Raw genomic sequence first — 72089 nt, 5'->3', positions numbered from 1 at the left:
ACATGTAGGCCTAAAGTGTTGTGGGGTACGTCCACATGTCAGTGAGCAGTACTGAAGCCACCGCTGGAGCCACTTTTGCACTAGGAGTAAGTGGGTGTAGCCTTAGGTTATGTGTAGCAACCACGTGGCATACAGGGTCACTTCTAGAGTGGCTTGCATTATTCATGCCCTAAGGCTTCTTATAAGACAAATAATATTTGAATGAATTTTATATTCCAATAGCTGGTCCTTTGAAATAAAGGGTGGAGATTTTCAAATCTTTTTAAAACTTCTCAGAATAGCACAAGACGGGTAGATTTTGGAGAAAAAGTTAGCAAGATTTGTCACTATTTGAAAATTTTCTTTAAATTTATATTTCTCATGCAGTTCCTTTAATTCTTCCACAGTCTATTTAATGGTCTTACAATAGCTCTTGCACTCTAGGGAAGTCACATGGTTGTTTCGTTTTTTTTGTGTGTTTTTTCATGTAAAACCTTCGCGGTGTCTGCGTTTGGGGTTTTTTAATTATGCACCCTTCACCTTTTTCTCTCTTGATTAATGAAATGATGTGCATCTCTCATGTGTTTGGGAAAAGAAAACATATATATTCTTAATAGTCATGCGTTTTACTATTTCTTCATTTTTAAAGGAACCTAAATACTGAAATAAAAAAAAGAATGGACAACTCATATACTCTGAAACTTACAGGGGACTTATCAATAGGTTTAAATATAAGTATTTTAAGATTAAAATTTTCTGTCTAATATAACTGGTTTTAAGTTACTTTCTAGTCTCACCCAATTGTAACCATTTCTCAACTCAATTATTTTTATTAAAACTCTAAAAAATACTTATATATTTTAATATATAAAGAATACTCCTGTACTATACCAGTATTTGAGGGAGTAGCTGTTAACATTTTCAACATTACCTTTTTTCTTGGCAAAGTTAAAAAAGTTGCTATATTTAGTTTGTTGCCAAATTTTAGTAAGTACATATGAAATCTTGCTAAAATTTGATAACCTTACCAAAATTTTGATAACCTTATTAAAATTTAGCAATACCAAAATTTGGTAAGGTTGAAAATAGTAAGGTTGAAAATGATAGCAAATTAAACGAGCCTAAAATTTCGGACGGAGCCCTGCGCTCCTGCCTCCCCAGCGTGCGGAGACCGTGCACGCGCATGAGGGGCTCTTCCTAATTAAATCCGCTCTACTACGGTACTACCCACTTCCCGCGCTGAGCCCCTGGGCCGCGCCCGCTCGAGTGGCGTTGACGTAAATAGTGCGCCGCTACGTGGGCGCACTTCTCTCCTCGGTTTGAACGAGCAGGAGATCAAGGAAGGAGGCCCCACTGCCCCCACATGGCTGGGGGGCCCACGCACGGCGCCCCCGTTACGCCGTGTGTTCTCCGGCAAAAGTGGCGCCCGTAACGTCCCCGCTCCCGCCATCACAGTAACTGCCACGTCGCCGTCCGACGGCGTCGCTCGGAGCGCTGCACGTCGTTCGTGTAGGAGTACTCCTACGTGGGTTGGGGTTGCACTTGTTTGTGTGTGGGCTTGGCTTGGGCGGCAGCCGCGGATCGTGTGCCGCGCGCGGCGACGGACGGGACGGATGCCGGGCGGAAACGAGATTCTGATGATGAGCGCCTTCTGGTCGAGAGAGGGGGTCGAGAACGAAAAGCCCGCTGAATTCGAGGAGTACTTGGCTTTCGGGTGGCACGGCGGTTAAGGGAAAAAAAACATTTTTTGAGTTTACGGGGACACGACGCTTGCTAATTATTGATTCTTTTTTTTTTGCGAGGAATTATTGATTCTTTTTTTGTCCTTGGAGGATGGGACGACTCAGATTGGCAATTGATTGTTCCTGCGGTCCTGCTACTTGTCCTGTACGAAATGTACTCCACGGTGAACCTACAGTGTGCTACGGAGTGGGGTAGTGCTACTGGTAACAACAGTGAGGTAACGTAGAATACTCCAATGTAAGGCTGGAGTAAAATTTTTAAGTTCAACTAGTACTGCTCTGGTTCGTTGTTTTGTGCCGAATGAATGAATAGCTGAATGATCGTGCTAATTACTATATGAGGAAACAAACAAATTAATTATATTATTACAAAGTTAAAAAATAGATTTAAAATAGTATTATGAGTAGTATACATATTTTAACATTTCGAGAAATGCCCCTGGTAATTCATTCTCCAGAAACGATCGTGCAACAATTTTGTCACCGACCTGTTGTATTTTGGAACTCTGGCCCTGGTCTTTTTTAAAAGAGGTTTTGACGGTTGCAGCTTCTCTTACAGTTTTTAACTCCTCTAAATATTTCTAATTATCACCTAAATTCTAAGAATCGCTAACTACATAATCTAGAAAAATGAACAAGAAACCAAAACTAAGAAAACCAGTTTTTTTTTTGACATTCTTATAAAAACGTCAAGTAGCCCATCGATGACATGAAAAGAACGTGGCTTTAGCGGGCTTGGAGCCTTTGCCTAGTGCAGAAAACCGGGACCCTGTAGTCATACTCTTGTGAGGGGGTGTTTAAATATAGGGACGTAGAGTTTTGGCGTGTCACATCGAGTATTATATACGGAATCGTATGGGGTCTTCGGGCACTAATAAAAAAACTAATTATAGAATCCGTCAGTAAACCGTGAGACGAATTTATTAAGTCTAATTAATCCGTCATTAGCAAATGAATACTGTAGCACCACATTGTCAAATCATGGAGCAATTAGGCTTAAAATATTCGTATCGCAAATTAGTCACAATCTGTATAACTAGTTATCTTTTTTAGCCTATATTTAATATTTCATGCAGGTGTTCAAATGTTCAATGTGACATGGTGAAAAATTTTAGGGATGGGATCTTAAACAAGGTCAAATTAGTCTTGTGGAGTGGATCAGAGGAACAGCCACGCTGCAGCAAAAAACAATGAGATGCGTGTACTTCACCGACTTGTGTATTTTTATTCACCGACTTTTCGTAGTTCTATTATTACAGGATACTTGTGCGGGTGGCATTGTACTCCTAGCCGAAGTAATCGATCAGAGGAATGAGACATCAGACACCCACTTGCCAAAAATCCATGCCGTATAATACAACTCGAGATGATAGGCTCTTAATGCAGCACCGCACTACTGCTGTACTGCAGCTTAGCTTCCTGCTTGCGCCACAGGACGAAAATGACACAGTAACCAGGGATTAAAAACCAGAAGGCGACTCGGCACCGGCAGGCAGATCAGGCAATCTGGACTTCTGGAGCCCGGAAAGCAAGCAGACAATCATCGAGCATTTCCAGAACAACTCCGATCGGCCGGAAACGTATTTATACGCTAATTAACCAGGCGAGAATCTCCTAAAGTTTTTTAATTACGACCCTCTTCTCCATGATACGGCGGGTCCTCAGCCCAAGGGCGGTGGCAGAGCTCTGTCCGGTTGCTTGCGCGCGCGTACGCTACGTCCAAAGCACGGTTTTCGTCTTTGTCCGTGGTCGCGGTCGCGCGGGCTCCAAACGCACGTAAAAGGCGGCGTTTTTTACTACTGATGGCCGCGGGATTTGGGTTCTCGGGGCGTGGCTCGCGGCACGTGTCTCGGCGGTGGACGGGTTCGCGTGGGGTGGCGCGCCTTTTCGTACGTAACGTAGTATGCCGTGGATGGCTGACCTGATGGAGTTTTGCATCATGCATGCGCGCGCGCGGACCACCGGCGTTTTGGACTTTGGAGGCGTGGGAAACGGACGCGACACACGGTGTACGTGGGCGGCCAATCCGTCCTGGAGCGTGTGTGATTTGACAGTCGTCGATCGCCTGAGATTTGTCCGGCAACAGCGTCGCGACGCCTGCGTTTTATGCCCGTGGTTTGTCTCTGCTGCGCCGATCCACAAGAGGGATGGCAAATGTTGGGGCCTTGGGTGTCGGGGCGACTGGACCAGCTAGCGCGCGGTCACATGCGTTGCAACTAGGAGCAGTGTATGGTATACTTTCGTATTCCTTGTTGGTGAATCTTTAAAAAAAACTGTGTTTAGTTTCTGAAAAAAATTAAAATTTTGGGGAAAGTTGAAAGTTTGGAAAAAAAAAGTTAGAAGTTTATATGTGTAGAAAAGTTTTGGATGTGATGGAAAGTTTGAAGTTTTGGGTAGTTGGGGGTGAACTAAACACGGCCTAAGTTAACAGGGGGCGAATTACATAATACTGTGTGATACATGTATGCCTGGGATTTCAATTTCTTATACTAGCGCTATATTATATCTCAGCAGGTTTTACAACAAAAACGTGTCCTCCCAAAAACATGTAGGAGTAATTAAAATAAAGGAAGTGGTGAGTATTTTCTCCATCCGTCCACAAATTTTGTGTAAAAATGTCACTTTTAGAAAAAAAAGTATAACTGAGGTGATGTTTATTATGTTTAGCAAAAAATATAAACAAGTGACATGTTGAGGAATTCTCACGGATACCTGAGATGGATGTCCGATATAATTTTCTTTCTTATAGAGATTTTTAAATCCTTTATATTTATGGATAAATGAACTGGTCAACTCTCTCATACATGTGGATCAATGTTTATTGGTTGGTGTGTAAGAATGGATGAGACGATTGGGAGAGGAAATATTCCACAAAGATGTTGAATGAGTGCATCTGGCCGGATGAAGATATCTACCATTGCTAATCTTAATCATTAAAAAATAATTAGTAATAATTAATGTACTTTGTTGTTAATTATTAACTAACTTGTAAAAATTAATGTTGATTAGATATAATTAGTCTAGTACTTAGTATGTTACTTTTAAGTAGGAGTACTGTTTATGGTACGATTAATGATAATTAACACACATCATTATTATTTAATAGTTTATTCATTCTTATCCATCTAACGAACCAAGAAACTGGATAACAATATCCACTCAAACAAAATCTAACCAACCAAGACACTGGACAGCAATACCTACTCAATCAAAAAAAAAAAAAAGGATTGCCACATCTCTAAAATTATGGATGACCATATTCTATCTAACCTTGACCACCAACTAAACACACCTAATCGTTCTACCCATAACTCCAATACTCCTTCAATTTCCATTGCTGTGCTTATTTCACCAGGTCATCATAGTTGGTTCATATACTTAACATAAGATAAAAGATTATCATGAAGTTCTTCGTTAAATCTGAGAAGCAATGATATTAACCCTGATGAATAATTTGAATCTCTAACTTGGTTTAGCTTTACGGCAGAACGTAAACTAAGGTACGTATAGTTTGAATCTTCAACTTGCCTTAGCTTTTCGACATAACACAAAACAAGTTGTAAGCCATTCGTATATTAATAATTAAGCATTAATTATTATAAACTTTAAACATATGTTTATTTGAATATTTTAAAAACTATATATAAAAAGCTCTTGTGTAAAAAATATACCATCTAACATTTTAAAAACGTGCTAATAAAAAATAAAGAAGTTGTAGCTTAAAGTTGAAGAAAATAATACAACCTTCGCACATGCAGGCTGTTAATTCTCAATCCAGACGGAGACCTCAATGGCTCAATATGCGCTGTGTTTAGTTCCAAAATAATTTTTCAAATTTCCAACTTTTTTTATCACACCAAAATTTTTCTACACACAAATTTCTAACTTTTCCGTCACATCGTTTCAATTTCAGCTAAACTTTTAATTTTGGTGTGAATTAAACACAGCCATGGTCCCAAATAAACCCTTGCGCACAATTGAAGTTTTAGAAATAACCGAGGAAGAAGCTGTAGGCCGAGAAGAGGACCTGCTGGCACTGGCACAGCTTGCAGGTATGCTGGTAGACGTATTAATTTGTTGTCTCGCATCACATGATGCTTAGCCTTAACCTGACGCTAGGACTCTAGGAGCAGAAGCAGGTGCATGGACGTCCTTAATTACTATAGTTATGGTAACCATATTAAAAGTTTAAATCTTGTTCTAGCTGCTAAAATATTTACAACCAAAATTCGAAGGGAATATATGTTAAAGTCTAAGAATGAATGGGATCCTGGAACTGTGCAACAAAAACTCCATCGAACTCGAGTGCAAACTAATAATGACAGAGTTCAGACCAAACCATGGTCCTCCGGACTTATGACGTAGTAGTAGTGTACATGGTTTGCATGGTGCGCGCGGTAATATTTCCTGGTCCAAGTGAAACATGATGAGTCGCACTGTAGCAGCGGTGGTAGCCATGGTCCAATATATATATGCATGTCCCTTAGAACGGGACCAGCATGGAATCTCCGCTCTAGAGGCTAATTAGCACATCACACAAGTATGCATGATCATGTTAGGCTGCGTTTATAGCTAGGACGGCCCAGTGCAAGTCCGAACCTGGCTGTTCGGATATGGTTAATTTCCCTCTTTCGTTGATGTGGAGATGTAAATACTCCGTAGTAGACAGTTGATGACGCTGTCTATATGCTTTAGGTGATGTGTTACGGAGGTCTCTAAACAATCTGAACTATCAGTCTATCAGTCAATGAAAATTAAGTATTTTCTTAACTCTTTGCAGGAATTTTAGCTTTTATTTTTTTTCTTTTATCAGAGTCAGCACTTGTGAAAGTACATTTGTATTCACCATTTGCACACCTCCCCACACTCCCAGTGGTATAAGTACCTAGTCCGACGGAGCTCCTCTGACGTAAAGTCAGAGAGGCATGGATCCCTAATAGGTGGGGTCCATCTTCATGAGCTTATAGGTTAGTGGCCCATGTCCCTTCAACTTTACGTCAGAGGAGCCTCTTCTGACCTAGCTAGCCTTTGTTCCTACGAGAGACCCATTTTGCCTGTGCCATATTACCGCCATTCATCCTCCGTCATCTCACTAGCTATTCGTTGTCATCCTCTCTTGTTTTGTTAGGTGAGCCATGTCTCTGGTTTCTAGATTAGGAACCGTTTGTTAGCATATGGTTCACTAATTAACGAGCGATTAGAAACAAACCAATAAACATATGTTTTAGCCTACTCACTATGATTTTCTTTGTTTCTTTGTTTGATGTTGGTTAGTTCATTTAACCAACAACATCATATATAAAAGAGGAGTTAGTATGTTGCAGAAAAATAACCCTCTCCATATCTCTTCTACTACTAATTCAGTTGGTAGAATAAGGGTGTATTTGGTTGGAGGATATCCTATGATGGGATCGAGATGGCGATCCAATTTTTTAGTATATTTGGTTGGTGGCCAAGGGTGAATAGGGTGGTTCGGAGAGGGAATATTCCACGAAGATATTGGATGAGCGTATTCGACCAAATTTGCTGGATGAGGATATCCACCTTTAATAATCCTAATCTTGATCATTTGTAATTAATTAGCAACAAATAATATTTTCTATTAGTAATTGACTTGTTAAAATTGGTGTTGATTAGATATAATTAGTCTATTTTATTTTTAATTTGTATCGATTATGAATATATTAATGATAATTAACCTAATTTATTATTAATTAATATGTTATGTTTTCATTCTATCCTTTTTTTATCCATCCAACGAAAAAAACTGTATGGTCATATCCACCTAAAAAAGGACAACTATATCCCTATAAATATAGATGGCTATATCCTATCTGACCTTAACTGTGAACGAAACATATCCTAAATTGATGTGGGCTTTGGACGAGAAAAGATAAAGGGTTTAGATATTGATTCGACTGCTAGGAGAGATCACTTTTCAAACCGCCTTTTTTCAATTACTTGTGATATCTATGATCGATGTTAAGTTTTTTCTCAGTTTGCCACAAAGTTAATCTATATTTATTAGAAAGATCGATCAATTATTAAAGGGAAAATTGTAAAAACCACCCCATAAATCACTTGAAGATTGACATTCCACCCCACAAGTCATTTTGTTGCAAATACCTACCCTCTACTTAGTTTTGTTGCAAAAACCACCCTAATGCACATATACTTAATCAAATCAGTTTATTATCGCTGATGTATGGTTATCACAGGCTAAGCTAGCCAAGTCAATATTGTCCAAGTGTTTGCATTAGACTTATTTTCCATATTTGATTGAACTTTTTTTTTCATATAGCCAAACTCAGTGCGACAACGTTTAAGCTAGCTCTCGTCTGCAATTTTATTTGTGGAGTCTCACCAAAAAAATATCAAGAATACTCTGGAAGTATTTAATTTTGGTAAAAACGACATTAATCGCTCACACGTTATGAAAACATATTGATTCGGTTAAGCATGTGTTTACTGGGGTGGTTTTTGCATCAGAACTTAGTAGGTGGGTGGGGATTTGCAACAAAATAACTTATGGGGTGGAATATCAAACTTCAAGTGATTTATGGGGTGTTTTTTTTTTTGCAATTTTCCCATAATTAAAAGCCATAAGAAAGTATTCATGTACTAAGTACCAATTTAAAGGAATTTCAAGGGATATAAAACCCTTGGATTCACATAACATTTAGGCAGGCGTGTACAGTGCATGAATTAATTCCTTTAATCTCATAAGGAAATCCAAGTAATATAATTGTGCCGTCGTTGGCAGCAGTGTAAAGTACCGTACACGCCTGTATTTGCATGAGGACGGCACGTGCAAAGATGCTTCTCTTCGTAACTCCGTTGGACCGCCACGCTCTGTCGCAGCTACCCCGTGGACTTTGTACGTAATGGCCACTACCCAGCAATTTAAAGTCAACCATAACACAAAGCAATAGGTGAAAGAACAGGCATATGCACGGTGAAAACAATGGAAATGCAGGTATATGTATATATCGAATGACCAGGCGCCTTAACTTACGGGCCAATAATCCCGGAATCTATCGCCCAAATACATTGGAGTAGTGTTAGTTTGCAAGGATTTTAATTAGTCGTGCCTGATCGCGAAGCAACGCAAGTGCGCGCTGTAAGATCAAAGGGTGTTTTGGTTCTTATTCTGTGATAAATAATTGGTATCCGTGATATTTGGAGATTATCGTCAAAGTGGTTTTGGAGATAATCAATTTTCAGGTGATGATCGGATTCACTGTTATTTTATGTGTCCGGTCCGACCGGGCGGAGGTTGCCGGTCCGACCGGCGCTATGTGTGCGGTCAGACCGGCCGGCCCGCGGTCTGACCGGCCGACGCTGTGTCGGTTTCGGTTTTGGGTTGTTTCTTTGGATATCCGTGATTGTTTCATGGTTATGGCTTCTAGATGGATACTATACGTATGTAATACTGTTGTTTGCTACTAATGAGTCAAGTTGGGGATAGCTTGGTTTCGGAATATGGTTTCTTTGTTTGTTTCATGTAGGTGACTCGGGCTTCGGGAGAGTATTTGCGGTGATGGACCGGGAGTCGGCTTGGTGGTAAGACGATGTCCGTGGTGGTCAGATATCATGCGGGATACTAAGGCTAGAGTTGATGCACGTGGTTGGTGAAGATTCCATATGGCATACGATGGAGGTATTGTGTGCGTATGGGATGCGGGGTCGAATTTGTAAGGAGTCCAAATTTGGTACAATTGGTTATGTAAAGTTTGTGTCTTGTACTAGAGGGTTTCCTAATGTGTTTAGGACTCTTAGTATGAGTTTGGTTCGTGACTTTAGGCTGCCTACCTCATATATAAATAGAGGGGGAGCGTGAGGCTTCCCGGTATCGCTTTTGAGAACAATTGAGTTGCTAGTTTAGTTAGGGTTTTGAGTTTAGTCGAGATTTTTGTAAGAAGTGCTGTTGGTGCACTTTGTAAACACAGAGAGAAGCAATAAAGTTGTCATCTACTTTAAGAGTTCTTCGATTTGTGTTTCACCGGGTTTCGGCGGTCAGACCGGCGGCATCGCGGCGGTCAGACCGGCGGCGTAAGGGCGATCAGACCGGCGGCGGCTTCAGGCGACGGCAGCTGATCAGGCGGTCAGACCGGAGTTCCAATTTCGGTCAGACTGGTGGGTTCCAGGCGGTCAGACCGGCATGACTACTTCGGTCAGACCGCAATCCGTCGAATTCGAGGGTAACTTTTATTTCCGCTAAAAGTTTGGGTTTTTGGGTATACCAACCATTCACCCCCTCTCTGATTGGGTTAGTTCTTGTATTCGATCCTACACGCGCTAAATTTTTTGAGGGAAGTACATGCAACTAAACACCCTAATGCAGAAGGTTAGTACTATACTAGTACTGTAGCATAGATCTTTGGATTGTGCAACAGGACGAAAAGGACAAGGGAGAGAAAACCACAGAGAGACTAATTAATTGGCAGGTGGCTCGTGACCACCCTGGAGCCCGAGGGAAACCGACAATAATTGAGCATTTCCAGAACACGGAGCCGATCCAAAACGTTTTATACCACGACTAATTAAACAGTGCAAGCAGGTGACCGTGTAATTAGTTAATTAATCACTTGACACTTCGCTCTTGCTTGCGGTGCGGAACGTGGCGACCGCGCGGGCGCTACAGGCCACCGTCGCGTGCGACGCGAACGAATCCGCCACCCCAAAGCGCGGTTTTGGCCGCACCCCCGCGGCGTTTGTGAATTTGGCAGGCGCGCGTGCGTGGGAGATGGGCGGATCGCTCGCTCGTGCTCGTGCTCGTACGTGCTGGCGGCCGGGTGGTTTCGGGGGTCGGGAGCCGGCGGGGCGGCACGCACACACGTGAGATCGGTGTACGTTCCTCGTTCGGCTAGCTGTTTTTATCGTGATCTTGTTTTTCCGAATTCGTCGGGGTTACTTACGGGCGTCGCGTCAGTGCCCGTGGGCTGTACGCTGTAACCATCTGTGACTATGCGAGGCTGTGACTAAGGACCCGTTTAGTTTCTCAAAAAATTTTCCCAAAAACATCACATCGAATCTTTAGACACATGCATAAAGCATTAAATATAGATAAAAAGAAAAACTAATTGTACAGTTATGGGGGAAATCGCGAGACGAATCTTTTAAGCCTGATTAGTCCGTGATTAGCCATAAGTGCTACAGTAACCTACATGTGCTAATGACGGCTTAATTAGTCTTAAAAGATTCGTCTCGCGGTTTACAGGCGAGTTCTGAAATTAGTTTTTTCATTCATGTCCAAAAAACCCTTCCAACATCCGATCAAACGTCCGATGTGACACCTAAAATTTTTTAATTCCTCAACTAAACACACCCTAAAAGGGTGGGGATGGCCGGATGGGGGTGGCGACGAGTGGACTTGACAGGGTTTGCAGGAGCAGCAAGGGATAGTCCACGAGATCACGAGTGGCCGGGGGCGTACGGCACCGGTAGATTCATACGGCTGGACTAACGTAGGAGAAAGTAGATGTAAGTACTCCATATAGTAGTGCCATGGATGGGATTACAGAAAATGAGTAGTCCAAGAAAGTCGCGACATTTGGACCGGGAGGAAGAGGACAGTATTAGTACAGCAGAGGGACATTATCACCATACCGTGCCTCATCGGTGAGGCGAAGATACTACTAGGTCAAAGAGGACAGGTTGGCAGGTGGCTGAGGTTGATGTGTTATGTTTTACTACTTCAGGGTGATTTTCTACTGGGATTGAGTAAACTAGGTGTTTAATACATATCTAATGATAAAGAAAAGCGTCCGAGGTTTAGCAAAGCAATGAATTAATGCTCGTGTGCAGGCAAAGTTTTCAAACAAAGGTAAAATCTAGTTTGCAATACTAAATGTTCACATTTTAGGTTTTATAGCAATAAAATCTCAAGTAAATCAGGGAAATTGGTTTTGTCCCACTCAAAGTTCGGTTTCAATAAAATAAACTTCGATGCCATAAAATTTAAAACAACTAAGTTTAGTGCTGCCAATTTTCCTACAGCACACACTCAGGCATAGTTATTCAATATCGATAACTACATGGTTATACACATACTTCCACACACTCAGGCATCAGCACGCTTTACAACCTTGCATCGCCAGAATTGAGCAGGCAGAACAGATAAACACAATAATCCTCGTCGTGTTCGCCACAGCCCGTGATAACCAATTTGGAGCCGCGTACATAAAAACCGCATAGCTCCACAGCAGCCGGGCAGAGTGCAAACTAATAATGAGCACGAACTAAACCCTTGGTCCTGTGGGAGTTAATGAGCTACCTGTCGTTCAAGGCGTCCTGCTCGATCTGTCTCTCTCTGCTCGATCGGCCAAAGCCATGCACTCACTGGCAATAACTTGACCCAGTGTTGAGTGGCCCTGCAGGTCCAGAGCGCGAGCGAGACACACACATGCATGATGAGTGATGAGTGGTATGGTAGATAAGTAACCATATGGATGCATTATTGGCCTGGTTGGTCCATCTGCGTGCATGTAATGGGACCATGGAATCTGCTCAGAGGCACGGCCCAACTGCCGGAACCGTGGCCGTTGGGATATCGTTTCCCTCTCTATGTTTCAGTCCAGGTCCATGTATATCTCCTTCATTTTACAGCTTTTTTTTTCCCTTCAGGTTTGGCACAAAACAAATCTTTTACTACTCCATATTGATTGTCCTACCTAACAATCTAGACATTTTGACGGGTGCAACAACTCGTGGTGGATCCATCAGAATAAGCAGAGACATGGTAATTTTTGAAAACAATTAAGTTGGTATCTTTTCCTTTGATGCTTATTACTTTAGTCACATGGTGGCTTCGTATCTAGGCTATCCTCTACAAACCGGGTTTTCGGGATACTATTGCAGTAGTATCGTGACGTTTGGACCAGGTGGCACGGGAGTTTTTCTTTTTACCCACAAGCATGGGTGGTGATCTAGTACGGATTTATAGCCACTAATATCTTGGTCTCGTGATAAAGTTCTAGATAGGTTCTTTTTCATGTGTGGCTGTATGCATATTTTATGCAGTGGCCGACGGTGAACTTAGTTGGAACGTATTATCTTGATGTATTTGACTAAGTTTTAATAAAGATTTCATTATCCAAAAAAAAAATACATGTTGGTTTCTGCTATACGTTGTACAGCATATAGTCCGGTGAAGACGGAAGTGTTTCTACATATATATGAAGTGCATGTTGCTAAAACATTGCAAATGATTGCTACACCTGGATGAAAATGTTTAATTACTAAAAGAGCTACTCCAACGTCCTCTGTCAGGTTAATCATCCCATATTTCTGGGATGTTGACATGCATGTTTCATTTCTCAGTTCATTAATGGATGGGCATCTAGGTAGAAGTAGAAGTAGAACTAGAAAAATTGAACCAGATAGGTAGATACTCATAGAAACGAGCAGTAGATGGATATGGCGCCAGTGCCTGTAAGCTTGCCATGGATTGTGCCGTCGTTGTCGCAGGACTGTAGTTGCACGAGGGCGGCACGTGCAGAGATGCCACACCTTCATAACTCTTGTGGCCAACCACCAACCCACCATGATCAGCTACCCCCGTGGACTTCTTCCATTCCATCTGATCATCTCCAATGCAGACTGGGGCAACGTACAGAAACCATTTATCACAAGCCGCAAGAGAGTCTAGCTAGCGATCCAACCATTTATCACACTGCATATGCATATGGTGGTGGGGTTGGTTTGATTGGGAGTTGGGACGCACTGCTACATGCGAGGCAGACGCAGATTTTGTTTTGTGCATGCAGTAGCTGTAGTAGGTTTTTTGATGTAACACTCGGAGAGAATTAAGAAACCTTGGAGAATTTCTGTTCGTAGAGGCCTGATTAAGCAATCCGTAGTGGGTCATAGCTGGGCCAAGGTTAGAATAAGTAAGTTGGGCCGTCGAAGAGAATGTACACTTGCGCTGTTGCACAGCTCGGGCTTCATGTCATGTAACTCGCCCCAGCCGAACATATAGTACAACCTTCCTTCGACGTACAGCAGGACTCCGGAGCCCGTAGAGCACGTGGGCCCCACCCACGCTGCGCCGAGCATCCTCCGGGAAGAAACTGACTCAGGCATGTTTGGTTTAGAGGGGATTGAAGAGTATTGAAAGGGATTAAGGAAGAATAATTCCACATCATAATAGGTGTGAAATAAATTCCATCCAATCCATTCCTCACAGGGATTAACCGAACAAGGCCTGAGGAATTTCCACGAGGGAACTAATCGGAAAATGTCCACTCCAGGGGTCGAGTTTCATTCACACATTTAACTACAAAATAGGGTATACAATATCCTCTAACATTTAAAATCGGTGTAAATTGAGTCCCTCAGTAGTAGTATTGATAGTGTTTATGACTTACTCCCTCCGTCCAAAAAAAGACAAACCCTGGTTTCCGTGCCCAACGTTTAACCGTCCGTCTTATTTGAAAAAATTATGAAAAAAATTAAAAAGACAAGTCACGCATAAAATATTAATCATGTTTTATCATCTAACAACAATGAAAATACGAATTATAAAAAAATTTCATATAAGACGAACAGTTAAAGTTGGACACGGAAACTCAGGGTTTGTATTTTTTTTGGATGGAGGGAGTATGTGCCATGCATCATAGTCAGCAAAATAATAATAATAATAAAACACATTGTGGGTTCCACAGTAAGTGGCCACCTCACCTTCATCCTCCTTATCCTTTCTCTCTTCACCCTCTCCTCTCTCCTAACTCTTCTCTACCTGCAGATCACCAGCAAACTGCAGATCACCAGCAACTGCATACGGGAGAGCTATGAGAGGCCACGACGGTGCAGGAGCTTCGGGAGGTCGCGACATCATGCGAAGTTAATAGGCCAACGACAGAGGAGCTCGAGGAAGTTATGGCACGAGAGGTCGATGAGGCTGACGAGAAGGGAGCTCAAGGAGGCACTCATCACGCTATCACCAAGCTCGCCCTTGTCTCCGCCATCTCCTCCGCCGGTTGCGCGAAGAGCTCAATGCTATCAGCAACCACCTCCAAGTGGCGGGATTATGGGCTTCAATTTGAGTAGCTGCTCGTCCTCTCACGACGCCGACGTCAAAGGTGGAGAGGGGCAGAGAGACTGAATAGGAGGAACACCTTCTAGATCGGGGTCCGCCTCCATGCCGTGCTCGAGGGCTGCCAATGCCTTCACGGTGGCAACCGCTTGCACAGGAGGACCTTGTGCGATTGTCGGAGTTGAGGAGGTAGGTGGTGTCAGTGAGCTACAGGAGAGAAGAGAGAGGAGAAGGTGAAGAGAGAAAGGGTGAGATGGAGGAAGAAGGTGAGGTCACTTATATGTAGGTCCCATATAGCCTCTCATGAGTTTTTTTTTTACTAGGATGCCATGTAGATCAAACCCACTCTGATCAATATTGCTAAGGGACTTAATTTATACCAGTTTTAGAAGCACAGAGGACGCTCTACATCTAGTTTTATGATTCAAGGAGATGAATGAAAGTGTACTTTTTTTCAAACTTACGGAGTAGCTCGTTTGGAAACCCACGGGACTTAAGAATCCCGAGTCTGATTCGCGGATGACCAATAAGATGAAAGAGCCGTGTATCTATGTTTTATTAAATATACCGCATTAATAGTTCATCTTTTTGTTGTTTCTTTGTGAATATCTTGTAGAAAATGAATCACATCTACATGACCAATAAGACTAACTATGCACCGTATATACCGCAGACGATGATGCATGGCTCTTTCGTGACAAGTGTACGTTTGGGAGAAGGCTACTGTCACGCCCCGAACTAGTCCCGAGCGGAACTAACCCGTGACGCTCCAAATTAACCTGTTAATCGATACCAGTCCCAGAAAACAGTGCTGGTATCACACGAAGACAGAATATCACAGCAACAGAGGTCTCTTTATTATAGAGTAGGAGTACAATCATGTTGGGCTGCGGACAGATCCCGAGCTCACAACTGCATTATAAAAGGGAAGCGGAAGCCAAGACTTTGACAAAACATCACAGGCGCGACTTGGGAACTAGGCCGAAACCCTAAAACTCATCGTAGCCGGCTTGCTCCTGGAAGAACTCCTCGTCAGCGGGATCCGCTTCATCTTCTTCAGCAACTGGGGGGGATTATTTATATATAGCAAGGGTGAGTACGGGAGTACTCAGCAAGCCATGGGAAATAAGTGTTTAATGCAGGCTTCAAGGAAAGGCTGTTGTTTTTGCAATTGATTTTATTTGAACTCTTTTCTGAAACAACTAAGTGAGTGCTTCTCAAACGACACGAATGAGACAGTGCGTCTCGTCCGGTCGGAGTATGTGCAATGTATCAGTCTTTTGGATTGATCAAGATTGGCACCCGGCCAACAGCTTTCAAACGGCCACCCGGGCCTGGCTGATCCCATCAGCCGCAGATTTTCTAAACATCAAACCCATTCCACAACAGTACATTTCACAAAACAGTAGTCAAACAAAACTACGCTAGGAATCACCTCACATCCGCCCATGACCGTGGGCACGGCTGTTCGAACAGTTTAATAACCTCTGCAGAGGGGGTACACTTTACCCACACGATATTACTAACCCGGATCATCCAGCCCGTGCAGAACGGCCACGACTAGAGACCTTAAGGCTTTCATGACAAGGCATTTCGAAAGCCGACACAGGTTTACCATGTGCTGACGAGAGGGGTCCCAGACCAACAACAGGTTAGGTCCCAGACCATACTGTGCCAGGAAGCCCAGGGGTCCTCCCTGACACCACCCCGGCGAATCCACTTGTCTCTCAGCATTAAGGCCCCCTTGATTAGCTAGTTACTCAGCCAGGGGTGTCCCATTCCACCCATGTGGTCGTACTTGTCTTATGTTCGGATGAAATTCCAAGGAAACGGTCCTTAAGTGCAAGAGCGGGAAACCGTACACCCGGTATGTTCCCCGGTCTGCGATTTTGGAAATTCATTTAGTTCGCAAGCACCGACCCAGGTGTCAGGTTTTCCAAGTCTTTTGTAAAACCCAAGTTTTACCCAAGATATTTCTCAGATTTTAAGTTTGAAGGCGACCGTCGATACTCGTGCAGAGTGCACGATTACTGTGGCGCAACTAGGTGGTTACAAGGGAACATGGTGTAACAATTAACAAAGGAAGGATCAGATGCAACAAGTTAGGTAGGTCCGCCAATCTGCCTTGTAGACGGGACAAGCAGATTAAGTGCAATCCTATCAATGCATAATATTTTTCAAGCAACATAATTAAGTTCAAATATAGGCTCAAGATGTTCAAAGGTGGCTTGCCTTGCTCGAGATCTTGAGCTTGATCCTCGAAATCCTCGCACTGTGGGTCTTCGGGCTCCGAAACTACACGTGAAACGGGACAACTCAACAAACGGCGAAAATAAAGCCCTATTATTGACCTCTAAGCATGCCATTAGATAGATCTCGAGATTTAAGGAATTTTAGAAGTTGAACGGAGTCAAACGGGCTTACGGTTGGGAAGATATTGAATTTCTAAGATTATTGGATTTTTGGTCTAAAGGAAAAGGATTTATTTAAATCCTTTTTGAAAAAGAAAAGAAAAGAAAAGAAAAGAAGGAGGGAGGGAAATTAGACTTTTCTCGGGCTGCTAGGGCGCGGCCCGAGAGAAAGGGGCGGCTCGGCCGAGCTTAATGGGCCGGCCAGCCCAAGAAGGCGGCCCGAGGCGCGCGTGCGGGCGGGGAGGGGAGAGAGAGAGAGCCAATGGGCCGGATCCACCTTGCGTGGTCCCGGGTGGGACCCGCTTGTCGGCGGCTCGGCTCACCGTGAACGAGGTGCACGCGGGGCGTGCTAGGGTTTGGGGAGGGAGGCGCGGCGCATGCGCGCGGTTCGCGGAGGACGCGGTGCGGCGGGCCCACGCGCAGCCTCACGGCTCGCGGTGGACCGCGCGCGCGAGGGGTAAAACGGAGGGAGCGGCTGGCCGGGTCAGCCGCTCCGGTCGTGCCGAGGTGGCTCCGACGTGGCGCCTACGTGGCTGCCACGCGGGCCGGCTAGAGGAAGACGAAGGCGCCGGCCGCGAATGGACGGCGGGCGGCGGCGGTTTCTCCGGGACGCTGTGCGACGATGAGGGGCGACGGGGTGTACACCGGGATGACGAGGGAGAACGAGAGGGAGCGAGCCAACGGCTTGGATTCACCGGAGGGAGTGCGTCGGCGGCGGATTGCAGCGGCGGCAACCGGCGGAGAGAAAAGGGGGAAACGACGACGAGGTCACGAGGGGCCGATTCCCGGCGGTGAGAGCATCTACGCGGCTACGGGAACCCACCCCTTGCGCCGGATTAGGAGGAAACGCATCGAGGGAGGCCGGCGACGAGAGACGCTTCCGAGCTCGGGCGGCGACGGCGGCGAGCGACGACAGCAGTCGGGGCGGCGCCAGCTAGCTACTGGGGTACTACACACGCTACTAACCGAGTCTAAGGGGAGGAGGTGGATCGAGGAAGGAGAACGGGGGAATGCACTACCGAGATGAGGCGGGGCGCTGTGACGAGAGGCCGACGGCACGGGAGTGATCTCTCCGGCCTCGGGCCGGGGAAGAGGAAGAAGATGAGCACCCGGAGTCCCCTTCCGCGTCCTAGCGCGCACCGGCTCCTTCGGCACACGTGACGGCGGCAGTCGGTGATCGGCGAGACAGAGGGGACGGCAATGGCGCGGTGGAGCGAGGGCGAATGGGAGAGGAAAGGAAAGGGGGGGGGGGAAGCTTGGGTTTATATGGGCGACAATGTCGGTTTAGGAGAGGGGAACCGACTTTGGACGGTCAAGCCAGCGAGCTGGCGCTCCGGCTAGCGGCCAAATCGGCGACAGGGAGGAGGGGAATGACGCCGGCGGAGGAAGGGAAAAAGGAAAAAGGAAGGAAGAAAGGGGGCTTGCCCCTTGCCACTTTGGGAAAAGGAGGAGGGAACGGGGGCGACGCGGCAGAGGGAGGAGAAGCTCTGCCTCCGTCCCTTGGAGGCTAGCGCGCGGAGTGGCGGGGGCCGGGTCGATGACGACGGTGATGATGGCGGGGGCGGTTTGGAGCGGAGCGACGACACGGGCGGCAGGCGCGGGCAGGCGCGGCAGGCGCTGACGGCGGCGGCGACTGGCCGGTCAGCCACCAAGGCGCGCGCGCGCGTGGGCGGCGCGGCGATTTGGGCGGCATCGGCGGGAACGGCCGCGAGAGTGGAGAGGGAGAGCTCGACGCGGCTCACGGGCAGAGCGGGGAGAGATAGAGATAGAGAGAGAGATGGGGATAGATCGGGGATTGAACTTGACGATAGATCGGGGATTTGAGATCTGAGATGGCACAGACACTAGACAACAAGCAAGGAAACGGATTTCGCAATTAGGGTTTTTAAGATATAGTTTTCCCGCTAGGCGCCACGACGGAACGGGCGCTACAGCTACAGATCGGACGTCCGATAAAACTCAAAATATCGGACGTCCTACCTGCTGCAATTCTGAGTAGATAACACGATTCATACAAACCATGCGTTATGCACCATCTCTTTCCTGTTGTATACATGTACACCCTTTAGCAATTTTTGAAATGATTTTTCTCCTAACCTATCTATCCGATCTATGATCTAATTATATCGTTATATTCGTTGTAATTAAATCTTTATAACAAGATCTCACATGAGTATATTACGTTGAAAAAAACATATGAAACATTTTTATACTATAAATGAAACAATTGAGTTATAAGTACTGAAACATCACACCTATTTACTGAAACATCAAAAGAACACTATTGCAATATTTGCAAATAAACTAGTGAAACATTTGAAAAAACTTATTGAAACACCTAGATAATAGGATGTGCAACATTCAATAATCCGTTGCAACACAAAACTTTAAATGTGCAACAAAGGCGAATTAAAAATTGAGACATTTGTTTCTCACGCGTGAAACATTCGATTTTAACGGTTGAAACATATAAAAAGATAATGTGCAACATTGTAAATGCACTAGTGAAACATCAATAAATACTTGTTGGAACATTACATTAACAATGTGTGCAACATTTAAAAAGTAAAAAAAAGTCGTCAATATAATTAGTTTGAAATTCGGATAAATAGTTTAAGAGAAAAAATCATTTAAATTTTGAAATATACTTGCATGCACTCTCCCTTAGCTTGTGGGTGCACCTAACTAACTGCCTTGCTATGCACGTGCGCTAATTGCTCCCTTAAATTTTTTACGTCCGATTTTTTCCGAAAATGCTTCAATCCGGTTGTCCGATTTTGAGAAAAAATCGGACACCTCTTACTATGACTTTGGTGCAAGCAGCCTTTGTCAGATCCTCTCTCTGTTACATATGATTTTTTTCTGAGCATTAATATGCATGAAGGAGAAATATCACGAGGTTATTTGCGTGGACATAACACCCTTTTAGCAAACTTAAAAATATTTTTTCTTCTAGATTACTCGTCCAATCTATAATCCGATTACACCTTTGTATTCGTTACAATTAAATCTTTACAATAAGATCTCACATGACTATATTATAATAAAAAACACATATATGTTTCAACCAAATAAACTTAATGTTTCACATGTGAGAATCAAATGTTTCAACTGAAATTCTATTAAGTTGCACATATTTATTTAGTGTCGTGATGTATATATCTTTATTTAATGTATCTCATGGTGCTATTTGTATGTTTCAGTAATTAGTTTATTGTGTTTCACTAGTTTATTTGTAAATGTTGCATATGTGTTGGTTGAGTGTTTCAATAAGTGTTCAACTAAAAATGTTTCACCTAGTGTACTCACAATGTTTCACTATGTATATATCTAATGTTGCAGTGAATTAAAAAATATTTTTGCAACAAATCACCCACATATTATGGAAACCCTCTATTAAGGCTGTGTTTAGTTCCACGCCAAAATTGGAAGTTTGAAGAAATTGGAACGATGTGATGGAGTTTGTGTGTGTAGGAAAGTTCGATGTGACGGATAAGTTGAAAGTTTGAAGAAAAAAGTTGGAATCTAAACAGGCCTAAGAGAATTCGTTTCATTTTTTGTTCCACAAGAAATGTTTCATCTAGTATACTTATAATGTTTCACTTTATAAGGATCAAATGTTGCAGTGACTTAAACATTCTTTCACTACTTGTTGAAACAATATTTTTATTTAAGGTGAAACGGTGCTCGATTTAAACGATCGAAACATTTTCGATCTACCTAGTGAAACAATTCCGATATACTTGGTGGAACAGCATGCAACATTTAAAAATAATTCAATAATAAGCTATTTTTTTATCAGAATATATCCATGTGTGGTCTTGTTTTAAAGATTTAATTGCAACGAATTTAATGGTGCAATTGGATCATGATTTGGATAAATAATTTAAGAGAAAAAATAGTTTAAAATAGTTTTGCATTCATGAATGCTTGATGACGTCTCACGGCTGATGGCGATGGCGTGCGTGCGGATCAGACGGCTCATGGATGCGTCCAATTTTTTTGTCTCGCGCCGTACGTCTGACGTGTAGCGCTCTCCGATTTTTCTTTCCGGCCGAACAGCGGATGGGAAGCATTTTCGGTACGTTTGGGGCACGTAATATTTGTCAATTTTCTAACATGCGCATGTAAGAAACCATATTTTATTTTCTTGTAAAAAATATGTAAGAAAAACTCTAGCGAGTAGACTAACTAAGGGGTCCTTTGAACACACAAAAATTACATATCATAGAAACCAGCTGATGAGTCATGCCAAGGAGCCGAAGTAGTGCTGGATATATGAAGCGCCAAGGTATTCAGTAGTGCAAAATTCATTGTCACATTTATCATGTCTCCTTATTTTGAATAAGATTTTCTTCTGCAGTTACTTTCCTTTGAGATTCCATTTTTATTTCTCGAACACCATTTTATTTGGAAGTGACAACGCTGTTCAGTTTTCTTAAAGTCACCTATTAATTTGTATACCACCGCGGTCAATATAGCCACTAACTTTGTTCTAAAATATATCAACTTTTAACTATAAATTTGGATAAACACTTTTATATTCATAGCTAGAACAACTTATATTTTAGATAGAGGACGAGAAGAAGACAACATTCATCACGCCATTCGGTGTATTCTGCTACGTCAAGATGTCATTTGGACTGTAAATCTGGATAAACACTTTTATATTCCTATATCCGAAGGTTGTTTCTGTATAAGACATGGTATGTGGTGGGTCCTACCGAGATTTAGTCAACTTCTATTAGGTATGTGGTATCCATAACCCTGACAGGAGTAGATGAGAATTATAATACATGGTTCTGATTAATAAAAAAAGTAACATGTGAGGTGCAATTTTTATTTAAATTACAAAAAAGTAAAATAAAATTTAGAGTCAGAGAAAATTGCAAGTGTAATTATCGATTCAAAATTCCATAATTATTTGATCATGAAATATAAAATTGATGCTCGAAGAAAAATATGATTAATTAATTACTTATTCCAGATCTAATGTTAAGCCTCCATGACGAGGTAAAACTTTGCTAATAATAATGTGACAGCTAAGGATGAATCCAACTTCACCTGGCAAAATGACAGATGATAAGAGAGAAGGTGGAGCACTGTTATTCGTGGAGTCCAGAGGAATAAGTTATATGAATAGTTGAGTGTCTTGAAGGTGGTGAGTCTGGTGTAGTGTGTAGACTTGTTGGGTGGCTTGCGATGAAGACAACACAAGTCTGAAGGACCGGTGGATCGGCATGGTAATTTTATTGCTTCTGAGTGGCATATATTTGCCAAGGTGGAGGTTGTTATAATAAGTGTTGAATATACTAGTCATATTTAGTTACAATTGGATTTAGAGTTATAATAGGTGGTAGGAGGTGGAGTTAGAATCGAACTCTGTAACCCACAACTCTCTTAAATAGAGAGAGGGGCACCACAATGTAAACACACAGACACAACTACAATATAATGTAGACACGCAGGGAGATGATGGCGGCGTGGCCCTAGACTCGTAGCGGCTAGGTGCTATGTTGATTGGGAAGGAGCGTCCGCAATCAGAGCCCCAAAGATATAGGCTTCGACTGAACTTTGTTAATAAATACATGTGTTTTCGTGCCGTCATCTAGCATGTCTTAAATGATCAATGACTGAAGCGATTGATAAAGTTAGTTGTCGTTCCGTTTTACCAACTAACATTTATAATATTAACCACAAAACTTGTAGACTAGTAAGATTTACGAAATGGTCCTCAGTGAGTGCACCGTGTAGATTGTTTGAGTTTAGCCGTAACTCCTTCAAACTTGAGAGCTCCGATCCCATACTGGCATCCACCTGACAGTCGATTGTTATTGAGCCAATCTGAAGTCAAACTACTAAACTATCCTAGCTGGGCTGGCAAGCTCCCTGTCAAATTGTTGAAACCTAAGTATAAATAACACTTCAGGGTTCAAATCATGATATCCACGAATATTACGCACATACCGGATACCGGGTGAGCCTTCAAGTTGAATTTAGTGAGATCAGAGATATACGTGTTAAGAGACTATTCGTGAGGTGTGAATATGGTGTTGTATTTGTAGTGGTGTGTGTGCGCGTATGTGTACGCTGTGTAATCAAAAAAAAAAAAACCTACAAGAAACCTGAAGATGGTACAGGTTCTGCCGTTTTGCATCTGTCAAATAACTTTAATTATCAACATGGACGTGCTACCTGTGTAATCTCAAATAATGACACTTTTCTTTTCATCATTTTACACCATGCATGTTCGTGAGTTGGGCAGAAAGAGAATACAATAAGAGACTGAAGTGTACTCCATGATTTCAGTCAAGAAAATGTAGACTTCGACTTCGACTAGTGAGCAAATCTTTAGCAATTTAGACAATTGGTCCCACACCGTTAGCAAGCTTTCGTCTTTCTGCCCAACTCCACATAAAAGTGTTCAGTTGATTTTCTTCTCTGTGTATTCACTTCGTATATTTGGTTTTTCGTCTTTCTTGTGAGTACATTCGCCAAGATAATTTGGCAGCGGCTAAAATTAAGATATTCCCCCAATTAGCTTAAAAAAATAGAATACGACGATGAAAAACCCCGGTGTCAAACCAACAAGCAGACGATGATATGCACAAGACATTTTAGATAGCATTGTTAGTTTTGACATTTCGGGATACAGGCAAACATGACGAGATACCTCATTGGTTTTAGACTATTTTTTTCTATACACATAAGCTTCCGATGTTATGATCATGCATATTAACTAAGAAATGTAACGGAAATTCTAAAAGAATTTATATATGTACTTCTAATATAATTGTCTTCATTTATCATACACAAAAGTTTTAGTTTTCTTTTTTTTTCAATAAAATATAACGAATATGAGGTAGCGACTTTACATAAATTAATTACATATGTGCACTAATATTGAAAGTATATGTGCAATTGTTTTGAAAAAATTGATGATATTTATTAGTTAGTGTTCATAGTGTACACACCCGGACACGATATGTTCTTCTTTCTTAAAGTTAAATATGTCCGTGTGTTTAGTTGGTGAGTGCGCACGCGTGAGCGTCTGCATATGTAATGTATTTCTCAAAAAAAAGAAGAAGAAAATTGTATATCTTAGCTGTTCTCTATCAGAAACACTGTTAGAAAATATATCAGCAGATACACTATTGGATTTGCATAATAACTTATTAGAAGGTCGAATCCAAAGCTGCCAATAAACTTGCATCGTCGCTTCTAGACCTGTCCGGGAACCCGCTACTATCGGATTTTGGAACCCCAATGCTGGAAAACCTTATTCTCTTTAGCAATTCGGTGGCAGGTCATATTGGTTTCTGCAAGTTGTAAAACTTGATATTTGCAGACTTGTCAGGAAACAAGCTGGAAGGGATATTTCCAAACTGCAGGGGTGATTCAAAAGGAGAGAAAATCAGCTATCCACAGCCACACTTTTTGAGTGGAAATTAATCATATTCCTGATAATTCTGTACCTTCAAATCAATTAAAAGCTGAGCCAGTGGGCCTTCCGTCTAAAAAAACTTTGTACCCTCGTTTTGTAAAATCTACATCGAGAGACCTCTCGTTCTAGTCCTATCGCACGACGCTAATTCCCTCCATCCGATTCGAAAGTTTTATCATCCATTACCCAATGGGTAGTAGGTTGTTTGGATATTTCGCTAGCCTCTTAATACCAAAACTTTGATGATTTATATATTTTAAACCATGCATTATTTTAAATTTCATTTAAACCATTGTACTCTACTCAAAATATATAACAAAATGAGTACACTATTAAATACATTCAAAATACTTGAAAGTAATTTACTTAAGTTATAAAAGTAACTCACTTTTGAAAAGAAGTAACTTTTCATAATATGACATTAACTTTTAATGTGGATGGAGGTTTCTCATCCTCAAATGATACTGTTGGTATTGGGGTGGTAATTCTGGACCATGATGGTTCAGTGCTGCTATGAGCTATCATCATGGCTTGTAGTGCAACATCCTGCTGAGGCAGAGCAGGTGGAAGCTTTGGCATGTCCTGAAGGATTGGGCCGATTGGCAGAATGTATCAGCATGCCTTGGAATTAGATTGTTCCTCGATGATCCAGGTGCTAACCTCAACACATTAAAATTGATGTAGATGGTGTTCAGTCATTACTGAGAGCCAGGCTGCCAGGGCCTAGCGCGTGCGCTTGTTACCGGAGCTGAAGTTTCGTCATCGGAAGAGGGTGTGATGTAGTTGCTCGTAGCTCAATTAGCTAGGAGGACCGGACGTAGTACAGTTTCCAGATTACGTACTCCTTGTATTAACGACTTAATGCTGCGTTCGTTTGTATTAACAAGTCATTAGCGTATGACTTGTTACCTATTAGAGAGAATCCTTTATATGTCACTGAAAATTGATCTGATTCCTTATGTGCCATTAAAAATTGGCTCTTCCTTTATATGCCATTGATCCAAATTTACACACCCTTTCATGCCACTCCCTTCAGTTGACCGTGTGTTGACCGTTAATTCTCAAGGAACAAAGACGAATTTACCCTTCTAAGTATAGGGCATGCCTAACAACTCAGAGAGGATAAATATGTCTTTTTTACTTGAGAGTTAACGGTCAACACACGGTTAATTGACGGTAGTGGCATGAGAGGGTGCGCAAATTTGCATCAATATCATATAAGGGAAGAGCCAATTTTAAGTGGCATATAAGGGATCAGACCAATTTTCAGTGGCATATAAGAGATTATCTCTAAGTATTAACTAAAAGTTTTTAAAAATAGATTGATATGATTTTTTAAAGCAACTTGTATAGAGATTATTTTGTAAAATACACACCGTTTAGACATTTGAAAAACATAAGCGTGAAAAACAAAGGAGAAGAGGGATGAAAAAGAGAGAAGCAAACGCACCCTTAGACCTATTTGATTAGTCTGAATCGATGACGAGATGAAATATTATATGATTTGGTGAATAACTGACATCACAAACGAATGAATTAGCTATTGTTATTTTTCTTAAAAATATTGAACTTATAAAAGAAATTTTCTAAAAGATCGCACTATTAGAAGATTAGAAAACATGCCCGTAATAATCTATATATATAATAAAAATTAATAGAGCCTTAGATCTCAATGACTGTATTCCTCCTTTGAATTAATATATTTTTAAGGACTATACAAGCCACTACGACATCTGCTTGCATAAGGCCAATCCCAATCCAAGACATTAGACATATATTTTATAAACTCCACATCATAAAGAAACTAGTACTAGTACTAGACACCACTATTTCAATGCAAACACCATTGTTCCATACTTAAATTTAATGCTACTTATCTCACATGATATCTTAGATGTTGTGTAGAATCATGTCTCATGCAAGACCTGGTTTCCTTTTCTTTCACCATTTATTTAGTTGTCACATCATCTTTTGTCTTAAGTGATAGTTTATTTAATGCTATGAACACTATTCTAGTCATTAGGTTGAAACTGGTCTAATATGTCGAGTCAGTGCTAACTTGGCCCTGGGTACAAAGAAATTGAGGTTTCCTAACTTTCAATACTCCAATTATGAAGCCTGTGGTACGACTAATACGCGTCGATCGATCATGGGCCTATATATAATGCCAGGTGCTGTAAGCTAAGCAGATAGTACAATTCTAGCTAACAGATCAATCTCCTCCCAAAATTCAGGGTTGTTCCTCTTTGAAGGCAGGAGAGGCATGGCAGCGGAAAATGGCCATCGTGGCAGCGGAATAGCAGCTATCATGGGAATCGGCAAGGCCGTCCCAGCTCATGTGTTCCCACAGAAGTCGTTCCCAGATTACTATTTCGACATAAGCAATAGCAATCATATGGTGGATCTAAAGGCCAAGTTTACAAAAATATGTAAGTAATACTCAATATACATAGACTCGATCCCTCCAGCTACAAATACAAATTTCGTGAAAAACATCATACGAGCTAAACAACAAGGATTAGGTAAATACTACGGATGAGACATCCGACGCATCCCATATGATTGGCTAAAAACGAATCACTTTTTTTTATCCTATATTGTAGGGTGGATCTCGAAAGATAGGAAAGATCTCCCACCAAGATGTCGATATGACTTTTATCGAATACGACTTTACATAGTATTCTATAGGGATCTATGAGACCGAGTGTGGAAATCAGTTTACTCACTTAAAATTTATTAGTATCCGCCTCCCTCCTTTTCCTGTATTTTCCATATTCATACCATCAAGTTCTTAGGTTTCAAAATAGTGTAATAAAAAAAGTGCTTCGAATCATTGCTATTTGACTTGGACCTATTCTGAAAAAGTCGAGGTATTTCAAATTGTTTGTTGACACGAACCGAGTAAGGAAAAACCTGAAAGTAAGCCTTCTGCAATCTAGCTTTTGGTTTAAAACCAAAAGAATATCCTAAGAGTTTCCATTACTATTAAGCCAAAAGCTAAATTGAAGAATTTTTTTTTATCTTGTGTGATATAGAGGTATGACTCACTACTACGAAATATATTTTTTTGTGGCGGCTAAATTCAGTCTTTCCTAGCGGCTAGGCTAGCTGCCTGTGACCAAAAGCCAAAGAAAATCTAAGGTCTTCACAAGCGGGACTTCAACCACCAGTGACATCCATTTCTGCTAGCGGATATGCTAAGTCGACCATCAGCAATAATAAATTTTGGGGCAAAACATTGAAAACACCCACATGCAGCTACTCTATCGCCGCCAGCAAAGATATGTTTTGAAAAACAAAAATGAAAATGCCTGCATTCTTCTACCCCGCATTTCCAAATCCACATTCTCAAATCCCAAATCCACATAAACTAGCGCAAAGTCTACAAAAAATGGTTTGGTCATAATCACAGAGCACAAAAATCCCACAAATCCATATCACATAGCACAAATTCTACAAAGTCCACATCACACATCGAGCACAAAAAAATTCACATCACATCATAGAGCACAAGGGGAGGGCACGTGGAGGTTGGCGAGGGAGTGAGGATGGATTTGTGTTCCTAAGGGAGGGCGTGGCTGGCCGGTGGCAGATCTGCTCCCCTCCGCCCCTTGCCCGCGCCTCTTCCGAGGCCCGACGGCGGCAGATCCATCCTCCGGAGTCTCACCAACGCCGGATCCGCTCCCCGCCACCCTCCCTCGTCGTCGTCATCGCCTGGATCGACCCACTCCGGCCAGCTGAATCCATTAACGGGGAGGCCGGGGTGGCCAGATTCGAAGCCTCCGGCCTCCCCGTTGGCCGATGCAACGGTGGTGGAGGCGACTGCAGCCGGTAGCAGTGGAGAGAGGAGGGAGGCCGAAGGGAAGAGGGAGAAAGGTGGGAGAGAGGAGGGAGGCCGGAGGGAGGTGGGAGAGAGACTGGGGTAGGTGGGTGGTTATAATAATTATGCAAGCGGTGCACTTTAGCTACCGCCAGTGAAAATTGAAGTGGTCTATGTAATTCAGCCGCCATTGAAGAGTCACTTTCACTAGCTGTTCTTAGCCTTTCACTCCTCATTACAATCACGCAGGCGAAGTGCGCATACAGGTCTGCCAGTGGAAAAAATATGGTGTTGCTATGAAAAATCGATTTTTAGTAGTAACTCTACCCTTAAACTTAGGAATTTAAATCCACGACTTATAAATCATATAAGTAAAAACTGACTTAAAAGTTTAAGCCCAATAAATCGTGCGCTAATGACTTTCTTATTTTTTATAGTACCCTAACTTTATCTTTAGTAGAAACAAACACCACCTAGCATTGTCCAATTTTGGTAATGGCAAGAATTAGCATTGCTAATTTATGGCAAAATATGGTTGGGAGGTTTTGTTTGGCTTTGCTACACTTTGGCTATAAACTCAATCCAATTAAGCCAAAATTTTGGCAAGGTTATTTTTGTGGTCAGAAACCAAATAGATGATGAATGAGCTTTGGATTTCCAAATAGATGGCACTTAGGGTGTGTTTGAGGAGGAGGGTAAGGACAATATTGGAAAGATACGTAAAACGAGGTGGACCATTAGTGTATGATTAATTAAGTATTAACTATTTTAAAATGCAAAAATAGATTAATATGATTTTTTAAAGCAACTTTCCTATAGAAATTTTTTACAAAATTTTTTAAAGTAACTTTCCTACAGAAATTTTTTACAAAAAGCCACACCGTTTAGTAGTTTGGGAAGTGTACACACGAAAAACGAGGTGTTTTCTCACCCAATGTCACTGGAACGAACGCACCCACCAAACATGCCCTTTAAGCCCTACAGCGTACAGGATCCTGGCTCGCTCAATCTCAGCGATTGAATTGGGCCTCCCAAATGGGCCCTGCACCTAGGCCCTCCCTGATCGGCTCACATCATTCTGAGTAGATAACACCGTGTATTCTGAATCTTCTGAGTTCTGAATTTGACGGGATCGCATTCTATATTGTTTGATGAAATGGCAACAGGTGAGAGGACGATGATCGAGAAGCGTCACTTGTACACGTCCGACGACCTGCTGCGCCGCGTACAACTCCACCTCGCTCACCCTCCGCCAGGAGCTCGCCAACCATGGCGTGCCACGCCTCGGAGCCGAGGCGGCGCGCGCCGCCATCGCCGACTGGGGCGGGCGCGCCTCCGACATCACCCACCTCGTCTTCGTCACGTCCACCAGCGGCTGCCTCCCCGGCGCCGACTTCGAGCTCCTCGGCCTCCTCGGCCTCCCGCCGTCCACCAAGCGCGCCATGGTGTACCAGGCCGGCTGCTACGGCGGCGGCACCGCCCTGCGCCTCGCCAAGGACCTCGCCGAGAACAGCCCCGGCGCGCGGGTGCTGGTGGTCTGCTCGGAGGTGATCGCCCTGGTCCTGAGGGGGCCCTCCGAGTCCCACGTCGGGAACCTCGTCGGCCAGGCCATCTTCGGCGACGCCGCGGGCGCCGTCGTCGTCGGGTCCTGCCCCGCCGCCGCCGCCGGCGAGCGTGCCATGTTCGAGATCGTGTCGGCGTCGCAGGAGGTCGTGCCCGGGACGAGGGACGCGGTGGTGTCGGAGCTGCGGGAGGAGGGGATCGTGTTCACCCTGCACCGGGACGTGCCGCGGCAGATCGGAGACTCCATCGGCCGCCTGGTGGAGCGCGCGCTGCTGGCGCAGCAGCAGCCGGCCAACGCCGCCATCGGCGCCGCTGACGCCGCGGCGCCGGACTTGAACGGGATGTTCTGGGTGGTGCACGCCGGCGGCAGGGAGATACTGGACAGGATGGAGAGCAAGCTGGGCCTGGGAAAGGAGAAGCTCGAGGCGTCCAGGGCCGTCATGGCGCAGTACGGCAACACGCGGAGCTCGTGCGTGGTCCTGGTCATGGAGGAGATGCGGCGGAGGTCGGAGGAACGGGGGCTGCGTACGGCGGGGGAAGGGCTAGACATGGGGATGCTCGTCGGCTTCGGCCCAGGCCTCACCGTCGAGACAATCGTGCTCCGCGCGCTGCCCATTAATTAATTAACCCCCACACAGCGTTAAATTATGGGAATATAAAATAATAATGCTCCTTTAATTACCACAAAAGTTTAGTAGTATATCCTCGAATGCCACAAATTTGCTTGGCATTGCTGAAATAATGCCGTAGAAGCTCAGTGCTCCATTCTCACATTTGCACCATTTAGTACTTGTACCGTGTGGTTTTTTTAGCACAAAACCAACCAACTTTGTGGCGTTTGAGAGGATGCCGCCAAACTATGTGGCAAAGGAGCAATTTTCTATATCAGCATGTGGCAAACTATAATCTAAATACTCCTTTAAAAACAGCTGTCACTCTACTATTGTTTTTGTAGTTTTTATAAATTACCCCCTAATAATTGCTAATGCTATGGAATAGTCCAACATTTGGTTAAAGCAAAGAGATTTGCTCCGGTCCAACAAAAAATGCCTCGAGGTACCTCACGGTATCAAATTATTTCCGATCGTTGGATTTAATAATGTCTATCCTGTCTAGTTAGATCCAACAATCGGAAACGATTTGGTACGATGAATCTCTGGTACCTCAAGGTACTTTTTATTGGACCGGAGCAAAACCCTAAAACAAATAATAAAAAAGCAAATAAGTGATACTAAGAATTTAATAAAAAAATTATATATAGTTTTTCTTCTGCCCATAGCAAAACTTGGGCATTCGATCTGCTAGTAGTTGAAAGGCAAAATATAAATCAAGAGGCCTCTCGTTTTAGTGCTAACGAGAGATCCTATCTAGATACCTTAACTGTAGTACCAGTCCTCATCAAGTAAGTAGAAAATATATTTCTATCATCCATGTCTCAAATAAAATTCTCTTAAACTACTCATATGATCTACGATTTGATTACACAGTTGTGTTTGTAAGAATTAAATATTTATAATAAGATCTCACATGATTATATTTTGATAAAAAAATACAAATTAATTTTATAGTATATCTAAATTGCTTTTAGATTTCACTAAATTACTTCTTAGACATATAAAAATAATTTACATATATTATAGGAGTAACTTAAAAAAAAAGGAAGTAACTTTGTCATGACAATAAAAATAGATCCGTATGGAGATAAAAGTGTGAGTATATCTAGAAATTAAATTTAATTAGCACAAATTATGGAATTTACTGAAAATGATAATAAAATAAACAACTCACAACATTATGAATGTATAATAAGTAATTTAATCAAATCGAAAAGTAATTAATTTATACAGTATATATGATAAAAGTAACTTACATATATAATAAAAGTAATTTACAACATAGATATTTCTTTTATCAAAATATAGTCATGTAAGATCTTGTTGTAAAGATTTAATTGCAATGAACACAATAGTGTAATCGGATTATAAATCGGATAAATAATTTAAAATAAAAATCTATAACAAGAAAAAAAAAGAGATATGTATCATTTGGTATACTAGTAGGCAACCAGGTCTGAGATGAGTCTCTAGTTAAGACAATATAGAGTGCGGTATCTGTGTAGTGACATCCTAGTTGAAAATAATAAGAAGAAAGGGCATAGAAGAGTTAATGAAGCAGGTCCTAAAGAGTGTGCAACCATGAATATAACCGAAAGAAGCTGGTGACCTCCATCTTAAGGTGATGCAGGCATACAATCTTCCCTGCATGATGTTTCTAGGAACTTTGGGCCTGTTTACTTTGGTACCATTTTCAACTATACCATTTTTTAGCAAAGTTATAAAAAAATATCTATGTTTAGTTTGTTGCTAAATTTGATCAATACATAAGAAATCTTACTAAAATTTTAGCAATATTATCAACTTACTAAAATTTTGACAAGATTTATTTTGGCTACAATTTAAACAGACCCTTAGTCCCATCAAAACAGCCCCTCAATCACATCCTTTGGCATTGAGCCTTCCATGAGATGATGAGAACCAAGCAACTACAGGATAAGAAAGTTACTACTCCCTCCATTTCGAAATGTTTGACACCGTTGACTTTTTAGCACATGTTTGACCGTTCGTCTTATTCAAAATTTTTTATGAAATATGTAAAATTATATGCCTACATAAAAATATATTTAACAATGAATCAAATGATAGGAAAAGAATTAATAATTACTTAAATTTTTTGAATAAGACGAGCGGTCAAACATATGCTAAAAAGTCAACGGCGTCAAACATTTCGAAACGGAGGGAGTACTAGCTTGTACTACTATTCTCTGGACGAGAGGGATACGGGAAATTCCAATTGTCAAAGAGTCTAGTTCTTCTAGAAGCTCCACACCGATTTTAGAAGTCCCAATCCTTCTTACTCTTATAAAAGTATTTATAAGAAGTATTTAACCATAATACCAATCCTTCTTAGTCCCAACCCTTTTTCAAAAAAGTATTTAACCATAATTAAAAAAGTATTTAACCATAATGCCAATCCATAGTCTCGTCGAATTTCTCAACGCTTATTCCAACAATGCGCCCACGTCCGGGTAACATCCGGCGCTTCATCATATCCGCGCGATGACTAGCTCTGACTAATCAGACTCTCCACCCTGGAATTTTCTTCTCTACCAAGTCCCTTTCAACCTTAGCGGTATCCCTATTTATCTATTTATACTGTGTTTAGTTTCTAAAAAAAGTTAAAAGTTTAAGAAACGTTGAAAGTTTTAAAAAAAACTTGAAAGTTTATGTGTGTAGAAAAGTTTTGGATGTGATATGATGTGATGGAAAGTTAAAAGTTTAAGGTAGTTGGAGGTGATCTAAACACAGCCTTAAGATAACAGTTTCCAGCACTAGCTGTACCACATCCATCTTCCACTGCATCAGCAGCTTCTTTTTCACCCTGGTTTTCGCTTGTACTTCACAGGCTGATCACGGTCAGTACTCAGTAGTAATATGGTTCTTGGAGGGGGGTGGTTGTCGATGTGGGCTCCGGCCTCATCGCCAACAATCCTCGCGGCGTTCGGTCTCGTCGGCCTCGTCCTCGCGTGGCAGGCCGGCCTCCAGCTCCACCGCCTGTGGTGGCGGCCGCGGCGGCTGGAGAAGGCGCTGCGGGCGCGGGGCCTCCGCGGCTCGCGCTACCGCTTCCTCACCGGCGACCTCGCGGAGGAGGGCCGGCGGAGGAAGGAGGCCTGGGCGAGGCCGCTGCCGCTGCGGTGCCACGACATCGCGCCGCGCGTCGAGCCGTTCCTCCACGGCGCCGTCGGCGTCGGGGCGGCGCACGGCAAGCCGCGCATCACCTGGTTCGGCCCGACGCCGGAGGTGCACGTCGCCGATCCCGAGCTGGCCAGGGTCGTCCTGTCCAACAAGTTCGGCCACTTCGAGAAGGTCAGTTTCCCGGAGCTATCGAAGCTGATCCCCCAAGGCCTGTCCGCCCACGAGGGCGAGAAGTGGGCCAAGCACAGGAGGATCCTCAACCCGGTTTTCCAGCTCGAGAAGCTCAAGGTACCACTTCCTGCAACCATTTACATGGAATTTAAGAGAAAAAGTTACACTCTCTTACTCCATATGTTTATTTTGAGTGAATGTGACACATCCTAGTATGTCTAGATTCATCATTATATTAGAATGTGTCGTATCCACCCAAAATCTCTTATATTATAGGATAGATGAAATATGGTATATACGTAGAAATATTAAATGTTACATATTGTACTAGTACAAGCTATTCTCCTATTTTATATTATAATAAGTTTTGATTATTTTTAAGTCAAACTTCTCTAAATTTAATCAAGTTTTTTAAAAAAACCATAGCAATATTTTCAACACAAAACAAAGACTAAATGTATTCAATGTTTGATTTAATTGGACTAATTTGATGTTACACGTGTTGCTATATTTTTTCTATAAATTTAATCGAACTTTATAAAAATCTTGTTTAGTCAATTTTGTTTCTTTATCTGATCATTGAAATGTCGTCGGAGAATGTGCAGCTCATGCTGCCGGTGTTTTCAGCATGCTGCGAGGAGCTGATCAGCAGGTGGATGGGGTCCATTGGTTCGGATGGCTCGTACGAGGTGGATTGCTGGCCGGAGTTCAAGAGCCTCACTGGAGATGTCATCTCGCGCACCGCGTTCGGAAGCAGCTATCTTGAAGGAAGAAGGATCTTCGAGCTGCAGGGCGAGCTATTTGAGCGTGTCATCAAATCCATCCAGAAGATGTTCATCCCGGGTTACATGTGAGAATTTAATACTTAAAAAGTACCCGAGTAATTTAATTTCCCTGGTCCTTAACTTAATATAGAGAGCCTATTTATTTGGTTATACACTGAGCAGTCTTAAGTACACGTATCTTATTTCTCCCTGTTAAAATATCCCCTATCATTGGAAAGATATATATCTCCTCATTACTTTGGGATACATGATCTCCAAAAAAAAGAGTAAAAAACTAATCGGATTGAAAATCCAGTTTAGTATCTGTTGTTGAGTTTTTCTTTAGGCTGTGTTTAGTTCGTGTGCCAATTTTTTTTAAATATACGGACACACATTTGAAATATTAAATGTAGACTAATAACAAAATAAATTACAGATTTTGCCTGTAAACTGCGAGAAGAATTTATTAAGTATAATTAATCAGTCATTAGCAAATGTTTACTGTAGTATCACATTATCAAATCATGGCGTAATTAGGCTCAAAATATTCGCCTCGCAATTTACAGTCGGACTGTGCAATTGGTTTTTTTCGTCCACAATTGATGCTACATATATGTGTCCAAACATTTGATGTGACGGAGAAATTGGAAGTTTAAAGAAAAAAAGTTGGAATCTAAACACGGCTTTAGTCTTTGAGAGCTATGGGTATTTAATATTAGTCGGGAAGGACATATGTATCTCTAGTCTCTATACCTCCTAATGGTTAGAAAAGTTTTGACATCATCGACCATACAATTTAATCCTAATCCGTTCAGCAAGTTTAAAATTTTAATTACCACTCAAATAAGGTTGTGACGACCTCAAATTATTGATTGGATATATTCTCCATTTCAGGTATTTGCCTACTGAGAACAACCGGAAGATGCATCAAATGAATAAAGAGATCGAATCGATTCTGAGGGGTATGATTGGGAAAAGAATGCAAGCTATGAAAGAAGGTGAAAGCACAAAAGATGATTTACTTGGTATATTGCTTGAGTCAAACACGAGACACATGGAAGTGAATGGTCAATCAAACCAAGGCTTGACAATCAAGGATATCATGGAGGAATGCAAGCTATTCTACTTTGCAGGAGCGGATACAACATCAGTGCTTCTCACATGGACCATGCTGCTATTAAGCATGCACCCCGAGTGGCAGGATCGTGCAAGGGAAGAGATCTTAGGACTATTTGGGAAGAATAAACCAGACTATGATGGCCTGAGCCGCCTCAAAATTGTTAGTATCTTGTAGGATTTAATTGATAATACCATTTCATTCATATGAGTTCAGATAGATGTAATTAACTTGTAAGTACTAAATGTCACTGATTTGTGCGTCATGCAGGTGACAATGATCCTCTACGAGGTTCTTAGGTTGTACCCACCATTCATCGAGCTTACTCGAAAAACATACAAGGAGATGGAGATAGGAGGCATCACTTACCCTGCTGGTGTCATCATTAACCTCCCCGTGATGTTCATCCACCATGATCCGGAAATCTGGGGAAGTGATGTGCATGAGTTCAAACCAGAGAGGTTTTCCGAGGGGATCTCTAAGGCGTCTAAGGATCCTGGTGCATTCCTTCCATTCGGTTGGGGACCGCGAATCTGCATCGGCCAAAACTTCGCATTGCTTGAGGCCAAGATGGCGTTGTGCCTGATTCTTCAACGCTTGGAATTTGAGCTTGCGACATCGTACACTCATGTGCCACATACTATAATAAGTCTGCATCCGATGCATGGTGCACAGATTAAAGTTAAGAGCTATATGACCATTTCAGATTATAGTGTGTTTTATTAGTACAACTCTTGGTTGGGTTATACCATTTGTACCTTTGTAATAAAATTGGGATAAGAGATATCTATCTATACCTATTCTAATCGGGCACTTTTTAGGAGCTCCCACGTTAATACTGGGAATTATCAGCCGTTGATTACGTAAATTGTTCAACCATGGCCGTAGATTGTGCTGCAAATTTAACGTTGATGTCCAATCTAAACCGTATTGGGCTCATCCTAAGGCCCACAAAAAATATCTCCAAACAGCCCACATAATATCTCCAAACAGCAATTATCTACAGCCATTGATTCTATCTCAAATACTCTTATCTCCAAGTAGTAACGATAGGGAGGCAGATAGAGTTGACTCGAGTGATTCAAGCTACGACGAACGACAGGAGATGATCCCCACGGATTGCCGATGATCCGGATTCCAAGTGGAGGTACCAAGACGAATGGAAATCCATCGAAGTTTTGATCTCCCACGAGACAACATCCAGATGTCTCAGGTTAGGTATTATTTTTTATCAATCCAGATGGATTTCTCATCTCACGCAATTTTGATCTAAGATTGCTGGGTCATAGACTCACTAATCCGACCCTATAAATTCCCTTGCACCTCCGTCTCCACAATCCTCTGCCATCCAGGCAAGCAAATATGTACCTTATTTCGTGAGGGGATGATTCAATGATGAAACTAACCAATAGTTGTGCCAATCTTTAACAGGGACATCTCCTATTGTCAGACTGCAACCCGGACATCTTACATAGCCGACTCTTTCTCATTTGGGGATTGGTCAGCATAGTCTGCTGCAACGCCAACACCGTCGGAATGTACCCGCCTGCAGAATCGGTCACCTTGCGGCGCACCTCCGTCGTCTTCGTATCGACAAATTCGATATCCTGAGCAACTCGCCGATGAACCTATTCGGCTTTCCCCTCCCGATGGGAATGGGGATATTCTAGATCTGAGAGGCAGTATGTGAACAACAAGTGACCAATGACCGTACAAGTAGATAAGCTGTACGAAGGACACAGGAGGAAGAATGAGAACTCACCTGGGAGAAAGAATACACTTATTATGCTACAAACATATGACCCATTCCATGGCTACTTTTCAATTTCTTTTCACAAATATTGGACCTAATGCTAAAATTTAATTAAATAATTATTAGTTTTCCACTCATCACATTACTACACAAGGTTAAAACTTCGACACAATTTTTACCGTTTATTACAATATCAAAATAATACACCATTCAAAATACTCGAATTTTAAAAATTAAGAATGGTACAATGAATTCTATGATAAAAAAAGTTAATTCACTCAGGAAAAAAATTTAAAATAAAAAATTGCAGTCGACATTGATTAATATGATAAAAGATATTATTTAAAATACCCCGTGCAACGCACGGGTTGACGGCTAGTATCTATTATATTATTAAAACAGCTTTGAAAGGAGGCACCATGTTCGCTGTGGAGGCTAGAAATTCCCACATTAATTGGAGAAAAAGGAAAATATATTAACCGTTAGATCATGATAGATCTAAATATAACGTTCGAGATTAAACGTAAAGTATGCAAAGTCCTAGAAAATATACTTATTTGGATGTGTCCTGACTATTTTGGTTAGCATGTCCATTTCATGCTTATTTGGAAGTGTCCTGGCTATTTTGGCTAGCATATTTGTTTCGGCTATATGTCCGAACCCAACACGAGCCAAAATCCAAATATGTTTGAGAGAGAAAAAACTAACAAAGAGTCCATATCTGATTAATGCTTCTCCTATCAACTAAAACTAACCATACAACCGTTCTCAGCCTATTAATTAGTGCAAGAAGCATTGTTATAAAGATACCAGCTTATTATAAAGATACCAGCTTATTATACGTACATACGTGATATTAACCGTTAGATCATGATAGATCTAAATATAACGTTCGAGATTAAACATAAAGTATGCAAAGTCTAAGAAAATATACTTATTTGGATGTGTCCTGACTATTTTGGTTAGCATATCCGTTTCATGCTTATTTGGAAGTGTCTTGGCTATTTTGGCTAGCATATTTGTTTCGGCTATATGTCCGAACCCAACACGAGCTAGAATCCAAATATTTTGAGAAAGAAAACTAACAAAGAGTCCATATCTGATTAATGCTTCTCCTATCAACTAAAGCTAACCATACAACCGTTCTCAGCCTATTAATTAGTGCAAGAAGCATTGTTGTAAAGATACCATCTTATTATACGTACATACATGACAATAAACCAATGCAAGACACGGGAGCGCACTAGCGAAGGACAAAAAGGCCTAGGTTGCTTCAACTGTGAACATGATATATGGATTTGCATCACACGTTTGGTGATATGTAAGCAGTTTTGCAGTGAGAAATTTTAAGGTATGTGTGTCAGTGTTTGCCATCTTATTGGCTTGCTCTGTGTAATATCAACACAAAGTATGTCATATGGTCAGATTAAAATAGATCATTGATAATCTCATAGGTACTCCTTCCATCCCAAAATATAAAAAGTTTTGGTTTGGATGGAACAAGTTTAGAAATTTCCACGTTAATCGGAGAAAATGAAAAAATCTATATCGTCAGATCATAGTAGATCTAGACGATAAGGTTTTGGTTGGATGGGACAAGTTTAGAATTTTTCACATTAATCGGAGAAAAAGAAAAAACCTATATCGTTAGATCATAGTAGATCTAGACTATAAGGGTTGAGATTTAATCAAAATATGTATAAAAGCTTGACTCTTTTGATTGTTTTTATGAATCGGACATGGGAAAGAGCGTGTAACTAGAATTTTATATGTGCTATGCATAAGAGCCTTTGAAATTAAAATCGGATTAGGAAACTTAATTTACTGACACAAGACAATCACGTCATGTCCACATAGCTAACTTAATTTACATGCACAATTGACACGCCCTGTACAAAATCATGTGCAGGGGAGGCAAACCAGCTAGGCATCCAAACTCTTTCAACCACATTCAAGTTTTGCACTATCGCATAATCTCTAGAGATAGTATGTTTTTTTAAAAAGAAAATTCTAGGTAACAAGATTCCCTAATAGTTTTTTCTATATTTAGGGTCCATATGTTATAGCTCATACTCCACGGATAAGGTAGAGCTGAGAAGCGGCGTAAATTACCATATTAATCAAAAAAGTGAAATATTTAAAGGATCTAGATTTTAATTGTGTATATTGATTGATATAGTTTTATACACATATAATATATCTATGTTTGCTCTTAAGGCTTACAAATTCTCAGATTATAAAAATCTAAATGGTTTGATCATGGTCATACATGTAAAGAAGCAGAGTGGTGATGGCTGATGGGACATCTAAAAATTATAAACAAAATCCCAAATAGAATCCCAATAACGATTAAGAGTAGGGACGACGGGCAGGCCATTAAGCAACATGATCATAGCGGTTGGCGGGACTTCTAGAAAGTAAAAAAAAAACCACAATGACAATCGTATTCATTTTTTAAAATATTAATGACATTAAAGAGAGTAGACAGCGGGCGAGTTACAGAGGAATACATTGGCAAAGCCACAGATGGTTTGGCACGGCTTCTAGAAAGTAAAAAATGAACCAAAACAATAATTATGTTCTTTTTTAAAATCCCAATGATAATAAAGAGAGTAGGCAGTGGACGAGTCGTAGAGGAGTACAGTGATGTCAATGACGGGACTTCTAAGAATTATCGACGAGTTCATGTAGGAATAGAATTAATAAATAAAAAAAATATCAGAATGAAAAATATGGAATTTTCCAAAAACAAATCCATCTAGAATACAACGATGACAACCGACAATAAAAAAGGGAGAAGCAACATACCTGTAAAGAAATAGAGCGGTGACGGTTGATAGGACATCTAAATATTATAAATAAAACCCCAAATAGAATACCAATAACGATTAAGAGGATGGACACGGATAAGCCGTTAAGTAGCACTGTCACAACGGTTGGCGGGACTTCTAGAAAGTAAAAATAAAACACACCAAAAGATAATCATGTTCAATTTTTAAAATATCAATGACGACAAAGAGGGGATGCAGCGGATGAGCCATATATACTCTAAAACTACAAGTTCCAATTTTTAAAGATTCCAAAGATAATGAATAGAAACAATAGTAGATTGAGGAAGCAAATAAAGGAGATGTGACAAAATAGTAAGTGGTAGCGACTTACGTGACTTTTGTATACTATAACACTAAAAACACCGGGACGATAAGGTTCGGTCTAAAGTTCTAAGATAACGTTATAACTATTTAATAAATTTTAAGTAAAATATATGTAAAAGATAGATAATTTTGTATATATGCTAGCCGCGCAATTGCGCGGGCCACCCAGCTAGTATATAGTAATCCAGGGTTTAGCTGTACTACATATACTATATAACACAGGTAGATGCTATATGTAGCCAAAATCAGTACACTTGTCAAGATTAGATTGGAACAACCCATTCCATCTTTTAGTTGTGTCGATCATCAATTTGATAACTGGAATCTCATAAGCTGGATTTGGCATCGATTCTCAAAAAACAAAATAAAATGCAAAAAGAATAACATCGTTTTCGCTATTCTAACGTGTCGTGAACATCCGCATGTCACGATCTAAATGTGTCGTCGGTTTAACTCCACGTATTTTCTTTAGGTATCCACACAGACCATATTCTCATAATTAAAGTACATAGAGTACCATAAAATTTCATTTATCTTTTTATTAGAGTTACCTACTTAAAAATAATATCAATATTTTTATTCATCACATAAATTCTCATCAGTCGCCTTCTGCGCAAATACAATTACATTGTTCTTCCATCCATTCCTCCAACACTACAACCATTTGGACCACATGTTAGAAACATTATCCACGTCCCGCACATGTAGGCAAAATTAATTGTTCAAAATCAAACATGACCTTTTGTCACCGAACATATCTCCAATGATTATGATTATGCTTGGGTGCTTTGTTAAATTGTTAAAATCATACTTCAGTTATCCCGCCATTACCCAGTGCAACGCATGGGTATTTTTGCTAGTAATAAAAAATAAACAAGTGATACTAAGATATTTGATAAAAAATATTTTACTATATTTTTTTCTTCTGTCCATAGTAAAGCTTGAGCATTTTGCCAGTAGTTGAAAATAATAAGTAGAAAGGGTAGAGAAGAATTAATGAAACAGGTCCTAAAGAGTGTGCAACCTTGAATATAACTGAAAGAAACTGGTGACCTCCATCTCAAGGTGATGCAGGCATAAAATCCTCCCTGAATGATGTTTCCAGGAACTTCATTGTGGCTAAAACATTCTAGAAGTGAACCATTCCACGTGTATCTTTCCATAGTCCATAATCCAAAAGACCATAACCAAAAGGTGTTCATATGAAATGGCATAGCCAGAATTTCCTTTAAGGGTGGTCCAACTTGACATTTTGTTTTTATAATTATTTATTTCATGTTCTTAGCTCTTGATTCTTTATTGCATATCAATTTATTATTCAATTCCACACATATATTTTCTCAGTTATTTCATATATAGACCTTTGGGACAAATGAATTTTTGGATGGTCCATGGACCCACTGGTTCACCCCTTGGATACGTCGTGCATATGTCCATAGTTGTATCCATAGTTGTATTTAATATATCTTGAGCCTTTACTCGCAAAAAAAAAACATGAATTAATTTTTCAAAATCATGACCATTGGTAATCGGTATAGAGCTAAATATAGCTTGAAGCAGGGTACTTGAATAGGCAGAGATGAATAAAACAAAAGGAAGCAGCAACGAAGCACCGCCTCAGTCCTCACACACAGCAGGCAACGTAACGACTCACACTGCCACAGTCACATGAACAGCAGGAAACATCCGGGTAACATCCGTCGCTTCGTCATATCAGACTCCCCACCCTGGAATTTTCTTCTCTACCAAGTTCCTTGCGACCTTAGCGCTTATTGGCGCCAACAAGGTAACTTAATTGAGGCTTTAATTGAGGCTGTATTTAGTTACTGAAAAAAGTTAAAAGGAACTGTTCACTTTGATGTCAAAAAAAAACCTTACCAACTATGCTAAAATTTTAGCAACTTGCCAAAATTTTGATAGGATTTCTTATATAGTACCAAAATTTAACAGCAAACTAAATGTAGCCACTTTTTTTTTGATAACTTTACCAAAATTTGGTAATGTTGAAAATATCATCAAAGTGAACATGCCCGAAGTTTGGGAAAGTTGGAAGTTTGGAAAAAAAATTAAAAACTTATATATGTAGGAAAGTTTTGGATGTGATATGATGTGATCGAAAGTTGGAAGTTTGGGGTAGTTGCGGGTGAACTAAACACGGCCTAAGTTACTTACCTTAGCTCAAGTAACTAATGCATCTAAAGCATCCCTATTTAACCTGACACCCAGCACAAGCTGTACCACATCCTTCTTCCACTGCATAAGCTTCTTTTCACTTCATTCCCCCTGTTCACTTATACTTACAGGCTGATCACGGCCAGTAGTAGTAAGTAATGGTTCTTGGAGGGTGGCTGTTGATGTGGGCTCCGGCCTCATCGCCAACAATCCTCGTGGCGTTCGGTCTCCTCTTCGGCCTCGTCCTCGCGTGGCAGGCCGGCCTCCAGCTCCACCGCCTGTGGTGGCGGCCGCGGCGGCTGGAGAAGGCGCTGCGGGCGCGGGGCCTCCGCGGCTCGTCCTACCGCTTCCTCACCGGCGACCTCGCGGAGGAGAGCCGGCGGAGGAAGGAGGCCTGGGCGAGGCCGCTGCCGCTGCGGTGCCACGACATCGCGCCGCGCATCGAGCCGTTCCTCCACGACGCCGTCGTCAGGCCGGAGCAGCACTACGGCAAGCCGTGCATCACCTGGCTCGGCCCGACGCCGGAGGTGCACGTCACCGATCCCGAGCTGGCCAAGGTCGTCATGTCCAACAAGTTCGGCCACTTCGAGAAGATCAGGTTCCAGGCGCTATCGAAGCTGCTGCCCCAGGGCCTCTCCTACCACGAGGGCGAGAAGTGGGCCAAGCACAGGAGGATCCTCAACCCGGCTTTCCAGCTCGAGAAGCTCAAGGTACCATTTCTTGCAACCAATTTACATATTGAATTTGAGAGAAAAAGTTGCACTCTCTTATGCATGCAAAAATATTAAATGTTACATACTGTTCTAGTAGTAGCTATTCTTACGTTTCATCGTATATTATAAGATGCTTTGATTATTTTTAAGTCCAACTTCTCTTATCTTGATTAAGTTTTGAAAAAACATAACAATATTTTCAACACAAAATGAACAAAAATATATTCAATGTTGGATTCAATAAAATTAATTTAGTGTTATAAATTTTGCTATAACTTTTTATTATTAAACTTTAGAAAGTCCGATATAGGAAAAAAAACTTATAATATAAAATAGAAGTATTAGCCAATTTTTTTCTTTGTCTGATCATTGAAATGTCGTCGGAGAATGTGTGCAGCTCATGCTGCCGGTGTTTTCTGCGTGCTGCGAGGAGCTGATCAGCAGGTGGATGGGGGCCATTGGTTCTGATGGCTCGTACGAGGTGGATTGCTGGCCGGAGCTCAAGAGCCTCACCGGAGATGTCATCTCGCGCACCGCGTTCGGAAGCAGCTATCTTGAAGGAAGAAGGATCTTCGAGCTGCAGGGCGAGCTATTTGAGCGTGTAATGAAATCCGTCGAGAAGATTTTCATCCCGGGTTACATGTGAGAATTTAATACTTAAAAGTACCGAGTAATTTAATTTCCCTGGTTCTTAACTTAATATCGAGAGCATATTTATTTGGTTACACTGAGCAGTCTTAAGTACGTATCTTATTTCTCTCAGTCAAAATATCCCCTATCATTGGAAATATATATATATCTCCTTGTTACTTGCGGGATACATGATCTCCAAAAAGAGAGTAAAAAAAATAATCGGATTGAAAATCCAGTTTAGTATTTGATATTGAGTTTTTCTTTAGTCTTTGAGAGCTACGGGTAATTAATATTAGTCGGGAGGGACATATCCCTCTCTAGTCTATATACCTCCTAATGGTTAGAAAAGTTTTGACATCGTCGACCATACAATTTTGTCCTAATCCGTTCAGCTAGTTTAAATTTTTAATTACCACTCAAATAAGGATGTGACGACCTCAAATTATTGATTGGATATATTCTCCATTTCAGGTATTTGCCTACTGAGAACAACCGGAAGATGCATCAAATTAATAAAGAGATCGAATCGATTCTAAGGAGTATGATTGGGAAAAGAATGCAAGCTATGAAAGAAGGTGAAAGCACAAAAGATGATTTACTTGGCATATTGCTTGAGTCAAACATGAGACACACGGAAGAGAATAGTCAATCAAGCCAAGGCTTGACAATCAAGGATATCATGGAGGAATGCAAGTTGTTCTACTTTGCAGGAGCGGATACAACATCAGTGCTTCTCACATGGACCATATTGCTATTAAGCATGCACCCCGAGTGGCAGGATCGTGCAAGGAAAGAGATCCTAGGACTATTTGGGAAGAACAAACCTGAGTACGATGGCTTGAACAACCTCAAAATTGTCAGTATCTTGTAGGATTTAATTGATAATACCATTTCGTTCACATGAGTTTAGATAGATGTAATTAACTTGTAAGTACTAAATCTCATTGATTTGTGCGTCATGCAGGTGACAATGATCCTCTATGAGGTTCTTAGGTTGTACCCACCGTTCATCGAGCTTAAGCGGAGAACATACAAGGAGATGAAGATAGGAGGCGTCACTTACCCTGCTGGTGTCATCATTAATCTTCCCGTGCTGTTCATCCACCATGATCTGAAAATCTGGGGAAGTGACGTGCATGAGTTCAAACCAGAGAGGTTCTCTGAGGGGATCTCTAAGGCATCTAAGGATCCGGGTGCGTTCCTCCCATTCGGTTGGGGACCGCGAATCTGCATCGGCCAAAACTTCGCGTTGCTTGAGGCCAAGATGGCGTTGTGTCTGATTCTTCAACGCTTGGAGTTTGAGCTTGCGCCAACGTACACTCATGCGCCACATACTATGATAACTTTACACCCGATGCACGGTGCACAGATTAAAATTAGAGCTATATGATCGTTTCAGATCCTAGCATGTTTTTTTCGAGGACCTAGCGTGTTTTATTAGTACAACTCTTGGTTGTGAGTTGTGATATTTGTACCTTTGGAATAAAAGTGGCATAGGAGATATATCTAATACTCCCTCCGTTTTTTAGTGTATGGCGTCATCGACTTTTGTGATACGTTTGACCGTTTGTCTTATCCCCTTCGTTTTTTAATGTATGACATGGTTAACTTTTTACAATGCGTTTGACCATTTGTCTTGTTCAAAAAATATGTAATTATTATTTATTTTATCGTGACTTGATTTATCATCAAATGTTTTTAAGCATAATTTAAACAATTTTTATATTTACACAAAAATTTTGAATAAGACAAATGATCAAACGGTGATTAAAAATTCAACGGTGTTATATACATTAAAAAAACAAATATAGTAATATATTATTACTATATCTGATTGGTCGCGTTCCGTATTCAATGCTCTTTTCACCTTGCCGTGTTTTACATGCCCAGACACTGTTATCAACCGGCCACATCTGTCGTCTGTTTGCCTCTTCAATCAACATCCTGCAATAATGTGTCAAGACCGTGCGTAATCTATCTAAATAGGGTTCGTATCCTCTGCATTTGGGACCAAAGGCAAAGTTTGCCGTTAGTTCCATACGTCAATCAACGGTTCTATAGTTTAGCAGTTAGTACCCTTTTAGTAGGCTGAGATATCTCAAGTTGCGCAGCGAAGATAGGAACTCTGGTACTTGTAGGGCACTGAACGTGTTGCAGCTGAGGTCGAGATACTGCAGGTGATGTAAATCAAACAGAGTGAATCACTTATGTGTCCTCCCATCCCCTGCTTACTGATAATATTTTGGCCGCAATCGGAGCCTTGGAGAGCGAGCTTGACGATGCGGCCGGTTCTGTTGCCGCACCCGACGCCCTTCCATCGGCAGCAGCCGTCACCCTCCCATGACGAGAGGAGGTTTGCAGGGTCTAATAAACCTGCTCTGAAGGCCAGAAGAGCTGACCTCTCGGTGGTGATGCCCGTTTCATTTGGATGATAGGCAGATGTTCCATTGGGGCACTCTGTTTGAGCGAGCAAGAACAGCACAAATGGCTAGTTGGATGCAGGAGACATGGAGCGTGTGCATTGTTTGCTGTTTTTTGTGGATTTCTGCTCGAGCTGGTGCAGATCAGCAACTTTGTCTGGCTAACTGGTACTAACAGCTATGCATGACTCCTGATGTTATTGAATTGAGCAGTTTCATCCCTATATATCTTTACTCCGAGTCAGTCTGGAACTCTGGATGTGCTCTTGGTTGTTGACTTACTAGTCCAAGTCGTCGCTCTCTAATTAACTATGAAGATAACCCGCGCCAATGCGCGGGCATATATCGAATATTGTCTTTAGGAAATTTATAATGGCAGAATATCAATCGGATAACACCTACCACGCTTCAAAATAATTATTTCTTCATAAATTTTCTTCATTAGCATTGCTTGTATAAATTTTTCAAGTTGTTCGTTAGCTTTAAACTACAATATTTACTTCATATCTATAAGAAATTAATTATAACATTTTTCATTATCTTGTAAGGAGGTTGACTTAGTTTGTTTAAAGAAATATCTAACAAATTAAGTGTAAATTAAAAATAAGGTGCTTTTCATTTTAATTTGAATGTTTAGGTGCTCTATTTTTTAATAAATCCTGAAAAATTATTATTGTCAATAAATATGTTTTATTTGTACCATAGAGCTGCCCCTCCTTCTAATTGGTTCATACTCACGTAATTTTTACATACTTACATATCTATGAGTATATATATGAGTGAATAAAGAAAAACCTTGTTTTCTATGATATACTTAATCTATAGAATTTATTTAAACTAGAAAGGTAGCCCACGCGTTGCGTGGGCATATATGATAGATTTCGTTTAAAAAACTTTAATAGACGGGATATCAACCGGATGATACCCACCATGAAAACCACTATTTCTCTATAAATTTTCTTCATCGCATTGCTTAGATAACTTTTCCAAACTATTTGTTACCTTTCAAAATAGTAATATTTAACACATCCCTATAAAAACTATCTATGATCTCTTCAGTATAGAGTTATATTTAGTTTGTTTAGAAAACGTGTCTAACTTAAATGTAAGGTGTTTCTTATTTAGTTGAATGTTTAGTGGTTTTTTTAACAAATCCTATTAAACTATTATCATTAATAAATGTGTTTCATTTGTAGAACCAAGTTAGTCACCCTTTTGGTTGGTTCAAATTGGTGCAAGTTATTACATACTTGCATATAAATTAACAAAGACATCTTTTGTAAGAAAGTAAGAACTAATTTTTTTACAAACTTATTAGATTCTATCCAAATAATTCTATTTAGTCCTTTTGCCATTTTACTTTAGCATTATAGATCTAATTTAATTATTATGCAGTTATATACAACGATAAAATCTATATCATTATTAATTTTTCATAAGTTCGTAATTATTTGAATGTAACGGTAAAGTTAGAAAATATAACCCCTAAAGTGACATATGAAAATTTTAATTACAGTGAACATTGTTTTCTAAATGTAAAATAATATAAAGAGATAAATAGATCGTGTGATTTCGGGAGATGAATTTTTTCTTTAAGATAATTATAGGGTTTTACTATTTCAGATATAAACCTATCCATAATAATGACATACTTATAGTAAATATGGTTTTTAACTGTAAAATTATTAATCATAAATAATCTAGCAACATAGGCCGATCATGATTTAGATACTATAAATATAACAACATAAGCATATAAGATTAGATGTATGATTTAAATGTTTTCGAATGTGTTCATAGGGATAGAGTATACGTATGTGCATTTGTAGAGGATGAGTATGCGAGCGTTGTGAGTGTTTGGTTTTGTTCTGTTTCTTAAGAAAATACTATAGTTGCTCATAGGGATAGAGTATACGTATGTGCATTCGTAGGGGATGAGTATACGTGCGTTGTGAGTGTTTGGTTTTGTTATGTGTTTCTAAAGAAATAGTTGCTTAAATGTTTTTATATAAATTTTGCTTTGTAACTAATAGAAGGAAAATAAGAGATATAATAGAATGAAGAGAAAAGAATAGGAAAAGGAGATGGTACGGTCTACGGTGTACGTGCGTATACGCACGTCACACAAATGGGTGGGGTCCAGATTGAAGGTAGATTAGGATTTGCTTCCTGGGATGTGCTTCTATGCTCGAAAAAAAACTTGCACGAAAGTTAAAGCTAATAAGCGGTTGTGATTAAAAGGGAGATTAGCACTTAATTATCATTAGCGAGGGGTAATTTTGTCCAAAGATTTTCGAGCCCATATTCAGCCCAGTCCATCCGAAGTCATGGTCTGCATCCAGATAATGCCATAATAGAGCACTTTCCTTTGGCTCTATGGAGGACCCATCAGTTGTTTCGGTGTAAACTTGCATGACCGGTTCAGCGATGTGCTTCCACTCAAAATCATGGTTTGGATAGCTTGATTCCCATTCAGCTGCTTTGTTCCATCTGAGAGAATATAAAAAGTTCATCATACTCCTGAATAATTCAACTGTACAATTGCATAATAGTGTGTGGAGAAAATGCAAATAAAAACAGATTTAAGAAGAAAAAAAAGTACTCAAAATGTTTACCTGACAAAATAGCCATGTTTTGCTGCAATACCAAGCTTCTGACATGGAGCAAACCACTCATCAAGCAAACTACGCGTGTGAGATAGATGAAGGGGGTGCGTCGGGCTGCACGGCGCAGGGGCAGGGAAGCGGCGAGACGAGGGGACGAATAGGATGGAGAGGCAGCAAGCCGGGCGGTGCTGGGCTGAGCGGCCAGGCTAGGGGAAGAAGAGAGCGGAGCGCCGGGGCGGCAAGGCGGCGTTGAGCGGAGCAGCGGCGGCGAGGCGAGGGGAGGAGGGAGTGGAGGCGGCGCGGCGGTGCGGTTGAGGAGCGGCGCCGTGGTGGACCGGTAGGGGTGGGGATCGCTTCAGATGGACTGGGCTGGATATGTGCTCGAAAATCTTTGGACGATATTACCCCTCGCTAATGATAATTAAGTGCTAATCTCGCTTCTAATCACAGCGGCTGATTAGCTTTAACTTTCGTGCAAGTTTTTTTTTTTGCGGAGCATAGAAGCACATCCCTTCCTGTTTTTGTGATCTAATTACGTAAAAGAATGGATCCACCACTTTAAATGAAAATCGATGGTTAGATGTTATTTTTACCACGTGGCAGCTTAGAAGTATTCGTAGAGTGCCACATGGCGCTATAGGAGCGTTTATAGTAAGTTTAATTGACTTTTAATATATAATAGGTAGATAGATACCTAGTCGGCATAAGTCCTAAAATATAAATTTAATAGTAATAAATATACTAGTTTTTAAACCAACTACTTGTTGTCTTTATATGGCTTATATATGTAATAATATATGAAGAAACTCATAATGCAACGGTATATGGTACATAATAGATTGAAGACATTAGTATGCAAACACTTAAAAGATGGTTATGGCTAGAATAGGCAATGTTTGTTACAATTTAAGTGAAAAGTAAGAACTTCTTTTTACAAATTTTAGGTATTTTCTCCAATTAGGTAATTGACCGAAAATGAACAAAAAAAAACACCTTACACTTCCACATCGATATGAGCAAAGGACATTGTGGACGTTGATAAGATCAAAGCCATTATTCAAGCCACCACCGTTTCGTCTCCGAGTCCAGCAGGCAGCAGCGTATGTGTGTTCCCATGGCTCGGACTCTCGCTTCTGCTCGTGTCACTGTCACCTCCGAGCGCAATGGCGGTCACCGATCTCTGCCCGACACCGTCCAATCCAAGCCCATCGTGGCGCACCGCACAATCAATCCCCTCTAACTCCAGCGTGTGTGTAAGGTCGCGAACCGGAACCGTCCGGTGACACTATACACCTGGACTGCCGCTCGTACTCCGACGACTGGACGTGCGTGCGCCTGCGTCGCGTACCCGTACAACCTGGTGAGTGGGCAGTGCGGACGCGGGGATGTCACCGCCGCTCTCCGCGAACGCCACGGGCGTCCTGGACGTGCGGCCCGGGTACTGCTCCAGATGTACGGGATAGGCTCTCTGGTTTGTTTTAATCTCAATCAAATCAACGGCTTGTAATATTGAATCCACCGAGTTAAATAAAAATTGAGGATTGAATTTTATTAACATCGCATGTCAGCTTGAGAGCATTTTGAGGATTGCCACATGAGAGCATTAAAGCATTTAAGGAAATTTAATAGATTTTTAGTATATAATATATAGACGGGTCATTATCGTCTGCCTTTTGGAGGAAAGGCAAGGTTTGCCGTTGTTCCATCCAGACCATCCGTACTTCAATCAACGGCGGCATGGTTTAGCACCACAAAGACGATTAACAACTAATTAATTAATATAATCATTTCTATATATTAGTCCAATTAATTAACAAGATCGGTTCTATCTATTTTTTTATGATAAAATACTCTCGTACAACAAAAACAGTTTAGTTTTTTCAAAATAAATGTTTAATTTTTTGGAGGATTTTAGCAGTAGAGTTGCTAGACTTGGGATAATTATTTTACTACTGAATAAACAAAAGATTTTCTTATCCTGAGATTGTTTGCTTCTTGATTTTTATCTTATTTTTTGAGTTGGTTTCAAAAGGCGAGGGAGGTATTACTTGTATTTGATTTACCGCTGGAGTTCGTTCCCTTGATTTTTTTTAAGATTGAACAAACTCTATTAGTTAATTAGCTGCTAATTAGTCACTAAAAGGGTACTAACTGCTAAACTATAGAACCGTTGATTGACGTATGGATGGCCTGGATGGAACCAACGGCAAACTTTGCCTTTGGTCCCAAATGCAGAGGATACGAACCCCTGACGGGTCTCGAGCTTCATCGGGAGGATACCACCGTAGCTCGGTAATCTCTCCAACCTGCGTCATTCCAGTATTGACTTTTTTTTTTTTGCCGGGCCGCCAAAGATTGGTCGACCAATTTCATTAAGATTTAGAGAAAAAATACAGTAAAATGTTACAACGACATTATCAGTATTGATTCTATTTTTGATGACACATATATACTCCACGGATATTAGCTGGTTGTCACTGTTACGTTCCCTTAGGTATCTGGATATGAGTTGGGTGAACCTCAGCACTATTGTGCAGTGGGTTCCGACGGTGAACATTGACAAGGTTTTTTTTTAGAAAAAGAAAAGATTGGCACATAAGGTGAAACGCCCTTTCACTCTATTCATCTCACAAAATTGGGACTTATAGAGTTACCAAAATAGTTTAGAAAAATTATCTAAACAAAATTTTAGAGATATCATACCTCAAAAAGTGTGGCATCAATAATCCGAAAGATATTGTAGCCTAGATAGATGCTGGCGCATTCGTGCAGGCTACTGATATACTCCCACCATCCCACAAAAAGTCAAATTTTGGGGTCGAATGTTTGTAAAAAAAAAAACCGATTCCCACGCAGAGATCAATAAATACTAACTACATCTTATCCTTTCCCTGTCTCGTCTTATCACTTGTCTGGTACCGAGGAAGGGGCTGGGAACGATTTAGTGTTCACATGGATTTTTTTTTTAAAACAAAAGTGCTAAACATGGTTGCACTTGATGAGAGTGTTTTGGTCTTTCACTGCTTGGACTAAAACTACATCGGGTTTTTAGGATTTGATATTTTGTGAGACGCAGAAAGTAAATAACTACTTCATCCGTTTCACAATGTAAGACAATCTAGCATTTCTCACATTCATATTGATGTCAATGAATCTAGACATATATATCTATTTAGATTCATTGACATCAATATGAATGTGGGAAATGCTAAAATAACTTACATTGTGAAACAACGGAGGGAGTAAATAACTTGAAAGTTACATAAACTAGCATGGTGGCCCGCACAGATTGCGCGGCTAGCATCATTATATTTTCTCTCATATAATAGCATATATGTTTTCTCATTATATTATTAAAATATTACAATGACAACACAATTTTAAATTTTGCAATAACTTTTCAAAACTACTAATGTGTAATAACTACTCTAGTCTCCTCTTCTAATATTCCTTATTTTTTAATTCCAAATTTCTAAATTGTATTTCTATATGGACTCTGCTTTTTCTTTTTCTCTGATTAATGTGAGAATTTCTAGGCCATGAGAGCGAACGTGGAGACTCCTTTTTATTTCGAATTTTAGTTGGTTTTAAATTCCAATATGAACTCTATACTATACTTCTAATATTCCTTATTTTTTTAATTCCAAATTTCTATTTTTTTTCTTAATTGTATTTCTATATGGACTCTATACTCTACTTCTAATATTTCTTATTTTTAATTCCTAATTTCGGTTATTTCCTAATTGTATTTCTATATGGACTCTATACTCTACTTCTAATATTCCTTATTTTTAATTCCAAATTTCAGTTATTTCCTAATTGTATTTCTATATGGACTCTAGTCTCCTCTTCTAATATTCCTTATTTTTTAATTCCGAATTTCAACTATTTCTAAATTGTATTTCTATATGGACTCTAGTCTCCTCTTCTATATTCCTTATTTTTTAATTCCGAATTTCAGCTATTTCTAAATTGTATTTCTATATGGACTCTAGTCTACTCTTTTAATATTTCTTATTTTTTAATTTCGAATTTCAGCTATTCTAAATTGTATTTTTATATGGATTCTGCTTTTTCTTTTTCTCCGATTAATGTGAGAATTTATAAGTCATGAGAGTGAACGTGGAGGCTTCTTTTTTTTCGAATTTTAGTTAGTTTTAAATTCCTATATGGACTCTATACTCTACTTCTAATATTTCTTATTTTTTAATTCCGAATTTCTATTTTTTTTTCTTAATTGTATTTCTATATGAACTTTATACTCCACTTCTAATATTCCTTATATTTAATTCAGAATTTCTATTATATCCTAATTGTATTTCTATATGGACTCTATACTCTACTTCTAATATTCCTTATTTTTAATTCCGAATTTCAGTTATTTACTAATTGTATTTCTATATGCACTCTATACTCCTCTTCTAATATTCCTTATTTTTTAATTCCGAATTTCAACTATTTCTAAAGTGTATTTCTATATGGACTCTAGTCTTCTCTTATAATAGTCCTTATTTTTTAATTCCGAATTTCAGCTATTTCTAAATTGTATTTCTATATGGACTCTGTTTTTCTTTTTCTCTGATTAATGTGAAAATTTTTAGACCATGAGAGCGAACGTGGAGGCTCCTTTTTCTATTCCTTTAATTATATAACTAGCATGGTGGCCCGCGTAGATTGCGCGGCTAGCATTATTATATTTTCTCTTATATAATAGCATATATGTTTTCTCATTATATTATTCAAATATATTAAAATGACAACATAATTCTAAATTTTGCAATAACTTTACAAAACTACTAATGTGTAATATTCATATTGTATTTTATAAAGAATATTATAGAGTCCACATAGAATATATATAATGAGAAAACATATATGGCATTATATGAGAGAAAATATAATGATGCTAGCCGCGCAATCTGTGCGGGCCACCATGCTAGTTTAATATTAATCAGGAAGGATATACTACACCATAAGGTACATATACCTCTCTATACCTCCTAATGGTTATAAAAGATGGCATCATCGACCATACACTTTTGTCAATCCGTTCAGCTAGTTTAAATTTTTAATTACCAATCAAGTAAGGATGTGTCAACCTTTAAATATTGATAGGATACATTTTTTTCAAACGGCCAATCAAATTGATTGGCTTTATATTAATAGAGGGGAAGAAAGTTACATAACCAAAGGCTAACAGAAAGAAGAAAAATGTTGTACACGCCTTACCACAAAGAAATGTACATGTCGGTCCTCCTTACTTCTCATGGCAGCAATCTCCCAATGTATTTTGCATACGCCAAACCCAAATATCTTAGCTTGTAATGGATGCGAATAATTATTTAATTTGTTGGATTGTGGCTTCCTTTCCTCTAAAGATTATCGTATTTCTTTCATTCAATATTTCTCAGGCGATGAGCAAACAAAAAACTGATTTAAGATATATTTTCCATTTCAGGTCTTTGCCTATTGAGAACAACCGGAAGATGCATCAAATAAATAAAGAGATCGAATCGATTCTAAGAGGTTTAATTGGGAAAAGAATGCAAGCTATGAAAGAAGGTGAAAGCACAAAAGATGATTTACTTGGCATATTGCTTGAGTCAAACACAAAGCACATGGAAGAGAATGGTCAATCAAGCCAGGGGTTGACAATCAAGGATATCGTGGAGGAGTGCAAGCTGTTCTACTTTGCAGGAGCGGAGACAACATCAGTGCTTCTCACATGGACCATGCTGCTATTAAGCATACACCCGGAGTGGCAGGACCATGCAAGGGAAGAGATTATGGGATTATTTAGGAAGAACAAACCTGACTACGAAGGCTTGAGCCGCCTCAAAATTGTCAGTATCTTGCATAATTTTATAATTCCATTTCGTTCATCATGAGTGCAGCTAGATCTAATTAACTCGTATGCGCTAAATTAAATCTCATCGATTTATGTGTCATGCAGGTGACAATGATCTTCTACGAGGTTCTTCGGTTGCACCCACCGTTCATCGAGATTGGTTGGAAAACATACAAAGAGATGGAGATAGGAGGAGTCACTTACCCAGCTGGTGTTAGCATTAAAATCCCCGTGTTGTTCATCCACCATGATCCGGACTCATGGGGAAGTGATGTGCATGAGTTCAAGCCTGAGAGGTTCTCTGAGGGGATCTCTAAGGCGTCTAAGGATCCGGGAGCATTCCTCCCATTCGGTTGGGGGCCACGAATCTGCATCGGCCAAAACTTCGCGCTGCTTGAGTCCAAGATGGCATTGTGCCTGATTCTTCAACGCTTGGAGTTTGAGCTTGCGCCATCATATACTCATGCGCCGCATACTATGGTAACTCTGCATCCAATGCACGGTGCACAGATGAAAGTTAGAGCTATATGATCATTTCAGATTATAGCGTGTTTTATTATTACAACTCTTGGTTGTGAGTTGTGATATTTGTACCTTTGTAATAAAATTGGGATAAGGGATACCTACATTATTAGTATACTAGCAAAAGTGCCCATGCATTGCAATGGGAAGAAAAGGCGAGAAAATTGAGGAACTGTTGAGAAAGATTTACATTATCTAATTAATTGAAAAACAAATTTTCCAGAATATTTGTGTATTTTTTAAGTAGGTAGGTATATAATTAAATTAATTTACAGGTAAAGTAAGTGTGAGAAATAGAATGATATGGTTGGATTTAATTTTTATTAAATTCTCTATATTAGTTACACTCTTTGAAATTTTCTTGGAATTTCCAGAGCTTAGTTGCTAATTTTGATAATACAAACATCATTTCAGCATTTATTTAGATAAAAATCCTCCTTTCCCTAAGGGCCATTTTCAACCCATTTTTCTTCTTCAGCCCGCAACCGAGCCGACCTTTCCTCAGGCCGCAAGCGACCAAAGTCGAATTGAAGTCCCCCTACTCCTCCTCTCACTTGTTGTGTGAGCCATAACCGAAAATCTAACCACGTTTGTGTTGGACCGCCGCCCCGGGTGCGGCCCAGCAGTGCTGCGGTCCGGTGATGGAGGCTAGCCCGACGCTCGATCGATCTGAGCCGTTCGTTTTGATGGACGGCTCAGATCAATTCCGAATCAATCAAAACCTGGTGCCAAAAAAACCCTAACCCTAGATTAATTCCCGCCCACTGCCGGCCGCCTCCTCCTAGCCGACGCCGCCTCTCCCCCTCCCCCTTCTCCCACTGGTTCCGCCCCTCCCCCTCCCCTTCCCTCCTATCTCCCTACCGGCGGTGCCGCTCCCTCTCGCCCTCTCCCTCCCGTCTCACCTACACGGCGGGGTACGGCATGAAGACGGCGGTGACGACCGTCCCTCCCCCTCTCCCCTCTACCCGTCGGCCTCAACGGCCGTCCCTCCCTCTTGGCCTCTTTGTTTTTGTCGGCGACGGCGCCCGCTCAACCCTCAAGATGCAGCGGCGCCCTCCCAACGGCGGTGATGATAGTGTCAATGGCTTCCCGCGGGTGGATCTAGTGCCGGCGACTTCCCGCGGTGGATCCAACCGTGACGTAGACATCGCAGATCCGGCTTCACCAACGGTGTATGCAGCTTCCCGTGGATGGATCCGTTGGCGACGATGGTGTCGGCGGCTTCCCGGTGATGTTTTTATTCTTCTTCCGTTCTTTTTTCTCAGTTATTGGATTGTAATTGGTATTTCTTAACATCAGATAGAATCCGCAAGCGCACAAAAGATACCGATGTAGCACTTCACTCGGGAGTATTCCAAGGTATCAATTTCCACAGGGAACGTGTGTATCAGCGCTTCTCCAGGTTCATCAAAGGACGCGAAGCTAAAATAGGCTAAGGGTAGAGAGGATTTACTAGTGAGAGACAGTGTCTCTACAAAAAGCTCTATTTAATCCTAACGCGGTATTTCGGGTGCTGGCTAGTCCGCTGCTCCTAGATATGGTTCTACAACGTACCCGGGCAGGGAGAACTTTAGTGTACTTGAGGGCTGTCACCACCTCTACTCCCACCTCAAACCTACTGTGGAAAACAGAGCAAACACCGGAAATTAACTACCCTGACATGACGTCTGCATGTTATTTTCAGGGAGATCATGAACTCTAATTGTACAATCCCTAGCTTGAGTTTAATTATCTTCGATATTTTTACAATTGATAATTATATTAAACTCAAAATAGAATGGATGTCCAAAGAAAATTGTCCAAACCTGCGCTCTGTATAAAACAGAGGACGATTCATAGTAGAGGTGGTTCAGCCGAACTGCAGGTTTGGCTGACACCTCATTGGGTTTGATTGCATCAATTTCCCTTGTGTGGTTTGTCATGACTCATCACTTCTAGGGTGATCTTGCAATGGTTATGGCGTTGGTGTGCAAGATCACCCCCACACTTGTCTTTGCACCTGGGACTCTTTATTGGACAAAAAAAAAAGAAAAACAAAGACAAGAGTGAAGCAAAAAGGGACTCACTTGGTTGGAAGACCAAGGAGCAAAATTTATTTTATTTTATTTGCCTTCTTTTATGGCAACGATGGATATGGTGGGTATCCTGACAGGATGGAGATATGTGACGATGATGCATAAGGTGTTACCAAGCTTTGAATCGAATGCAAGAATGCAAAAGGTTTTGCATTTGTTCTGCTTAGTTCCATGTGCATCTCTTTTCTCAAAGACCAAGAAGCATGATATTAGTGTTTGAAGTTATTGTACACTACTCCGTGATTGTCAATTTATTCCCTTCAAAAGATTAGTAGACAACAAATACCCGAGGGACTATAAAGAATTAAAAAGATTTTATCGTAGCCTTAAGATTAGTTGTTCACATCCATGCTAAAGAGAAATTGGATTCAAAACATAAGAAGCCTGGGCCCCACAAATTTGCCATCATTTTATCATTTTTTTTGAGAGATTATTCTGAAAACATTTTTTTTCAAATTTTTATTGTTCATCAAATTTTTATTTAAGCAAAAACTCATACAGGGCTGAGGTAAAATTGCACGGACATAATCAAAGAAGTATTTGACAATATACTCACCGTGCACCTAGAAAGGTGATATGTTCCTCCTTTGCATGTTAGCAATTTATTGATTTGTTTCCTAGGCCCTGACTTACCTCCAGTAAGAATTGAACTTGATGACTCACCCATGGATTTGAAAACTTTCCTGCAGGGGTTATTCCATAGAAGGTATACATCCAATATCCATGAAAGTGCTAGCTCTAGTGGTTCATTAATCAAATTTGACACCATGTCTAATTTGATTAAAGCATACTATTTCAACCTAAGCACCATGCTTAATTCAAAAAACCTATGGGTGTACATCGATAATACACCCAAACCAGGCCATACATAAATGGATGAGGCATAACATTTATGATCAAGCCATATTCACATGGAGAAAAGTAGGAGTAAAAGAAATGGTGAACCTATTTTTTATTATTTTTCTTTTTAGCAAGGTGAGGCTAACACCAACATTAAACCATGATGACCTTGATTGACGGAACTTGTCATGAAAAGCTCGTCAACCTCCCTCCCCCACACTTGGACTTTTGTGTCGCAAGACATAAAAAACTAAGTGTGTGATGTCGAAGCCTCCTGTAGAGTGTGTTCCAATACCAAAAATCACCATAGTGTACAGTTGATGTGGCTCCCGTGTTCTTAGGCATTGTATGACCCTCGTTCTTAATCTCAACCTGAAATGGTTAGCGACCAAGAATACCCGAAGGTGCATATTACCCTAAAAACTGGTTCTTGCTTTTATTAAAAAAAAACTTACCATGATAATTCGGGCTATCTCCCGGTAGTACTTTGTTAATGGTCACAAGCTCGGCCATAGGGATATCATGCTGCAAGATTTGTGCCACAAACAAATACGAGATTTTTTGTATTTATGATAAATATAAGCATCCACAACCACACTTCTAAACATCTTAGAAATGAGGACCATAAGGTGGTCGTGGTCCTCGCACAAGTAAGCGATACTAATCGGACAAGACTCTGGGGATTCCTTATGCGAGCATGAATACTGTGGAATTTTGAAATAAAAACTCTCATGCTTATTTGCGGAATGTTTTCTCTCATCCTATAGAATCGATGTCTCAAGCTTGTCACGTGGCCTGAAGATTCTCCTTCTCAAGAGATGCATCGCGCAAGAACTAGGTTGTTTCTTGATGATAAACAAGATCAACATTCTGAGGACCAGAGGGACAAAGCTTGATCAAGGGCGAAGAGAGTCGTTCAGTTTCATGAAGATACAATAGGTTCAGAAGAAACGAACGAAGATACAAACATCACCTCCTCAAACAGCTCATGCTTGGGATGAGGCTTTCTTTTGCTCGAATTTAGGGTGTTTCCATAATTTTCATAAGGATCATCCCTGAATTGGAAGGGAATTTCCGGAGGATGAATTTCTTCTTCCTCCGGCTCCAGTGCCTAGAATGAGGATTCGGCAGTTGAGTCGGATTCCGACCCCATGTGCAGAGGTTCCTCATGGATAATCTTGACCTCCGGGACGGCTTCGCTTCGGTAGAAAGGAGGGGATGATAACTTTGGGCCAGATTTTGGCCGAAAGGAAAGAGGGGATTTCGTTTTATCTTTTTCTTTTTATAAGCTCTATTAATTATTTTATTGCTTAATAATTATTTCCAATGCTCTGAGAATTCAAAGTAAAAATTGAGAACGTATTTTGGACCATGCTCGGCGCCACTGCCGGTGACGGGGTGGAGGTGGGTTTCTGCGCAGGTTGCAACTGTTTCTGGACGACGGCTGCTCGGAGACACGTAGCAGCATGCGCAAAGTCACGTGTAAGGCTGACGCCCTCCTCTACCGCCGGTCGCCGCTGCCTCTCCGTCGCGAGAGAGGAGAGGGGAGAGAGTTGAAGAGAGGAAGATGGGAGAGGAGGAAGAAGAGGAGGGATGAGAATGACATGTGGGGCCCACGTGGGCCCACCTTTTAAAAATATTTTTTTGTGTGAAACTGACATGTGGGTCCCACGAGGTTTATTATTTTTTCAGATAAAATTGCCACGTAAGTGCGACGTCAATGCTACATCAGATGAAGTCTAAGTCAAATTAGCCACGTTGGCCAAAACTGCTATCCAAACCGCCGAGGGACCTTATCTGCACTGGTTTTGACAGTTGAGGACCCGTTGTATCTGGTTTTCTGATTGAAGGACGAAAATCGGATTCGTCGACAAGTAAGGGAGCTCAAATGAACTATTCCTTCAACGTTAACATGTCCACTTTCCCCCGCCCGAAAGCGTCGGCCTTCGCAAACCCTAAGAAATCCTCCACCAAAGCGATCCCTCTCCCTCGGCCGCCGCCGCCTCCGCCTCCGAAACCCTAAAGTCCTCCCGTCCCGTAGCCGCTGATTCATCATGAGCTCATGTGAAGCAGCCACGCTGGAGGGATTGCAGCCCCGGATGCCATCGGCTGTAAAGCGAGCTCGAATCAGCTGGGAATCCAATCCGGGCTGGGTAATGCTCGATTGCCGCGTCGGCGACATGAGCGGGGACGACAACCTTGGAGCAATCACCGTGGCAAAAGGAACCACCTCCACCGGCGACGGCATCACCGTTGCCTTTAGCGCGGCGGCTCCCCCGGCGATTTCCCGCCTCTTGTTCGCCTTGCATCCAAACAAGAACAGGCAGACCACGGACTCGGACTCCGACTCGGACTCGTCGGACTCAGACTCCGACGAGAGCGATTCCTCCGCCAGAGGCAGAGTCATAGCGGCCCACGGCAACTCCGTCCTCCTGAGCTGCATCTTCAACGTCAGGGACCCAATAACGCCGTACGTTGCCTCCCTCCGTGAAGAGCTGTTCATCTACCAGCCCGCTCGCGCGGTTGATCTCACGAGGCTCCCCCCTTGCTACCATGGCGTCATCAACATTGACGGGAGTAGGAACATCGGGATACTGTGCCGCAACAACGGAGAGTTTGTTGTGGCTCACCTTGGAGGGATGACTTCAGTAGGAGATGGTGGCTCCGGTCTGCCGATCACTCGCCCAGTGGCAGCTAAGCTGTGCAAGTATGTTGGCGGCTTCTGGAGCACTAATTGGTTGCGAATCCATCATGCTGCCGGTGAAGACCAGGATTTGTGCTGGTGGGAGACTGACTTGGTCGTGCCTTTTGGTGATTCTTTGTGCTGGGTGGATTACTTGAGGGGCATATTGCTCTGTGATGTTTTCAGTCCAATCCCTGATTTCCGCTATGTCCGGCTGCCTGTGAATCCTTACCCAGGTTCGTATGATCAAGAGCTTGCCATGAGAGGATCCATGCATATGTATAGAAGCGTGTGCGTGACAAAAAATGGAGGCATGAAGTTTGTTGATGTGGCTTCCGAAGACACTTGGTTTTCTGCAGGCAACGACATAGAAAGCTGCCCTACTCCTTTCACTATCACCTCCTGGACATTGACCAGCGATCGTCTTTCGTGGATAAAGGATGCCTCTCTAGATGCTAATGTTTTTTTCTCCCTTGCCAGCAATGAACATCTTCCTCAGATTGTACCGGAATTCCCTCTTGTTGACATGGAAGATCCCAATGTCATCTACTTCACATTGCCCCTGGAAGAAGGTTCTAATGATAAGGCAGCCTTCGTTGCACTTGACATGGTAAGGAGGACTCTAGGCCTGCGAAACACTTATACATTAAGAAGCACCTTGAAACCTGGTGACGACAACAGCTCAACCTCCTGCAACCTCTTTGGCAATGAGCCATTCCTACCTTTTGAATTCTCCAACTACCTGAATTTGGATGCGGCTTACAACAGGTAATGATGCGGCGCTTTTGTACTTTAACTTTTCCTGGTTGTGCATCACCTCGCTGTCTAATGGCTAGTTGTGTTAATTTTTCTAGGCATTTCCTTTCATGTCAATATATTGGAATTGGACAGTACAGATGTATATTGGGTGGACCGGCCCAGAGTGAAACTAAAATTGCAGCCCTTAGTGTAGGATAAAAAAATTGTTGCTCGGTGGACATGACATGATACCAAGTACAGGCTAATAATAGAAAAAAATACATATTAGCGGTCAGACACTAACTCAAAAATACAAAATGATAAAAAATATATCATATTAATTAAAACAATCTTACCAATCATTATGTTGAACTAGCAAATCGATCACTCACTGTAGCATGTATGATTGTATGCTTGATTAATCAATTCATCCCTTGATGGCTTATTGTAATTAATTATGTGAAAAACAGATTGATCATCCCTTAGTTTGGAACTCTCACTAGACGGCACTGACCCTTTTGGTGGTTCCTAATCCCCTCACCCTGATTATCACATATATGATTAGCAATCCCCAACATGAAGTAATTAATGAAATGGAATTGAAATCCGACTCACTCTGCAAGATTAAAACACTGATCACTACATGTGGACAAAATGAAGACGCAAGATTGTTGTTTGGAGCCTTGGACGTGGCAGCCGGGCAGGGCTTGATCACTTAATCCCAGGTATTCCACAGGGGGACGAGGAGCACGATCGCGGTGAATCAACCGGCAGGGTGGCACAGAGTTGTGATGGCCTATGCGGTCATGCGGCGCGCGGAGGAATTGGGAACGATGCGTGCAGCACCGAAGGCGCAAAAACCTACTACACGCTGCAAGACGATAAGGCCATTCACAGTGTAAACACCGGTGGTAGGGTCTTAGCTCAAAAATTGGTCTAAAGACACCGCTCCCTACAGTGCAAGGATCCTATTTTGCGTGACCTAGTTGGATTTGGGCACTGTACAAGGAAACCGGCGCCCACAGCGCTCGTGACTTGGTGGAGGGTAGTGAGGGGACCGAAGGAAATTAATTTCCTCACCTACCCCCGTCTTCTCCTCTCTTTCTCCTCCTCCATCGTCTTCGCCGTTGCTTCCTCCCACTCCGCCTCCGCCGCCGTGCCTCCTCCTCTCCCACACCGCCGCGCCTCCTCGCCTCCCACGCCGCCGCGCCTCCTCGTCTCCCATGCCTCCTCGCCTCCTCTCCCTCGATCTTGGCGGCGGCTCGCTAGTGCACGGGCGGCCGCCGGTTCTTGGCGGCGCGGGGACGCCGGTTCTTGGCTCGGCTGCGGCTTTGACCAAAGACGACGCGCCGATGCAGCCCGGGTTTGGATCCGAATTGTGGTGGTGGTCGTCGGCGTGGGGCCCCGGATTCGCGGCTAGATTTGGTGGTCGTGGCGGCGGAGGCGGCGCCGGGAGCGGACGGCGCGATGCCAATGGGAAGCCGCGGCGTGGAGGAAGCAGGCGCGCGGCGGCGAGTTGCCTCCTCGCGGATGATCTGATGATGGATTGGCTCCAACTACTGTACAACTTAGGGGATTATTGATTGTTGTTTTTGTGCATGTGAGATGTGTTGTTCATTGGTTAATATGAGATCTGGGGCCATAGATTTCTCTTGTGTTCTTGGGACGGATTGAGATTTCTTTGTTTCTTTTGCTTCTTGGTGATTCCTCTTGTGTTCTTGGGACGGATCGAGTTCTTTTTTCTGCGTTCTTGCTTGGGATGTTTCGTTGACGGGAAGAATCGTGGGCAAATCGGGGTTTTCTCCACTCGATGCGGCGCGAGGGCACGGCGCGGCCAAGAACCGCACCCCACAGCGCGCGCGCCTCATGTCTTCCTCTCCTTCTCGCGCCCTCGTTTTGGTGAGGTTTCGCGCGGCTCTACTTGGGGGCGAGGAGCTCTGCTAGGGTGCGATTCCTTCTGCCACGTATGCTTCAATCCGAGCTGGCACCGTGTAGCACCGGTCCAACTCACCGCACTGTGAGAGACCTAAGGCCCTAAACTTGTTGACCTGACGACCTGCGCTAGTACTAGGTGGCCCCCCTGATTTCTGGGGGGCCAGAGTGGGTCCCCCTCTTGCCCCCCTCAGGGCTGGGCTGATATCGAGTCATGTTATTTGGCACTCGCATGGCCCTACAGCACTATGTTGCTTGGCTCCTCAAGATTCTTTGGTGGTGCTACATTGCTTTCTTGCTGCTTTATAGTGCTTCTTAAGTGATCTCTTCAGAGAGGGAACATTTTTTTTGGGTATGCACTATAGGAGGTGAAAATTATGTATACAAAGTAAGGAAAAGAAGAAAAGATCTTCCATGAAACATACTTGCGGTTTTCCCCCTCACAATTCACTTCTTATGGCATATTTCCGTTAATAAATGGTAGTATGCCTTTGTTAGTGCTAGAGAAATTTGTTGCATGTATGTTTGGCTGATCTGACTTGCGAGTCGTAACCAATGTTTGTTCTGATAGTTCAAAGGCATATATTTTGTTACTGCTGCTGCTGCTGCTTGTTATATACATTTAAAACAAATAAAATCAGGTTAGCTGGCAGAATATGACCCTTTTCTTGTTCCCCCCACCCCTTCCTCTCTCTAGATACCTTAGATTCTAGAGCTGTAACTACAGGAGGGTATTTTATCAGTTGGCATCAGATTCTGGAGGAGGCTACATCCTTGAATGACATCTAATTGGACAGTACACAATCGATTAGTTGCCATCTCAAAGTATTCTTCTTTTGACCATCAATTGTATCATGATTTCCCATGCTTCACGGTAGGCTGCTTTGTAGTAGCCTAATTACAGTAAGCTAAAGAGAAGCCTTGTAAACAAGCAAGTCCTTTAATAATCCCTGGGCCAGTTATGTACTTAAACACCTCTATCATGATATGCTTGTATTTAGGATATCCAATGCAATGATTTTCAGTGAACCCTATGCTGTGTTATGAATGCCACGCACACTTGGTTCTCAAAGTCCAAATTATGTCAATTCCTAGACTCCAAAAAAGAGGAACATGGTGGAGTCAGGGTTTGGATCTGTACTGTCACACACAAGTGGAGGCGTGGTGGAATTCTCTTGAAATTTCTTTCCACCAGTTGATTGTTCTTCTTTCCACCAGTTGATTGTTCAGCACACTTCTGCAAGTGCTTGTCCTAATGGACCTTTCCAAAGGAACGCCACAATCTAAACAACTGCTCACGGGTTGGCCCCCGCGTCGCCTCCTGCGTGGGCGACACGGGCGGCGGAACCCTAGCCGCCGCCGCCGCCCCACCCCACCTCTCACCCCCGCCTCGCCGCTGCCTGAGCGAGTGGCTGGCAAAGCCGGAGGCTCGCGAGGACAGCGGTGGCGGGGCTCGCGGCGACGACCACCACCAGAGCAAGCGCAGGCACCCACGGTGGAGGCCGGCCGGAGCAACACCGACGTCGAAGCCTGCGCTCAGGAGGAGGTGGAGGCAGGGAACGAGGAGGCCGGCGAGCTCAGGAGGAGGCAGAGGCGGGGAAGGAGGAGGCCGGCGAGCTCGAGCAGCCGGGTCTGGCGAGGAGGGGGGCGCGGCCGGCGGCCTGAGGTCGGCGCAAGAGGGGCCGGCATGGACGCGCGGCCAGAGACGCAGAAGCCCGCGCTCCTCGGGATGGCGGTGCAAAGGCGGCTGGCTACGCGGAGGCCGGAGCAGCAGAGGCGCAGAGGCCAGCGTGGAGGCTGGACCGTGGGGGGCGCTGGAGCCGGAACGGCAGCGTTTCCAGCGTCCGCGCAGGCCCAGATGGTAGTGCAAAGGGAGCTGGCGGTGGTGGGTCGCCTTCCTCGTTGCCGGTCGGCACCCTCGCCCTTCTTGGAGCTCCATCCCTTCTTTGCGGGGAGTTTCTAGATTGGATTGAGGCGGCAGGTTGTCAGCGGGGGAAGGTCAGGATGCCGAAGCAATGCCGCCTAGTCCCGGGTTCTTCTTCGGCCAGATCTGGCGAGGAGGCCGGCGGGTGGTGGAATGGAGGGGTCCTAGGCCAACTCTCAGGGATGGTGGTTCGATGAAGTCAGCTGGCGGTGGGGCGTCGGTGCAGTGTGGTGGCAGTCTTGTCGTTGGCAGGACTGGAAGCTGACCGGCGGAGGGGCGTCGGTCGGGTATGGCGGAATCCATGTGCCGCCGATGTTTAGATGGTGGTTTCGGATTGGGCGACGGACCACGGCGGTAAGGGGTTTCGAGCAAAAGCTTAGCCCAATTTCTTTGGGCCAAAACTGATTACGCCTTCGGGCGTGGTAACCCTCCTGAGGGCATTGTTGAGGTATCCCTCCTCCCTCGGCAAAGAACTCTGGGTGAAAACCTTGTCTAGCTTTCGACGGATGACAACGGCGTCTTTTGGCGTCGCAACCCTCGTGAGGGCGTCGTTTTAGAGTCTTCATGTCGTAGTGGTGTTGTTGGTCTGGTGGCGAACGGTCTCGCATAGCGATGGCCGGTTCGATGCTTGACTTCCCTTTCTGTAGCGTGTGTTTGGGCGGTTGGCACATGGTTCGGGGTGTGTGCTCTGGTGCACATCCTTCCTCGACAGCCAACTGTGGATGTAAAACTTTTCTTGTAACCTTTTCTTCCTATCTTGATTACATTGAATGACCTCCTTCGGTTATTCCGGCAAAAAAAAAAAGTGCTTGTCCTAATCAAAGTGAAATTGCAGTGCCTCTGCTTAAACAGGCCCAATGAATCCCGTGTGGAAACTTGTTATTATCCACCCCAACTATTATTGCTATCTTACCGACTTACCGTGTGCTACGGGCTTGACTGTTGCAATCAATCTTTTGTCTGTTGGATGCACGATGAATCTCAACTATAACAAACAGAGGACCTGACCGGTAGGGAAGACCTGGGCTTCATATTTGGATAAAACAAAAAGAAAGACAGAGAAGCGGTGATCTGCAGGAGTTCCAAATCAAAACGATAAATCCCAATGCATCCCGTTCAGTTCATTCAAGTGTACACGAATAGAACTGGAATAAATGATCAGGCTTCCTACCTACGACTGTAAGATCATCAATAATAGAAATTCAATCGTTTACCCTTCAGTTTATAAGCCCCAGCTAAAATTTAAATTTCAAAACATAATTTTAAATTTATGTTTTGGGCCTTTTCATCGTAATTTGTTTTTCAGCATTTATTTTTAAATTGTTAAAAACACATGTATACTGTTTTATTTATATTTTTTTTTCTGATAAGTGGTTGCGGCTTATAATAAGCATAAGTGAAATGATCACAGTGTAAAATCCTGACATTCAAAAGCGTGACTTTGGATTTTTTTTTTTATAGAAAAAAAAAGTGAAAGAAGAAAAGGAGACGACCTGGACTTGTGAACTATGAAGACCTGATCCTAGGTGCTGTGCATGCACGCGGGAACAGTTCATTCGACTATATAATTAGCATCTTAGCTTTCGTTCAAAACAAAAAATCTAGTACTAGTGATGAAGGCATGAAGCTACTGTAATGCCGCTTCTCTAGCAGTTTCCTGACAGCAGAAAAGCCTACCAAAAAATGATTGCTCCCACGCTCCTTACGCAAAGAGCCACTGCGAGTGCAATACTCGTGTTCCTTTTTGTCTCCGTAGCACAATCCGCCTCTTCTTTCCATCCTGCAAGCACGACGACAGTGACACGGCCCGCCGTCAGCGGGAGTTGCATTCCGAGTGAGCGGAAGGCGCTCCTGACCTTCAAGGATAGCTTTTGGGATCGTGCTGGCCGCCTTTATTCATGGCGGGGCGAAGACTGCTGCCGGTGGAAGGGAGTCCGATGCGACAACACAACTGGGCATGTCGTCAGGCTCGACCTCCGCAACACAGACGAAGACGATTGGAGCAATGGGCTGATCTTGTCAACCAGTGAGATGAGCCCTTCTATTGTTGATTTGCATCACTTGAGGTATCTTGATCTAAGCTACAATCACTTCAATTTTACAAGCATACCTGATTTTCTGGGTTCACTCAGCAACTTGAGGTATCTCAACCTCTCCGCTGCAAATTTTTGGGGAACTCTGCCTTCTCAGCTTGGTAACCTCTCGAATCTGCAATACCTTGATCTTGGCAATTCCCATAGTCTGAGTGTTTCAGATCTTTCATGGTTAATGGGTCTCCCTTTTTTAAGCTATCTTGATTTATCCACGGTGGACCTCAGTTCCGAAAGGAATTGGGTCCATGCGGTGAACAAGCTTCCTTCTCTTCAAGTCCTTGTCTTATCTAGCTGTGGGCTTAACAATACCGTCTCTACTCTATCTCATTCCAATCTCACACATCTTGAAGTCCTAGATTTAACATTAATCTGTTTAGCTCTCCTCTCGCACACAACTGGTTTTGGGATCTCACTACACTTAAAAAGCTCTTTCTATATGATTGTGCCTGGTCCGGGCCAATTCCTGATGCATTGCCCTTGAGTCCATAGTTCTGCATGGCACCGATTTATCGGGTAACATACCAACAACAATGAAAAATCTGTGTAATTTACAAGAGCTGGATTTATACGACATTAATATTAACAGTTCCATATCAGAACTGATGGAGAGATTGCCGAAGTGTTCATGGAATAAGTTGCGTAAGATGGACCTGCATTGTGCAAATTTGACAGGGGAACTACCAACTTGGATAGGACATCTAGCAAGTCTCAGTTATCTTGATCTTTCTGAGAACATGATTGTTGGCTCTGTACCTGATGGAACGGGAAATCTGACAAATCTCAACTATCTTGACCTCTCTCAGAACTCACTGGTTGGCCATATACCTGTTGGGATTGGGGCATTTGGCAACTTGACTAGCTTGAACCTTGGCCAAAATAGCTTCAGTGGTGTGCTCGCAGAATACCATTTTGCAACTCTAGAAAGACTGGAATTTTTGGACCTTTCAAGCAACTCGCTGAAATTAGATTTACATGAAGCTTGGATTCCTCCCTTTAAATTAAAGAAGGGATATTTTGAGTCATGTGACTTGGGCCCTCAGTTCCCTTCATGGCTAAGATGGCAAACTGATATAGTTGTCCTTGATATTTCAAATACAAGCATAAAGGATGACTTGCCTGGCTGGTTTTGGACTGTTTCATATAATGCTTATGAATTGTACCTGTCAAGCAATCAACTGGGTGGAGCTTTACCAGAGAAATTGGAACTGCCATCAATGCAAGCAATGGATCTCTCCGATAATTATTTGTCAGGGAAGTTACCAGCAAATCTCACTGTTCCCAATCTAATGACACTGCATCTTCACCACAATCAAATTGGAGGCACTATTCCAGCTTGTTTGTGTCAACTGCGGAGTTTGAGAGTAATAAATCTGTCATACAATCAACTAACAGGGGAAATCCCACAATGTTCAGTGGATCAATTTGGTTTCTCATTCTTGGTTATAGATATGAAGAATAACAATCTATCTGGTGAATTCCCTAGCTTCCTTCAAAATGCTGGTTGGTTATTATTTCTTGACCTTTCATATAACAAGTTGTCTGGAAATGTCCCAACATGGATTGCACAGAGAATGCCTTACCTGGAAGTTTTGATTCTAAGATCGAACATGTTTTGTGGTAACCTTTCTAACCAATTAAACAAGCTTGATCAACTTCATTTTCTCGATGTAGCACATAACAACATATCAGGAAGTATATATTCATCTATAAGAAGCTTGACAGCCATGAAATATTCACACACATCAGGGTTGGACAACTACACTGGTGCTAGCATATCCATGTCCATAAAAGACCAGGAGCTTAACTATACCTTTCAATCCACAAATAATATTATGTTGATTGACATGTCGTACAATAGTTTCACTGGACCTATTCCAAGAGAATTAACTCTACTCAAGGGGCTTCAAAGTTTGAATCTATCAGGCAATCAATTAAGTGGAACAATTCCAAATGATATTGGCATTTTAAGGAGATTGGAGTCCCTGGACCTATCCTACAATGATTTAGTTGGTGAAATCCCCTCGATTTTATCAGACCTTACTTTTTTGAGCTGCTTAAACTTGTCCTACAACAATCTATCAGGAAGAATCCCCTCAGGACAACAGCTACAAACACTTAATAATCTTTATATGTACATCGGCAATCCTGGACTTTGTGGACTTCCTCTTTCCACCAATTGTTCCACGAACAGAACAAACAAAATTGTCCAGAATGAACATGATGACGCATCACATGATACAACATATTTGTACATCAGCACAAGTGCAGGGTTTGTGGTGGGGCTCTGGATAGTGTTCTGCACCATCCTGTTCAAGAAATCATGGAGGATCGCTTATTTTCAGTTTTTTGATCAGATATATGACAAGATATATGTGCAAGCAGCTGTCAGTAAGGCTGTTTTGATAAGAAAATTCCTATGAAGAACTATGGATGTTTTATTCCACTGCATATCTTTTCATACTCTTCTTTTTTTTCTTGTGATGTGCGCATCATTTTTTTTTAACAGAGTAGTAGTTCTAAAGAGAGAGATATTGTAACCAAGAAGCTCTTTAATAATACCTGTACCGTTCATGTACTTAAACTGTATCATGGTATGATTTGATCTTTGTTCTGCACCTTTTGTTTTTGTGAGAAATACAGTACAAGTTTTCACTGTAAACTTTGACATGTATATGTACTTTACAAGCACTACATATCTCAGTATGTGCTTTCTAAACATATTATTGGCATTACTAAGCCTGCGCTCATTTTTTTTTTCTGGCCACATTCTGCTAGACAGATTGCCAATTACCTACTCCCTCCGTCTAACATGTCAGACACCATTCCAGAATCATTTAAGAAGTTGAGGGGTGACTCTCAGTCCTGCAGACAATGACTCACTTTCAATCTTTCATATTGTAGTTATAGTAATTCTGAGGGGATTGATGAAGTTGATTTGGGCGTTTTCCCTAACACAATAACACCTTGCCAGTTATTACAAAAGGGCAGCAGTTTGGATATTAGACAGGAATCATCTACATGGTAAATTTTCATCTGTCATGAAACAGTTTAACAGGGCAAGTTCCTGCAGAGATTTGTAAGCTTGAACCTGTCATACAATTCTTCTAAGTGGGATCATCCCTGACAGCATTGGTGGTTTACATGCATTAGAATCACTTGGCCTGTCAGCTATACGCTTTTGAGTTAGGGGAAAAAATACTTATTTCTCAGCATAAACATCTGCATATCAACAATATCATGATGATAGTTGTAGGATGTAAAAAAAAAAAAAAGGAAAATTGGAACCATGCCATTATAATTTTGCAAAATTTGAGATATGCCATCCTGACCCACATGTCATTGACTCATGTGGGTCCTACATGTCATTGAGATGCCGATGGCATATCTCAAACTTTGCAAAATTATAATGGCATGGTTCCAATTTACCAAAAAAAAGTTTCCAAGGGATGTCTCGTTGCTCATGTCTGACATGTTTCAACCGGGGCCTTACTTCAGTCACTTGGTCATTTGGGTGCAGAAATTTGCAAAAGAAATATATATACGATATTTCTGGCTAATTTTAACCATGACGAACTGTTTGCTAACATTGTTTGTGTGCATTTAGCAATGTTAGAGGAGCTACTGCCTTGCTAAGTTTGGATTCATTAGTTATCCACAAGATCTTGATTTTGACAATCCTTGCTCGTCCAACATGTTAGCCAGTGTTAGACTCCGGCCGGGTTTCCTGAGTGTGGTCCTGGTCCAATAGTTTTTTAAAAAAAAAAATACAAAAACCATCCTAAATGTCGTCTTGAGTTCGATATAAGATGATTTGTTGCAAATATCTCATCCGATCCTAATTCATTTTAGTTTAAGATTCTCCCCAATATTACCATTACTCATCCATTTTCGTGGTCGCAAACCCCACAGGATAACACAACTATTGTTACGTGGTTGTCACTCATGTCTGCTCATGGTGTCTAGCATGCATATTGTTGGACGATGGTGGTCACGAGTCTTTGCTCTTGAACATCAAGGTTGCTGGAAGATGAGCTATATGAGCAATGATAGTAGTGAGTTATAAGCAAGCTATATGCTTATGTGTTACATGATTATGTGAAAGAGAGATAAAGAAAAGTGGGGAGAGTTGATTCTCATGTGAAAGCTAGCTCTACACATGCTTCAAGAAATATGCATTAAATTC

The 72089-nt window shown here is 41.8% G+C and overlaps 5 protein-coding genes and 1 pseudogene across 6 annotated transcripts; all 6 read left to right on the top strand.

The window, feature by feature from the left end:
- Nucleotides 1-29588: 29588 nt before the first annotated feature.
- On the top strand, nucleotides 29589-30868 carry LOC107276537 (chalcone synthase 4-like; annotated as a pseudogene).
- A 2517-nt stretch (nucleotides 30869-33385) lies between these two features.
- Nucleotides 33386-36612, top strand: LOC4324605 (cytochrome P450 CYP72A616). 2 transcript variants are annotated; one of them, XM_015793290.3, is made up of 4 exons: nucleotides 33386-34035; nucleotides 34524-34768; nucleotides 35577-35961; nucleotides 36070-36612. In XM_015793290.3, the coding sequence occupies exons 1-4, from the start codon at nucleotides 33487-33489 to the stop codon at nucleotides 36523-36525; spliced, it is 1635 nt and encodes a 544-aa protein (XP_015648776.1). In that variant the 5' UTR covers nucleotides 33386-33486; the 3' UTR covers nucleotides 36526-36612. The 2 variants fall into 2 exon arrangements, with proteins under 2 accessions (XP_015648776.1, XP_025882732.1); XM_026026947.2 differs by having other exon boundaries at nucleotides 33538-34035; nucleotides 34546-34768.
- A 6336-nt stretch (nucleotides 36613-42948) lies between these two features.
- On the top strand, nucleotides 42949-45753 carry LOC4324604 (cytochrome P450 CYP72A616). Its single transcript, XM_015793300.3, has 4 exons — nucleotides 42949-43589; nucleotides 43990-44234; nucleotides 44697-45081; nucleotides 45190-45753. The coding sequence occupies exons 1-4, from the start codon at nucleotides 43038-43040 to the stop codon at nucleotides 45613-45615; spliced, it is 1608 nt and encodes a 535-aa protein (XP_015648786.1). The 5' UTR covers nucleotides 42949-43037; the 3' UTR covers nucleotides 45616-45753.
- An 8840-nt stretch (nucleotides 45754-54593) lies between these two features.
- Nucleotides 54594-55846, top strand: LOC4324603 (cytochrome P450 CYP72A616). Its single transcript, XM_015783066.2, has 2 exons — nucleotides 54594-55094; nucleotides 55205-55846. Exons 1-2 carry the CDS (start codon nucleotides 54666-54668, stop codon nucleotides 55628-55630), a joined length of 855 nt encoding a protein of 284 aa, XP_015638552.1. The 5' UTR covers nucleotides 54594-54665; the 3' UTR covers nucleotides 55631-55846.
- Nucleotides 55847-67496: 11650 nt separating this feature from the next.
- On the top strand, nucleotides 67497-70521 carry LOC9271392 (receptor-like protein EIX2). The gene has a single exon (XM_015770756.3). The coding sequence runs from the start codon at nucleotides 67497-67499 to the stop codon at nucleotides 68385-68387; it is 891 nt and encodes a 296-aa protein (XP_015626242.2). The 3' UTR covers nucleotides 68388-70521.
- On the top strand, nucleotides 68437-70653 carry LOC136351150 (receptor-like protein EIX2). Its single transcript, XM_066305725.1, has one exon. The coding sequence runs from the start codon at nucleotides 68437-68439 to the stop codon at nucleotides 70324-70326; it is 1890 nt and encodes a 629-aa protein (XP_066161822.1). The 3' UTR covers nucleotides 70327-70653.
- Nucleotides 70654-72089: the final 1436 nt, after the last annotated feature.

The sequence above is a fragment of the Oryza sativa genome, chromosome 1, assembly GCF_034140825.1.
Source record: "Oryza sativa Japonica Group chromosome 1, ASM3414082v1".
Classification (NCBI taxonomy): domain Eukaryota; kingdom Viridiplantae; phylum Streptophyta; class Magnoliopsida; order Poales; family Poaceae; genus Oryza; species Oryza sativa.
This window is presented reverse-complemented; position numbering and strand designations above follow the sequence as displayed.

Bases quoted from the DNA above. Each gene is read 5' to 3' on its own strand.
- LOC136351150 (XM_066305725.1), top strand. From the start codon at position 68,437: ATGAAAAATCTGTGTAATTTACAAGAGCTGGATTTATACGACATTAAT.
- LOC4324605 (XM_015793290.3), top strand. From the start codon at position 33,487: ATGGTTCTTGGAGGGGGGTGGTTGTCGATGTGGGCTCCGGCCTCATCG. The intron at 34,036-34,523 runs GTACCACTTCCT...GAGAATGTGCAG, and splicing joins TCCAGCTCGAGAAGCTCAAG to CTCATGCTGCCGGTGTTTTC. The intron at 34,769-35,576 runs GTGAGAATTTAA...TCTCCATTTCAG, and splicing joins ATGTTCATCCCGGGTTACAT to GTATTTGCCTACTGAGAACA.
- LOC9271392 (XM_015770756.3), top strand. From the start codon at position 67,497: ATGATTGCTCCCACGCTCCTTACGCAAAGAGCCACTGCGAGTGCAATA.
- LOC4324604 (XM_015793300.3), top strand. From the start codon at position 43,038: ATGGTTCTTGGAGGGTGGCTGTTGATGTGGGCTCCGGCCTCATCGCCA. The intron at 43,590-43,989 runs GTACCATTTCTT...GAATGTGTGCAG, and splicing joins TCCAGCTCGAGAAGCTCAAG to CTCATGCTGCCGGTGTTTTC. The intron at 44,235-44,696 runs GTGAGAATTTAA...TCTCCATTTCAG, and splicing joins ATTTTCATCCCGGGTTACAT to GTATTTGCCTACTGAGAACA.
- LOC4324603 (XM_015783066.2), top strand. From the start codon at position 54,666: ATGAGCAAACAAAAAACTGATTTAAGATATATTTTCCATTTCAGGTCT. The intron at 55,095-55,204 runs GTCAGTATCTTG...TGTGTCATGCAG, and splicing joins GCTTGAGCCGCCTCAAAATT to GTGACAATGATCTTCTACGA.